Raw genomic sequence first — 72,089 nt, 5'->3', positions numbered from 1 at the left:
GATGGTGAATATTAAGTCGTTTCATCTTACTGTCCAAAGGGAATGTTTTCAGCAGGCTATACACTCCTATAGTCACTTGACACCTGGATCACACCGAGAGTGGTTTGTTGCGTAAAATGGTCCTCAACATTCACCTTCTGCTACCATTTCTGCCAAGCCGTCTATGCATACAGTTTGAATGCATACAGTTTGACCACACTGTTTGACGCATAGGTTCCATAAATCCAACCTATAACACAGAACGCACTGCAACTGTCTCTGCAACGCAACGCTGCAAGGCAAACACAGCGTTCCATTGGAAATGAATGTACTGTGGGGATTTGGGCCTAGTCTATGGATTTCACATGATATGGATCTGTTGGTAACAGATGACAGGGATTTGGGCCTAGTCTATGGATTTCACATGATATGCATCTGTTGGTAACAGATGACGGGGATTTGGGCCTAGTCTATGGATTTCACATGATATGCATCTGTTGGTAACAGATGACGGGGATTTGGGCCTCGTCTCGGAGAAGCAGTATATCCTTCACGTAGGACTCATTAAAGAAAGAAATCTTTGTCTAATCTGAGGTGAGTATATCGCTGTTCTGATTTCCAGAAGCTCTTTTCGGTCATAAGAGATGGTAACAGCAACAATTATGTACAAGATAACTTACAAACTGGTACTCTGTGTATAGAGCCAAGTTATCGTTGCTCAGTACTGGTACTCTGTGTATAGAGCCAAGTTATCGTTGCTCAGTACTGGTACTCTGTGTATAGAGCCAAGTTATCGTTGCTCAGTACTGGTACTCTATGTATAGAGCCAAGTTATCATTGACTCAGTACTGGTACTCTGTGTATAGAGCCATGTTATCATTGACTCAGTACTGGTACTCTGTGTATAGAGCCATGTTATCATTGACTCAGTACTAGTACTCTGTGTATAGAGCCATGTTATCATTGACTCAGTACTGGTACTCTGTGTATAGAGCCATGTTATCATTGACTCAGTACTGGTACTCTGTGTATAGAGCCAAGTTATCGTTACTCAGTACTGGTACTCTATGTATAGAGCCAAGTTATCATTGACTCAGTACTGGTACTCTGTGTATAGAGCCATGTTATCATTGACTCAGTACTGGTACTCTGTGTATAGAGCCATGTTATCATTGACTCAGTACTAGTACTCTGTGTATAGAGCCATGTTATCATTGACTCAGTACGGGTACTCTGTGTATAGAGCCATGTTATCATTGACTCAGTACTAGTACTCTGTGTATAGAGCCATGTTATCATTGACTCAGTACTGGTACTCTGTGTATAGAGCCATGTTATCATTGACTCAGTACTGGTACTCTGTGTATAGAGCCATGTTATCATTGACTCAGTACTGGTACTCTGTGTATAGAGCCATGTTATCATTGACTCAGTACTGGTACTCTGTGTATAGAGCCATGTTATCATTGACTCAGTACTGGTACTCTGTGTATAGAGCCATGTTATCATTGACTCAGTACTGGTACTCTGTGTATAGAGCCATGTTATCATTGACTCAGTACTGGTACTCTGTGTATAGAGCCATATTATCATTGACTCAGTACTGGTACTCTGTGTATAGAGCCATGTTATCATTGACTCAGTACTGGTACTCTGTGTATAGAGCCATGTTATCATTGACTCAGTACTGGTACTCTGTGTATAGAGCCATGTTATCATTGACTCAGTACTGGTACTCTGTGTATAGAGCCATGTTATCATTGACTCAGTACTGGTACTCTGTGTATAGAGCCATGTTATCATTGACTCAGTACTGGTACTCTGTGTATAGAGCCATGTTATCATTGACTCAGTACTGGTACTCTGTGTATAGAGCCATGTTATCATTGACTCAGTACTGGTACTCTGTGTATAGAGCCATGTTATCATTGACTCAGTACTGGTACTCTGTGTATAGAGCCATGTTATCATTGACTCAGTACTGGTACTCTGTGTATAGAGCCATGTTATCATTGACTCAGTACTGATACTCTGTGTATAGAGCCATGTTATCATTGACTCAGTACTGGTACTCTGTGTATAGAGCCATGTTATCATTGACTCAGTACTGATACTCTGTGTATAGAGGAGCCATGTTATCATTGACTCAGTACTGGTACTCTGTGTATAGAGCCAAGTTATCGTTACTCATTGTGTATTTATTATTACGTGTTATCACTTTTCTATTATTTCCATTTTCTTTCTCTCTGCATTGTTGGAAAAGGGCCTGTAAGTAAACATTTCACTGTTAGTCTACACCTGTTGTTTACACAGTATGTGACAAATAAAATGTGATTTTGATCTCCGGTGGACCGGTTCGTACTTAAAAAAAATTCTCCATTCAGGCTGCAAAGGAGTCGATTTTCTCCTTAAGTCGATATAATGGTGAGAATGCGGTGGGACCGTTCTAGCCAATGAGAGGGCAGATACGCGTGTGAACAATAAGCGCAACTCCTTTATTGTGCATTTTCTCAAAGTTGCCGGGATGTCACGTGTTCTACTTATATCATCAGTAAGTTACACTCGTAAAAACCTAAGCGTTACAAAACTTATATTCGATCAAATCATCAAATAAGCATTTACATTTTTTTTTGCACGCGAGCAGACACCCATAGATTATCAGTCGTTGCGCTAACGCTAGTTAGCATTGGCTCGCAAAACTACCACTAACTTTCTTCATACCGGACACAAAGACATAAAAACAGTATCCACGAGTTCATCTGGGAAGAGTCAGGGGCTTGCATTCCAAAGACACACCTTATCCCCTCAGCCCTCAAATTAAGTGGACACTTCTGATGATGTATCATGACGTCTGATGAGTATATACTTGCAGGGGGAGGTGAGGAAGGAATGTTTTTTTAAACGGACCGGCCTTGCCCGGAACTTCGTCACTCCCTCGTTGTGTTTTCAGCCACCGGTTGCTTGACATGCGGTACAGTCAATTATGAGTGCATGTCTACTTATATTAACTATATGATTATTAATTTACGTCTACTGTATGATAGCTAGCAAATTAATAATCTTTAGCCTGCCTAGCTGGAACTTCTGAAGAAGGGAAATATTTTATTTCTACAATTTCCAAAAGACAACCAAACAAAAACATTATTACTTTTACGAGATGTGTTTGTGCCATAATGTGCATTAGTAGCACAATTTCTAACCACTTTACATTCGTTTTTACTTACACCTGTATATTGACTTATCCATATTCACGTTGAGGCTTTAAATTTCGGCCTGACTTTTCTTAGCGGATGTACGATCATCGCGAATTGAATTATGGGGCATTTCAGGCCCCAAAGTGAACATAATTCTACACTCGCAAACTCGATCAAAAACGAGGGCTGAGGTGCTTATGTTGCGAACCTCCCTTGTTTTCTAATCGTTTGGGACGATGTCCAAGATGTTGACGGGATTCCCCTAAAGGTAAGTGTCTTTTTTGAAACGCAGCAAAAGCCTCAAAATCCCCAAGTATCACTTTAACCAAATTCTACACTCTCTCATTGACGCCACCTGTCGGAGAAGACAGATTTTGGGCCCAGTTATCCATCTCGCTTCGCCTCTTCCTCTCTGACCAGACATATTCATTAGTTGACTTCATAGAGCATTTAGAAAAACGTTTTGCAACAGAAAAGAAAGCAGGTGTTTCTTATTGGACATACGTAACCTATACTGTTTATAGTACCGCCCACAATTTCAGCTCAACACCCGTTGAATATGGCTGGTGTCAGTAAGCGTTAAAAAAACCCTAATTAAATGATTGCCAGTGTTGTGGAAAATATGTCAAATAAATACTACTCAGATACCGGAGCTTGTGAATTCAATTAGACTTTTATTACAGAGAACAACAAAAGCCGAGCATCTCCATGGAAGAACTGCCTCCTCATTCTTAGCGCTTGGCTTTTATACAGTTTTTCCTTTACATAATGATGTCATCACCCCCATTTGCTTTGTTACATAGTTTCCATGATCTTATTGGCTCAGATATTGGCGCATAGATTCTATTGGTGGCATGACATGCCCCTTAGCTAATGTTCCTGTCCAAAGGTCTTTAAAAGTTCAGACCTACATTATCAATGTATGCTTAACTTATATGCGTGTCCAGTAGCCTTCACAAGATCAGATATGGCCCAGACCAGTCACGTCTTGTTAGTTTACCTTGCCTCATCTACACAGATTCTGCTAACGTTCTGTTCTTTACATGTCCAATAGTCAATTCGATGTTGATCTAGCTTTGTACACACACATGGGTTTAGCCTTCATTCTGCTTACCCATGTCTAATATTTAAGCTTATATTGATTATTCTTTCTACTTCAAAGAGAACAGTATAGGTTACTGAAAATCATCAGACGACTGGAAAATCTCCAACACCAGCAGGCACTGTTCCTAGGCCGTCATTGAAAATAAAAATGTGTTCTCTTGCCTGGTAAAATAAAAAAAAATAAAGTAGCTAGTGAAATTTAGCCAGTTAGCTTGAGGGCTTGACTGCCATTGTGATGGTCAGAACGCTCGGATCAAACCTTGATTTCTTTCTTCGCTCACGCTCCTCTCTGCTCTGTGGAATCTGACTTTGCGGCAGTGTTATCTAGTGGAAACCGTCCTCTCCTGTCTGAGAGAGCGAACACATGTTCATGGAAAACAAGGTATGTGTTAATAAAAGCAGTTTAGTCGTCCTCTAAAACTATATACACTGAACCAAAAAAATAAACAACATGCAAAAATGTCAATGATTTTACTGACTTACAGTTCATAAAAGGAAATCAGTCCATTTAAATAAATGCATTATTATTATATAATATATGGATTTCACATGACTGGGCAGGGGCGCAGCCATGGGTGGACCTGGGAGGGCATAGGCCCACCCATTTGGGAGCCGGTCCACCCACTGGGGAGTCAGGCCCAGGCAATCAAAATGTGTTTTTTCAAAGTCAGACTATGCTACAATGCAACCTGTCTTTTTTATTTATAAATCCACTGGTTAACATTGTGTGTATAGAGTGAAATGTATATTTAAAGACATTGTAACCATTGTTTGCACAGCCCTGATGGGGTAGTTCACTAAACTACAGAGGATGTTGTCCTGCTATAGTAGTTCACTAAACTACAGAGGATGTTGCCCTGCTATGGTAGTTCACTAAACTACAGAGGATGGTGTCCAGCCCTGCTATAGTAGTTCACTAAACTACAGAGGATGTTGTCCTGCTATGGTAGTTCACTCAACTACAGAGGATGTTGTCCTGCTATAGTAGTTCACTAAACTACAGAGGATGTTGCCCTGCTATGGTAGTTCACTAAACTACAGAGGATGTTGTCCTGCTATGGTAGTTCACTAAACTACAGAGGATGTTGTCCTGCTATGGTAGTTCACTAAACTACAGAGGATGTTGTCCTGCTATGGTAGTTCACTAAACTACAGAGGATGTTGCCCTGCTATAGTAGTTCACTAAACTACAGAGGATGTTGCCCTGCTATGGTAGTTCACTAAACTACAGAGGATGTTGTCCTGCTATGGTAGTTCACTAAACTACAGAGGATGGTGTCCAGCCCTGCTATAGTAGTTCACTAAACTACGTAGGATGTTGTCCTGCTATAGTAGTTCACTAAAGTACAGAGGATGTTGCCCTGCTATAGTAGTTCACTAAACTACACAGCATGTTGCCCTGCTATAGTAGTTCACTAAACTACAGAGGATGTTGCCCAGCCCTGCTATAGTAGTTCACTAAACTACACAGCATGTTGCCCAGCCCTGCTATAGTAGTTCACTAAACTACAGAGCATGTTGCCCTGCTATGGTAGTTCACTAAACTACAGAGGATGTTGTCCTGCTATAGTAGTTCACTAAACTACAGAGGATGGTGTCCAGCCCTGCTATAGTAGTTCACTAAACTACAGAGGATGCTGCCCAGCCCTGCTATGGTAGTTCACTAAACTACAGAGGATGTTGTCCTGCTATAGTAGTTCACTAAACTACAGAGGATGGTGTCCAGCCCTGCTATAGTAGTTCACTAAACTACACAGCATGTTGCCCAGCCCTGCTATAGTAGTTCACTAAACTACAGAGGATGTTGCCCTCCTATGGTAGTTCACTAAAGTACAGAGCATGTTGCCCAGCCCTGCTATAGTAGTTCACTAAACTACAGAGGATGTTGCCCTGCTATAGTAGTTCACTAAACTACAGAGGATGTTGCCCTGCTATAGTAGTTCACTAAACTACAGAGGATGTTGCCCTGCTATAGTAGTTCACTAAACTACAGAGGATGTTGCCCTGCTATAGTAGTTCACTAAACTACAGAGGATGTTGCCCTGCTATAGTAGTTCACTAAACTACAGAGGATGTTGTCCTGCTATAGTAGTTCACTAAACTACAGAGGATGTTGTCCTGCTATAGTAGTTCACTAAACTACAGAGGATGTTGTCCTGCTATAGTAGTTCACTAAACTACAGAGGATGTTGTCCTGCTATAGTAGTTCACTAAACTACAGAGGATGCTGTCCAGCCCTGCTATGGTAGTTCACTAAACTACAGAGGATGTTGTCCTGCTATGGTAGTTCACTAAACTACAGAGGATGTTGTCCTGCTATAGTAGTTCACTCAACTACAGAGCATGTTGTCCTGCTATGGTAGTTCACTAAACTACAGAGTGTTTCCAATTCACACCCCGGCCCTATAGTCACAGCACTGATGAAAAGGGAAGCTATCTATAATACTACTATTTTGTCATAGCCTACAAATAGGACCCAGAGTTTTACCTGACCAGGTCATGATATCGGGAAAAACTCAGGCCCTAGAAAAGATACATACTAATTTTGCCATACCATTTTTGAACTTGTGGTGCCACGTTAAGAAACAACGTTATTCCGTGTGAATTTCAGTACTTCTGTGTAACGTTTTCCTCATTGGTTCTATTTTAAAAGTCATGTCCTCAAATTGTTCCTGACAACGTTAAGAAAACTTTTCATAAAAACCACAAATCTTTAACGTTCGAGGAGAGTTCTAAGAATGTTATTTAAAAACATACATTCCATTCTCAGCATCAACAGAAAACACTTCTATCTTGTTAAGTCTGGGCTACCATTGTAGGTTTTGCCACAGTATGCTATGCCTAATGAATTCCATCTAGCACATTTGGTTCCCTGGACGTTGTGGGGAGTTTTTGGTTGCCCATTGTTTCTGGGAACAAAGTCGTAAGTTTCCAGGCTGGTAAAACATAACGTTTTGTTTTTAAATACGTTATGAGAAAGGAAGTGACACTTTTCTGGGAACATATATTTTTAGGTTGCAGGGAGGTTCTGAGAACATTTGACTATGTTTTCCCTTAAAGGTTACCTGGGAGGTTTTAACATTCTGAGATTGGAAATGATTCGGTTATTTTGAAGGTAATTAATTAACATTCTGAGAACATGTTTCAAAAACACTTTTTAATAACACTGCTAGCTTAGTTTGGGTTAAGTATTTTAAACTTCAAGCACAGATAGGACACATTGACATTTATTCGCTTAGGCATTACTCATGCAAACACCTCTTTTTTTAAAGTGGCACGGCATCAATCTTCTGTTCTCTATCCATGGAATTAGTCCACTGTGCCACCAGGATGGAGCTAGCATGCCAAGTTTTATGTTTTTTTTTAAAACTCATACAAAGCTGTTCATTTTAGTGTATTCAAACAGACCCCATTTCAAAGGAAACAAGCCCTATTAATTAAGATCAGGTGTGGCCAATTAGTGGGCGTGGTGAAAAACACCTGAACACACTTAACAAGATAGAGGATAGAGTTTTGTTGACGCTAAGAATGGAATCTATGTTTTAAAAAAAAAAAACATTCTTAGGCGTTTTCTTGTAGTTTTTATAGAAGGTCTTCTTAACGTTCTCGTAACAATTTAAGAACATGACTTCAAATAGAACCACGAGGAAACCTTAAGCAGAATGTTTTTTTTTAAATATTAATTTTTATTTTTTACATTCTCTGATTTCTTAACGTTCTCTGAACTATTTGAGAGCATTCCCAATGTCAAACCAGTTGGAGAATGTTCCTACAACATTGAAATGAAATGTAACCGTCTTGGATCCTTTAAACAGCGTTCTGTTAAAGTAACGAAATACCAGGATTATTATTATTTTTTTTGGGGGGGGGCAAGTTCCTTGCCAAAGTGCTGAGAATGTTCCAAAGCCAAGCAACTATCTTGCACCATTCCCAGAAAGTTGTGGGAAGATTGTATGCAAAATAACCAAAGGACAACCCCACTCTCAACAACTCAACTCTAGGAAACATATGGTTCTCAGAACTTTATGTGTTAGCTGGGAGTCACACTTGGACAAGTTCAGGTACATAAGAATGAGAAGCCTAGTCTTTTTAGGATTGAGTGAAATAGGGAGACAATATATATATATATATATATATATATATATATATATATATATATATATTAACTTAATTATATTAAGGGTTTAGTCTTTGAATAGAGGATTGTGTACATTCCCTTGGCCTCCTGTTGGTTAACTCTTGATGCCTTGTCTTGTTTAAAGAGACTGAATACAGCCGTATTATTGATAGATTTACTTTGTCTTCAACGTTTTAATTGACTAGCCAAACTAAACTACCTTTAAGAGCCTCTGTAGATTTTTTTTGTTAGAAATAAGAAGACGAAACAAGGATATTTTATTTTCAAATTAAGAGTAGGCTGTGCATTTGTGAAATAATCTACTTTGAAGGAATAATGATTTTATTTGATGTAAATACTTTTTGTTGTTTTTCTTCTGGGTTTTTTGTGGCAAAATTAAGAAAAGACACTGCATCAAGACCTATTTTGAACATGGACTTATTCTACCATCAAATATGAAGTAAGTGGAAGTGCACTTAACAAAAAATAAGGAATTATTCCACTGGCATTCTCCGCTTTAGTAGCCCTCCAGGCGCACCCTCTCCAACTTTTGATTCAGAACAACTGGCTTGAAGGAGGGTCCGAAGCGACCGTGCAGTGTCTCGTAATGCGTAAATACCTACGTCGGCCCTGCCGAGCCTCTCCCACATCTGGGCAACCACCCAGGGGGAACAACCCCCTACCCCCCCGGATAGCAGATTCGCATCCGAGGTGCGGCAACTGGGAACATACATCGCCCGAAGTCAGAGAAAATGCACACTGCTCCACAGTTTCGCCACTGTTGCATGATCCAGAGCAACATTGCGCATGGACGACCTTGGTTGAAGCAGACAGCGAGCCTCCCGCCAGGTGCCATTGGTTGAAGCAGACAGCGAGCCTCCCGCCAGGTGCCATTGGTTGAAGCAGACAGCGAGCCTCCCGCCAGGTGCCATTGGTTGAAGCAGACAGCGAGCCTCCCGCCAGGTGCCATTGGTTGAAGCAGACAGCGAGCCTCCAGCCAGGTGCCATTGGTTGAAGCAGACAGCGAGCCTCCCGCCAGGTGCCATTGGTTGAAGCAGACAGCGAGCCTCCCGCCAGGTGCCATTGGTTGAAGCAGACAGCGAGCCTCCCGCCAGGTGCCATTGGTTGGTCCATCTGAAGGGGCGGGTTGCCATCTTGAGGACTGAGAAATAATTTAAATGTTTCCCTTTCCAACACTCTCGACCATTATGTCTGAATATGGAGAAGGGACACTTTGTCATTGCACCCACAAGTGTAAGATGCAAATCTTTTGACATACATAAACACTGTGAAACTTTGGATTGACAAAACTGTGTATATATGCACCAAGGTTAGCCTAAAACCCGGTAGCCCAATTGATATACTTCTGTCACAACGAAAGGCTCGGTTTAGGCGGTAAAATGCGTCCCGGTAACCGCTTCGCACCCAGCGCTGGACTCCACGCATTAAAAATAAACCCGGGGGAAAAACGCTCTCACGAAGGTTATCATACCCATCAGTCTTCGGTACCAGTACCGGTACCACAGGACCTCGTAACCCAGCTGGAAAAGGGACAGCTCTGAGAGACAATTCATAATTCAATCAAATTCACAGGAATGAAACCAATCGCCTACAGGAATCCCATAACCAATATCAACAAGCACCTCATAGGGGCTAGTGAACTTCAAGCAGGAATCTGCAATGAAGGCCAGAAATGAGCCATCCATGGGGAAGGAGTGCCCCCTTGTGGAAAGAGAGCGACTCGCACAACATTTTACTCCCACTCTGCCACATTATGTTTTTGTGCTGGTCAAGGGCAGCTGTTCTGTCTATCTCTCCCTCCCCAGGCCCTACCTGTTAACTCAGTGTCTAGGCTGTTCTGTCTATCTCTCCCCTCCCCATGTTTTTGTGCTGGTCAAGGGCAGTCAGGTCTGGACTGAACCAAGGGCTATATCTATTCCTAGTTCTATATGTTCCTGGTGATATATGACTAACAGAAACGTGTGTCCCTGAACAAAGGGGGGAGGGGGGGGTCAAAATCAAAAGTAACAGTCAGTATCTGGTGTTGCCACCAGCTGCATTAAGTACTGCAGTGCATCTCCTCCTCATGGACTGCACCAGATTTGCCATTTCTTGCTGTGAGATGTTACCCCACTCTTCCACCAAGGCACCTGCAAGTTCCAAGACATTTCAGGGGGGAATGGCCCTAGCCCTCACCCTCTGATCCAACAGGTCCCAGACGTGCTCAATGGGATTGAGATCCAGGCTCTTCGCTGGCCATGGCAGAACACTGACATTTCTGTCTTGCAGGAAATCACACACAGAACGAGCAGTATGGCTGGTGGCATTGTCATGCTGGAGAGTCATGTCAGGATGAGCCTACAGCAAGGGTACCACATGTGGGAGAAGGATGTCTTCCCTGTAACGCACAGCGTTGAGATTGCCTGCAATGACAACAAGCTCAGTCCGATGATGCTGTGACACACCGCCCCAGACCATGACGGACCCTACACCTCCAAATCGATCCCGCTCCAGAGTACAGGCCTCGGTGTAACGCTCATTCCTTCGACGATAAACGTGAATCCGACCATCACCCCTGGTGAGACAAAACCGCGTCTGGTCAATGACGAGCACTTCTTTCCAGTCCTGTCTGGTCCGGCGACAGTGGATTTGTGCCCATAGGCGACGTTGTTGCCGGTGATGTCTGGTGAGGACCTGCCTTACAACAGGCCTACAAGCCCTTAGTCCAGCCTCTCTCAGCCTATTGTGGACAGTCTGAGCACTGATGGAGTGATTGTGCGTTCCTGGTCTAACTTGGGCAGTTGTTGCCATCCTGTACCTGTCCCGCAGGTGTGATGTTCAGATGTACGAATCCTGTGCAGGTGTTGTTACACGTGGTCTGCCACTGCGAGGACGATCAGCTGTCTATCATGTCTCCCTGTAGCACTGTCTTAGATGTCTAACAGTACAGACATTGCAATTTATTGCCCTGGCCACATCTGCAGTCCTCATGCCTCCTTACAGCATGCCTAAGGCATGTTCACGCAGATGTGCAGGGATCCTGGGCATCTTTCTTTTGGTGTTTTTCAGAGTCAGTAGAAAGGCCTCTTTAGTGTCCTAAGTTTTCATAACTGGGACCTTAATTGCATACCTTCTGTAAGCTGTTAGTGTCTTAACGACCGTTCCACAGGTGCATGTTCATTAATTGTTTATGGTTCATTGAACAAAGCATGGGAAACAGTGTTTAAACCCTTGACAATGAAGATCTGTGAAGTTATTTGGATTTTTAAGAATTATCTTTGAAAGACAGAGTCCTGAAAAAGGGCTGTTTCTTTTTTTTTGTTGCTGAGTTTATATTTACTGATCTCTCAATTCATCACCATCTAGCACACAGAACCAATCCTTCTCCATCTTGCACAACCTTTGCCTAAGTGTGATGCAGAACTACACCACTCTGACACTACCTTTTCTGTTCTAGTGTTTCTGTGGAACACCAAGCTACGAAATCAAAAATGAGAAATAAGATTATTGAGCGGTTTTAATTTAACAAGGCAAGTCAGTTAAGTTTTTACAATGACGGCCCGCCCAAATCCGGACGACGCTGGGTCAATTGTGCTTTGCCAGATTGGAACTCCCAATCACATCCGGATGTGATACATCCTGGAATCGAACCAGGGACTGTAGTGAAGCCTCTTGCACTGCGCTGCAGTGCCTTAGACCACTGCGCCACTCAGGAGCCCCGAGTATTGGCTATAGCCTGGGCCGTAGACTGATCCAGCACATATTTTAACACAGACTTACCAGATATTCAGGCTAACTGCCAAGCCAGACACAGAAGATATTTTGTCTCCCAACGTGAATGTGAAAATTGAGGCTTGCTTTCACTTGTCATAGAGAGGACCTTGTTGTCAAGATTGGAGTCTTTTTCCTCAAGGTTTTTCACTCATTGTGGATTTGTACCAAAACAATTTATTCCATATGTCATTACTTTGGGTTTACAAATTAAAGCTGCAATTTGTAACTATTTGGGCGACCTGACCAAATTCACATAGAAATGTGTTATGACTTAAATGGAAGAAGTTTCGTCTTCAGATAAATGTACCTATCTAGGAATTGTAGTTACCAAGCAATACTTATCTCTATTTAAAAATAATGTCTCTGATGCATAAACTCAAGGCAAACATACCATTTTGGAGAACTCTCCCAATTTCCCGACTCGGAAGAATTAATGCCATTAAAATAGTCTTCCTCCCCCACAACTGCTTTACCTATTCCAGAACATCCCGGTATTCATACCTAAGTCATTTTATAAAACGACTGGACTCAATTATCAAGTGCTTTATGTGTTCGGACCCCAGGAAGAGTAGCTGCTGCCTTGGCAGGAACTAATGGGGATCCATAATAAACCCCAGGAAGAGTAGCTGCTGCCTTGGCAGGAACTAATGGGGATCCATAATAAACCCCAGGAAGAGTAGCTGCTGCCTTGGCAGGAACTAATGGGGATCCATAATAAACCCCAGGAAGAGTAGCTGCTGTGTTGGCAGGAACTAATGGGGATCCATAATAAACCCCCGGAAGAGTAGCCGCTGCCTTGGCAGGAACTAAATGGGGATCCATAATAAACCCCAAGAAGAGTAGCTGCTGCCTTGGCAGGAACTAAATGGGGATCCATAATAAACCCCAAGAAGAGTAGCTGCTGCCTTGGCAGGAACTAAATGGGGATCCATAATAAACCCCAAGAAGAGTAGCTGCTTCCATGGCAGGAACTAAATGGGGATCCATAATAAACCCAAAGAAGAGTAGCTGCTGCCTTGGCAGGAACTAAATGGGGATCCATAATAAACCCCAAGAAGAGTAGCTGCTTCCATGGCAGGAACTAAATGGGGATCCATAATAAACCCAAAGAAGAGTAGCTGCTGCCTTGGCAGGAACTAAATGGGGATCCATAATAAACCCCAAGAAGAGTAGCTGCTGCCATGGCAGGAACTAAATGGGGATCCATAATAAACCCCAGGAAGAGTAGCTGCTGTGTTGGCAGGAACTAATGGGGATCCATAATAAACCCCCGGAAGAGTAGCCGCTGCCTTGGCAGGAACTAAATGGGGATCCATAATAAACCCCAAGAAGAGTAGCTGCTGCCTTGGCAGGAACTAAATGGGGATCCATAATAAACCCCAAGAAGAGTAGCTGCTGCCTTGGCAGGAACTAAATGGGGATCCATAATAAACCCCAAGAAGAGTAGCTGCTTCCATGGCAGGAACTAAATGGGGATCCATAATAAACCCAAAGAAGAGTAGCTGCTGCCTTGGCAGGAACTAAATGGGGATCCATAATAAACCCCAAGAAGAGTAGCTGCTGCCTTGGCAGGAACTAAATGGGGATCCATAATAAACCCCAAGAAGAGTAGCTGCTGCCATGGCAGGAACTAAATGGGGATCCATAATAAACCCCAAGAAGAGTAGTTGCTGCCTTGGCAGGAACTAATGGGGATCCATAATAAACCCCAAGAAGAGTAGCTGCTGCCTTGGCAGGAACTAAATGGGGATCCATAATAAACCCCAAGAAGAGTAGCTGCTGCCTTGGCAGGAACTAATGGGGATCCATAATAAACCCCAAGAAGAGTAGCTGCTGCCTTGGCAGGAACTAAATGGGGATCCATAATAAACCCCAAGAAGAGTAGCTGCTGCCATGGCAGGAACTAAATGGGGATCCATAATAAACCCCAAGAAGAGTAGCTGCTGCCTTGGCAGGAACTAAATGGGGATCCATAATAAACCCCAAGAAGAGTAGCTGTTGCCTTGGCAGGAACTAAATGGGGATCCATAATAAACCCCAAGAAGAGTAGCTGCTGCCTTGGCAGGAACTAATGGGGATCCATAATAAACCCCAAGAAGAGTAGCTGCTGCCTTGGCAGTAACTGACGAGGATCCATAATGAATACTAATATCAATCCATTCATCTGGGATTCTAAAACACACAGGAGAGGTAAAAAAACAAACCTCTGTAAATCCAAGATGGAAGGAGGATTGTCTCTGCCAGATGTTATATTATACTATTGGACCGCTAACCTCTGCGCTGTTCGTTAGCGCTGATAGGCTACAGTTGGCTACGGTTAGCGCTGTTAGTTAGCGCTGATATTCTACAGTTAGCTATGGTTAGCGCTGTTCGTTAGCGCTGATAGGCTACGGTTAGCGCTGTTAGTTAGCGCTGATATTCTACAGTTAGCTACAGTTAGCGCTGTTAGTTAGCGCTGATATTCTACAGTTAGCTACGGTTAGCTCTGTTAGTTAGCGCTGATATTCTAAAGTTAGCTACGGTTAGCGCTGTTACGTTCAGGCTGGATGAAGCACTTCTGTCGTCTAGCTGGCTTCGTATGGAGCGTGAGGATTGCCACCCCTTCTTTATTGGCGCTGTGATTTTGTCCCCCTGTCAATTTAGAGATGTCACTTTTTATAGTAACACTCCTATTATACATAGCACAGTCCGTATCTGCAAAGCAAAATAAGGTCCAGTTTGACCTTAGACCCATGTCATTCATGCTTCCTATTGTCAGGAATCCCTCCTTTGCCCCCTTATAACCTTGATAACACCTTTTGAGCGATGGGGAGCGCTAGGGATCAACACCATAGTCTCGTTTGATTTGCTGAGGGAACCCTATAATCTTCCCAGAAGTCACTACTTCTTCAGATACCTACAGATTAGAAGACTATGTTAGAAAACACCTTCTGACATTTGGGAATACTAAACCTTTCATGTTTGACGGATGCAAACTGATATCTCGTCTATATGACACTTTTAATTCTGTTAGCACATCGCCTACAGATGCCATGAAGGCAAAATGGGAGGAAGAGCTAGGCACTTCCAAGTCTATAGCAGACTGGGGTAATAGCTGGGAGAAGGTCCACACACGCTCCATTAACTCCAGACATCGCCTCATACAATTCAAGATATTACACAGAATACTCTATTCCAAAACGAAGCTGCGTAGGATCCTGATGATTTATTTTCTACCTATAACTCTGGGTCATTTTGTATCTGTCTGTTCTTTTATGTTCATATAAGAATTGCAAATTAGTCTTTTCTACAAAAAAGTACCTGGCCACAGTAAAAAATATTTGAGCATTTTTTATTTTTTGTGTGATATAGATCTGTAGAGCTAGATCTGTCATTCTCATTGAAAGCCAGCCTAAGAAGTGGTAGAGCTAGATCTGTCATTCTCATTGAAAGCCATCCTAAGAAGTGGTAGAGCTAGATCTGTCATTCTCATTGAAAGCCATCCTAAGAAGCGGTAGAGCTAGATCTGTCATTCTCATTGAAAGCCAGCCTAAGAAGTGGTAGAGCTAGATCTGTCATTCTCATTGAAAGCCAGCCTAAGAAGTGGTTGAGCTAGATCTGTCATTCTCATTGAAAGCCAGCCTAAGAAGTGGTAGAGCTAGATCTGTCATTCTCATTGAAAGCCAGCCTAAGAAGCGGTAGAGCTAGATCTGTCATTCTCATTGAAAGCCAGCCTAAGAAGTGGTAGAGCTAGATCTGTCATTCTCATTGAAAGCCAGCCTAAGAAGTGGTAGAGCTAGATCTGTCATTCTCATTGAAAGCCAGCCTAAGAAGCGGTAGAGCTAGATCTGTCATTCTCATTGAAAGCCAGCCTAAGAAGTGGTAGAGCTAGATCTGTCATTCTCATTGAAAGCCAGCCTAAGAAGCGGTAGAGCTAGATCTGTCATTCTCATTGAAAGCCAGCCTAAGAAGTGGTAGAGCTAGATCTGTCATTCTCATTGAAAGCCAGCCTAAGAAGCGGTAGAGCTAGATCTGTCATTCTCATTGAAAGCCAGCCTAAGAAGCGGTAGAGCTAGATCTGTCATTCTCATTGAAAGCCAGCCTAAGAAGTGGTAGAGCTAGATCTGTCATTCTCATTGAAAGCCAGCCTAAGAAGTGGTAGAGCTAGATCTGTCATTCTCATTGAAAGCCAGCCTAAGAAGTGGTAGAGCTAGATCTGTCATTCTCATTGAAAGCCAGCCTAAGAAGTGGTAGAGCTAGATCTGTCATTCTCATTGAAAGCCAGCCTAAGAAGTGGTAGAGCTAGATCTGTCATTCTCATTGAAAGCCAGCCTAAGAAGTGGTAGAGCTAGATCTGTCATTCTCATTGAAAGCCAGCCTAAGAAGTGGTAGAGCTAGATCTGTCATTCTCATTGAAAGCCAGCCTAAGAAGTGGTAGAGCTAGATCTGTCATTCTCATTGAAAGCCAGCCTAAGAAGTGGTAGAGCTAGATCTGTCATTCTCATTGAAAGCCAGCCTAAGAAGTGGTAGAGCTAGATCTGTCATTCTCATTGAAAGCCAGCCTAAGAAGCGGTAGAGCTAGATCTGTCATTCTCATTGAAAGCCAGCCTAAGAAGTGGTAGAGCTAGATCTGTCATTCTCATTGAAAGCCAGCCTAAGAAGCGGTAGAGCTAGATCTGTCATTCTCATTGAAAGCCAGCCTAAGAAGTGGTAGAGCTAGATCTGTCATTCTCATTGAAAGCCAGCCTAAGAAGTGGTAGAGCTAGATCTGTCATTCTCATTGAAAGCCAGCCTAAGAAGTGGTAGAGCTAGATCTGTCATTCTCATTGAAAGCCAGCCTAAGATGAGGTTGCAGATCTGTTCTGTGTGTGCTATGTCTATGCTTCCCATTTTTTCAGTTTCATTTTTGTTTATTTTTTACTTTTGGGTTTTGTACACCAGCTGAAAATTACAATATTTTTCACAGCAGTTTAGATGGAACAATTATTCTCTACACTGTACTTGCTTATTTTGTCATAAACTGAAATTAGGCGACGTATGAGAATTTTAGCAATCAGGAAATGGTGGATCGATTTCTGCATAGTGCATTTTAATCACGAGTGTCACTATTTTTTTAACCACCACCCAGAAAGTTGAATGCCACTGTGAATGCCACTGTGAATGCCACTGTGATTGTCACTGTGAATGCCACTGTGATTGTCACTGTGATTGCCACTGTGAATGCCACTGTGATTGCCACTGTGATTGCCACTGTGAATGCCACTGTGATTGCCACTGTGATTGCCACTGTGAATGCCACTGTGAATGCCACTGTGATTGCCACTGTGAATGCCACTGTGAATGCCACTGTGAATGCCACTGTGAATGCCACTGTGAATGCCACTGTGATTGCCACTGTGAATGCCACTGTGAATGCCACTGTGAATGCCACTGTGAATACCACTGTGATTGCCACTGTGAATGCCACTGTGAATGCCACTGTGATTGCCACTGTGAATACCACTGTGATTGCCACTGTGAATGCCACTGTGAATGCCACTGTGATTGCATACTTTGTTTCTCATTTTATTCACAGGTCCTCTATTTGCTATACTAGAGGGACATGAAGTCTGATTCCTTCCTCAACATGTGGACCTGCCCTGAGGATGTTGGACACCACTGTTACACCTTCAGCCTTTGTTGATTTCCTGTCAGACTGGTTGTCTTTGAACTCAAGAGGAACACAATGTTCAACAGACTCTCTCCTCACCAGTGGGACTGACTACTCAAACTGGTTGTGAGGTCACAGGAAATAGAGTGATCTGTTACGATGGGACTGCAAGTCTTTATTGACATTTGTTGTATGGGGTTGTGTAACAGAATAACACAGCTATTTTGCTAGGCCATCTGATACCGTTGGTTTCTGTTGTCGCAGCTGTTCGTGTGTTTTGGACCATATAAACGGCCTGGGAAAGAGGCCACGCTTTCAGGAATTTACATACAGTTATTTAGGAAAACAGCTAACTTCCTGCATTTCTACAAATGTTTCCATAGGCAGAGAAACAGAATGAGTTTTATAGCTAATCTCATGCTAATTCTATTCTACACATTTTGCCATGGGGCAGAGAAACAGAATGGGTTTTATAGCTAATCTCATGCTAATTCTATTCTACACATTTTGCCATGAGGCAGAGAAACAGAATGAGTTTTATAGCTAATATCATGCTAATTCTATTCTACACATTTTGCCATGAGGCAGAGAAACAGAATGAGTTTTATAGCTAATCTCATGCTAATTCTATTCTACACATTTTGTCATGGGGCAGAGAAACAGAATGAGTTTTATAGCTAATCTCATGCTAATTCTATTCTACACATTTTGCCATGGGGCAGAGAAACAGAATGAGTTTTATAGCTAATCTCATGCTAATTCTAGTCTACACATTTTGCCATGAGGCAGAGAAACAGAATGAGTTTTATAGCTAATCTCATGCTAATTCTATTCTACACATTTTGCCATGAGGCAGAGAAACAGAATGAGTTTTATAGCTAATCTCATGCTAATTCTATTCTACACATTTTGCCATGAGGCAGAGAAACAGAATGAGTTTTATAGCTAATCTCATGCTAATTCTAGTCTACACATTTTGCCATGGGGCAGAGAAACAGAATGAGTTTTATAGCTAATCTCATGCTAATTCTAGTCTACACATTTTGCCATGGGGCAGAGAAACAGAATGAGTTTTATAGCTAATCTCATGCTAATTCTAGCCTACACATTTTGCCATGGGGCAGAGAAACAGAATGAGTTTTATAGCTAATCTCATGCTAATTCTAGTCTACACATTTTGCCATGAGGCAGAGAAACAGAATGAGTTTTATAGCTAATCTCATGCTAATTCTAGTCTACACATTTTGCCATGGGGCAGAGAAACAGAATGAGTTTTATAGCTAATCTCATGCTAATTCTAGTCTACACATTTTGCCATGGGGCAGAGAAACAGAATGAGTTTTATAGCTAATCTCATGCTAATTCTAGTCTACACATTTTGCCATGGGGCAGAGAAACAGAATGAGTTTTATAGCTAATCTCATGCTAATTCTAGTCTACACATTTTGCCATGGGGCAGAGAAACAGAATGAGTTTTATAGCTAATCTCATGCTAATTCTAGTCTACACATTTTGCCATGGGGCAGAGAAACAGAATGAGTTTTATAGCTAATCTCATGCTAATTCTAGTCTACACATTTTGCCATGGGGCAGAGAAACAGAACGAGTTTTATAGCTAATCTCATGCTAATTCTATTCTACACATTTTGCCATGGGGCAGAGAAACAGAATGAGTTTTATAGCTAATCTCATGCTAATTCTATTCTACACATTTTGCCATGGGGCAGAGAAACAGAATGGGTTTTATAGCTAATCTCATGCTAATTCTATTCTACACATTTTGCCATGAGGCAGAGAAACAGAATGAGTTTTATAGCTAATCTCATGCTAATTCTATTCTACACATTTTGCCATGGGGCAGAGAAACAGAATGGGTTTTATAGCTAATCTCATGCTAATTCTATTCTACACATTTTGCCATGAGGCAGAGAAACAGAATGAGTTTTATAGCTAATCTCATGCTAATTCTATTCTACACATTTTGCCATGAGGCAGAGAAACAGAATGAGTTTTATAGCTAATCTCATGCTAATTCTATTCTACACATTTTGTCATGGGGCAGAGAAACAGAATGAGTTTTATAGCTAATCTCATGCTAATTCTATTCTACACATTTTGCCATGGGGCAGAGAAACAGAATGAGTTTTATAGCTAATCTCATGCTAATTCTAGTCTACACATTTTGCCATGAGGCAGAGAAACAGAATGAGTTTTATAGCTAATCTCATGCTAATTCTATTCTACACATTTTGCCATGAGGCAGAGAAACAGAATGAGTTTTATAGCTAATCTCATGCTAATTCTATTCTACACATTTTGCCATGAGGCAGAGAAACAGAATGAGTTTTATAGCTAATCTCATGCTAATTCTAGTCTACACATTTTGCCATGGGGCAGAGAAACAGAATGAGTTTTATAGCTAATCTCATGCTAATTCTAGTCTACACATTTTGCCATGGGGCAGAGAAACAGAATGAGTTTTATAGCTAATCTCATGCTAATTCTAGCCTACACATTTTGCCATGGGGCAGAGAAACAGAATGAGTTTTATAGCTAATCTCATGCTAATTCTAGTCTACACATTTTGCCATGAGGCAGAGAAACAGAATGAGTTTTATAGCTAATCTCATGCTAATTCTAGTCTACACATTTTGCCATGGGGCAGAGAAACAGAATGAGTTTTATAGCTAATCTCATGCTAATTCTAGTCTACACATTTTGCCATGGGGCAGAGAAACAGAATGAGTTTTATAGCTAATCTCATGCTAATTCTAGTCTACACATTTTGCCATGGGGCAGAGAAACAGAATGAGTTTTATAGCTAATCTCATGCTAATTCTAGTCTACACATTTTGCCATGGGGCAGAGAAACAGAATGAGTTTTATAGCTAATCTCATGCTAATTCTAGTCTACACATTTTGCCATGGGGCAGAGAAACAGAATGAGTTTTATAGCTAATCTCATGCTAATTCTAGTCTACACATTTTGCCATGGGGCAGAGAAACAGAACGAGTTTTATAGCTAATCTCATGCTAATTCTATTCTACACATTTTGCCATGGGGCAGAGAAACAGAATGAGTTTTATAGCTAATCTCATGCTAATTCTAGTCTACACATTTTGCCATGGGGCAGAGAAACAGAATGAGTTTTATAGCTAATCTCATGCTAATTCTAGTCTACACATTTTGCCATGGGGCAGAGAAACAGAATGAGTTTTATAGCTAATCTCATGCTAATTCTATTCTACACATTTTGCCATGGGGCAGAGAAACGGAATGAGTTTTATAGCTAATCTCATGCTAATTCTAGTCTACACATTTTGCCATGGGGCAGAGAAACAGAATGAGTTTTATAGCTAATCTCATGCTAATTCTAGTCTACACATTTTGCCATGGGGCAGAGAAACAGAATGAGTTGTATAGCTAATCTCATGCTAATTCTAGTCTACACATTTTGCCATGGGGCAGAGAAACAGAATGAGTTTTATAGCTAATCTCATGCTAATTCTATTCTACACATTTTGCCATGTGCCAGAGAAACAGAATGAGTTTTATAGCTAATCTCATGCTAATTCTATTCTACACATTTTGCCATGGGAAAGAGAAACAGAATGAGTTTTATAGCTAATCTCATGCTAATTCTAGTCTAAACATTTTGCCATGGGGCAGAGAAACATAATGAGTTTTATAGCTAATCTCATGCTAATTCTATTCTACACATTTTGCCATGGGGCAGAGAAACAGAATGAGTTTTATAGCTAATCTCATGCTAATTCTAGTCTACACATTTTGCCATGGGGCAGAGAAACAGAATGAGTTTTATAGCTAATCTCATGCTAATTCTATTCTACACATTTTGCCATGGGGCAGAGAAACAGAATGGGTTTTATAGCTAATCTCATGCTAATTCTATTCTACACATTTTGCCATGAGGCAGAGAAACAGAATGAGTTTTATAGCTAATCTCATGCTAATTCTATTCTACACATTTTGCCATGGGGCAGAGAAACAGAATGGGTTTTATAGCTAATCTCATGCTAATTCTATTCTACACATTTTGCCATGAGGCAGAGAAACAGAATGAGTTTTATAGCTAATCTCATGCTAATTCTATTCTACACATTTTGCCATGAGGCAGAGAAACAGAATGAGTTTTATAGCTAATCTCATGCTAATTCTATTCTACACATTTTGTCATGGGGCAGAGAAACAGAATGAGTTTTATAGCTAATCTCATGCTAATTCTATTCTACACATTTTGCCATGGGGCAGAGAAACAGAATGAGTTTTATAGCTAATCTCATGCTAATTCTAGTCTACACATTTTGCCATGAGGCAGAGAAACAGAATGAGTTTTATAGCTAATCTCATGCTAATTCTATTCTACACATTTTGCCATGAGGCAGAGAAACAGAATGAGTTTTATAGCTAATCTCATGCTAATTCTATTCTACACATTTTGCCATGAGGCAGAGAAACAGAATGAGTTTTATAGCTAATCTCATGCTAATTCTAGTCTACACATTTTGCCATGGGGCAGAGAAACAGAATGAGTTTTATAGCTAATCTCATGCTAATTCTAGTCTACACATTTTGCCATGGGGCAGAGAAACAGAATGAGTTTTATAGCTAATCTCATGCTAATTCTAGCCTACACATTTTGCCATGGGGCAGAGAAACAGAATGAGTTTTATAGCTAATCTCATGCTAATTCTAGTCTACACATTTTGCCATGAGGCAGAGAAACAGAATGAGTTTTATAGCTAATCTCATGCTAATTCTAGTCTACACATTTTGCCATGGGGCAGAGAAACAGAATGAGTTTTATAGCTAATCTCATGCTAATTCTAGTCTACACATTTTGCCATGGGGCAGAGAAACAGAATGAGTTTTATAGCTAATCTCATGCTAATTCTATTCTACACATTTTGCCATGGGGCAGAGAAACGGAATGAGTTTTATAGCTAATCTCATGCTAATTCTAGTCTACACATTTTGCCATGGGGCAGAGAAACAGAATGAGTTTTATAGCTAATCTCATGCTAATTCTAGTCTACACATTTTGCCATGGGGCAGAGAAACAGAATGAGTTGTATAGCTAATCTCATGCTAATTCTAGTCTACACATTTTGCCATGGGGCAGAGAAACAGAATGAGTTTTATAGCTAATCTCATGCTAATTCTATTCTACACATTTTGCCATGTGCCAGAGAAACAGAATGAGTTTTATAGCTAATCTCATGCTAATTCTATTCTACACATTTTGCCATGGGAAAGAGAAACAGAATGAGTTTTATAGCTAATCTCATGCTAATTCTAGTCTACACATTTTGCCATGGGGCAGAGAAACATAATGAGTTTTATAGCTAATCTCATGCTAATTCTATTCTACACATTTTGCCATGGGGCAGAGAAACAGAATGAGTTTTATAGCTAATCTCATGCTAATTCTAGTCTACACATTTTGCCATGGGGAAGAGAAACAGAATGAGTTTTATAGCTAATCTCATGCTAATTCTAGTCTACACATTTTGCCATGGGGCAGAGAAACAGAATGAGTTTTATAGCTAATCTCATGCTAATTCTAGTCTACACATTTTGCCATGGGGCAGAGAAACAGAATGAGTTTTATAGCTAATCTCATGCTAATTCTATTCTACACATTTTGCCATGAGGCAGAGAAACAGAATGAGTTTTATAGCTAATCTCATGCTAATTCTAGTCTACACATTTTGCCATGGGGCAGAGAAACAGAATGAGTTTTATAGCTAATCTCATGCTAATTCTAGTCTACACATTTTGCCATGGGGCAGAGAAACAGAATGAGTTTTATAGCTAATCTCATGCTAATTCTAGTCTACACATTTTGCCATGGGGCAGAGAAACAGAACGAGTTTTATAGCTAATCTCATGCTAATTCTATTCTACACATTTTGCCATGGGGCAGAGAAACAGAATGAGTTTTATAGCTAATCTCATGCTAATTCTAGTCTACACATTTTGCCATGGGGCAGAGAAACAGAATGAGTTTTATAGCTAATCTCATGCTAATTCTAGTCTACACATTTTGCCATGGGGCAGAGAAACAGAATGAGTTTTATAGCTAATCTCATGCTAATTCTAGTCTACACATTTTGCCATGGGGCAGAGAAACAGAATGAGTTGTATAGCTAATCTCATGCTAATTCTAGTCTACACATTTTGCCATGGGGCAGAGAAACAGAATGAGTTTTATAGCTAATCTCATGCTAATTCTATTCTACACATTTTGCCATGTGCCAGAGAAACAGAATGAGTTTTATAGCTAATCTCATGCTAATTCTATTCTACACATTTTGCCATGGGGCAGAGAAACAGAATGAGTTTTATAGCTAATCTCATGCTAATTCTAGTCTACACATTTTGCCATGGGGCAGAGAAACATAATGAGTTTTATTGCTAATCTCATGCTAATTCTATTCTACACATTTTGCCATGGGGCAGAGAAACAGAATGAGTTTTATAGCTAATCTCATGCTAATTCTAGTCTACACATTTTGCCATGGGGCAGAGAAACAGAATGAGTTTTATAGCTAATCTCATGCTAATTCTAGTCTACACATTTTGCCATGGGGCAGAGAAACAGAATGAGTTTTATAGCTAATCTCATGCTAATTCTAGTCTACACATTTTGCCATGGGGCAGAGAAACAGAATGAGTTTTATAGCTAATCTCATGCTAATTCTATTCTACACATTTTGCCATGAGGCAGAGAAACAGAATGAGTTTTATAGCTAATCTCATGCTAATTCTAGTCTACACATTTTGCCATGGGGCAGAGAAACAGAATGAGTTTTATAGCTAATCTCATGCTAATTCTAGTCTACACATTTTGCCATGGGGCAGAGAAACAGAATGAGTTTTATAGCTAATCTCATGCTAATTCTAGTCTACACATTTTGCCATGGGGCAGAGAAACAGAACGAGTTTTATAGCTAATCTCATGCTAATTCTATTCTACACATTTTGCCATGGGGCAGAGAAACAGAATGAGTTTTATAGCTAATCTCATGCTAATTCTAGTCTACACATTTTGCCATGGGGCAGAGAAACAGAATGAGTTTTATAGCTAATCTCATGCTAATTCTAGTCTACACATTTTGCCATGGGGCAGAGAAACAGAATGAGTTTTATAGCTAATCTCATGCTAATTCTAGTCTACACATTTTGCCATGGGGCAGAGAAACAGAATGAGTTGTATAGCTAATCTCATGCTAATTCTAGTCTACACATTTTGCCATGGGGCAGAGAAACAGAATGAGTTTTATAGCTAATCTCATGCTAATTCTATTCTACACATTTTGCCATGTGCCAGAGAAACAGAATGAGTTTTATAGCTAATCTCATGCTAATTCTATTCTACACATTTTGCCATGGGGCAGAGAAACAGAATGAGTTTTATAGCTAATCTCATGCTAATTCTAGTCTACACATTTTGCCATGGGGCAGAGAAACATAATGAGTTTTATTGCTAATCTCATGCTAATTCTATTCTACACATTTTGCCATGGGGCAGAGAAACAGAATGAGTTTTATAGCTAATCTCATGCTAATTCTAGTCTACACATTTTGCCATGGGGCAGAGAAACAGAATGAGTTTTATAGCTAATCTCATGCTAATTCTAGTCTACACATTTTGCCATGGGGCAGAGAAACAGAATGAGTTTTATAGCTAATCTCATGCTAATTCTATTCTACACATTTTGCCATGAGGCAGAGAAACAGAATGAGTTTTATAGCTAATCTCATGCTAATTCTAGTCTACACATTTTGCCATGGGGCAGAGAAACAGAATGAGTTTTATAGCTAATCTCATGCTAATTCTAGTCTACACATTTTGCCATGGGGCAGAGAAACAGAATGAGTTTTATAGCTAATCTCATGCTAATTCTAGTCTACACATTTTGCCATGGGGCAGAGAAACAGAACGAGTTTTATAGCTAATCTCATGCTAATTCTATTCTACACATTTTGCCATGGGGCAGAGAAACAGAATGAGTTTTATAGCTAATCTCATGCTAATTCTAGTCTACACATTTTGCCATGGGGCAGAGAAACAGAATGAGTTTTATAGCTAATCTCATGCTAATTCTAGTCTACACATTTTGCCATGGGGCAGAGAAACAGAATGAGTTTTATAGCTAATCTCATGCTAATTCTATTCTACACATTTTGCCATGGGGCAGAGAAACGGAATGAGTTTTATAGCTAATCTCATGCTAATTCTAGTCTACACATTTTGCCATGGGGCAGAGAAACAGAATGAGTTTTATAGCTAATCTCATGCTAATTCTAGTCTACACATTTTGCCATGGGGCAGAGAAACAGAATGAGTTGTATAGCTAATCTCATGCTAATTCTAGTCTACACATTTTGCCATGGGGCAGAGAAACAGAATGAGTTTTATAGCTAATCTCATGCTAATTCTATTCTACACATTTTGCCATGTGCCAGAGAAACAGAATGAGTTTTATAGCTAATCTCATGCTAATTCTATTCTACACATTTTGCCATGGGGCAGAGAAACAGAATGAGTTTTATAGCTAATCTCATGCTAATTCTAGTCTACACATTTTGCCATGGGGCAGAGAAACATAATGAGTTTTATAGCTAATCTCATGCTAATTCTATTCTACACATTTTGCCATGGGGCAGAGAAACAGAATGAGTTTTATAGCTAATCTCATGCTAATTCTAGTCTACACATTTTGCCATGGGGCAGAGAAACAGAATGAGTTTTATAGCTAATCTCATGCTAATTCTAGTCTACACATTTTGCCATGGGGCAGAGAAACAGAATGAGTTTTATAGCTAATCTCATGCTAATTCTAGTCTACACATTTTGCCATGGGGCAGAGAAACAGAATGAGTTTTATAGCTAATCTCATGCTAATTCTATTCTACACATTTTGCCATGAGGCAGAGAAACAGAATGAGTTTTATAGCTAATCTCATGCTAATTCTAGTCTACACATTTTGCCATGGGGCAGAGAAACAGAATGAGTTTTATAGCTAATCTCATGCTAATTCTATTCTACACATTTTGCCATGGGGCAGAGAGAGAAAAAATGTGTTGTTGTAAAGCTAGTCTCATGCTTTTCTACACTTTTTTTTTTACTATGAGGCTGAAAGAAATGGTTGCCGTCTTAAAGCTCATTTACCACACATTTTACTATGGTTTGTGATGTGTTCATGTACTATTCGTTTTTTTTGGGGGGGGGGTTGGGGGTTCCCTGAAGATTGGGGCCCTAGGGCACGTGCCTGGTCTGTAATCTGGCCCTGCTGTTATGTCAGGGGTTCCCAAACTTTTTCTGCAAACTACCACAATTTGAAATTAGAAAATTAAGAGAAATAAGTATTTGGTCAATAACAAAAGTTAACCTTGTGAAGACTTACAGGCTGACTAAATACTTTTTTGCCCCACTGTAGCTGTTCTCCCTCTAGCCAAAACCCAATCTCAAGGCATATAACTGTTCTCCCTCTAGCCACAGTCAGAACACACGGAATTAACGTAGATCCTGGTATCCCGGGATGATTCTGGCCACTTCGGAAACAGCGAGATCATCGTCCGTCATCGTATCCATAGCGATGGAATGAGCTCCTTCTTTACAAGAGAAGGTAGACGACAGGTTGGAACGAGTGTCTGATTGCCAACACGAGAACCTGTTTACACACAAAGACCTGGTGTTAAATACTAATCGAAATCATTTCGTATACTGTATCTGTGCTTGATTGAGCTAGCCTGTTGCAATGAAAACCAATAGAGAAGTGTTAAAAGTTCAAACACCGCAGACGGTATAAGAGAGTGGCCAAACCGGCACGTTGATTTTATCCGTGACTTCCAATAATTACTGAAATGGGGAGTCGTACGTCGGATCGGCGGAGATGACGCATCCTTATTAACCTTCAACATGTCTATCCGTTTTCACAAACAACATGTTCAGATGATTTGGACTTTTGGACGGGCCCACTGAAACGTTAGCCAATTAGAAGAGGACATGCTCCCGGGACCAGTGACCACTGGGTTCTCATTTGGTGTCTGTTCTCAACTGATTTGTTTGGACGCCCTAAAGCAAACCCTGCAAGTATTTAAACCCAAGTCTTCTACAACCCCCTAAAGATCAAACTAGGCAGTCCATCATGTGAATTAGGGACACAGATTCTCATGTCCTCAGTGTTAGCCAGACCCTTTGCTCTCAGAAAGGTGTTGAGTAAAAGGTAGTGTTGACTGCTGTTGACTGAAAGGTAGTGTTGACTGAAAGGTGCTGTTGACTGAAAGGTGCTGTTGGGTGAAAGGTAGTGTTGACTGGAGGGGTACTGAAAGTTAGTGTTGACTGAAAGGTGCTGTTGGGTGAAAGGTAGTGTTGAGTGAAAGGTGTTGAGTAAAAGGTGTTGTTGGGTGAAAGGTAGTGTTGACTGAAAGGTAGTGTTGACTGAAAGGTAGTGTTGACTGAAAGGTGCTGTTGGGTGAAAGGTGCTGTTGGGTGAAAGGTAGTGTTGACTGAAAGGTGCTGTTGGGTAAAAGGTAGTGTTGACTGAAAGGTGCTGTTGGGTGAAAGGTGCTGTTGACTGAAAGGTAGTGTTGACTGAAAGGTGCTGTTGGGTGAAAGGTAGTGTTGGGTGAAAGGTAGTGTTGACTGAAAGGTAGTGTTGACTGAAAGGTGCTGTTGAGTAATAAGACAAGCTTATGGCCAAGGTGTGTCTGGAATGCCTACAGGCTGAGTAAACATTAACCTAGACCAAATACTTATTACGTAAAATATGACTGCCGAAGCACACACCGACAAGGACACAAACACATGTCTTAGGGCACAATATATGTCACGTGTACTCCCTCTCCGGCCTCTAGGTCATCGGGCTGCTGATTATTCCACACACCTGTCACCATCGTCTCACTTCACCTGCGCCTCATGACACTCATGAGTGAAATACCAAGAGTGTGCCAAGCTGTCATCAAGGCAAAGGGTGGCTACTTTGAAGAATCTCAAATATAAACAAAATATATTTAGATTTGTTTAACACTTTTTTTTGGTTACTACATGATTCCATATGTGTTATTTCATAGTTTTGATGTCTTCACTATTATTCTACAATGTAGAAAATAGTAAAAAATAAAGAAAAACCTTAGAATGAGTAGGGGTGTCCCAATCTTTGACTGATACTATAAAAGTAATTGATTTGGGTTTGAGATAAACCTACTGTAGTTTTAATCATGCTTATCCTTACAATCTGTACATTGCATTTACATAAAATGTATAAAATGACATAAGATGGGATGATAGACTCAGTTTGTACGATGACTATATGCTAATGACGGTTAATCAATTCGTATAATACTGAAAATATACAGTAGATGTCTAGATTAAGATTAGAATATTAGACACAATAAGGGCTCTATTCGATCCACATCGCAGAAGTTCAGCTTTACAACGCGGTTGAAATTTAAAGGCAGTTTTTCCCTCTTTAGCGGAGGCAGCATTCATGGTAAACGCTGCAGATGTCGGGCTCACTTACATTTCTATCTCAGAATCTGTAACGCTTCAGATTTACAGACTGAATAGAGCCCTAAATCTTCAGCTTTACAGACTGAATAGAGCCCTACGTCTTCAGATTTACAGACTGAATAGAGCCCTAAGTCTTCAGAGCCCTAAGTCTTCAGCTTTACAGACTGAATAGAGCCCTAAGTCTTCAGATTTACAGACTGAATAGAGCCCTAAGTCTTCAGAGCCCCAAGTCTTCAGCTTTACAGACTGAATAGAGCCCCAAGTCTTCAGCTTTACAGACTGAATAGAGACCTACGTCTTCAGCTTTACAGACTGAATAGAGCCCTAAATCTTCAGCTTTACAGACTGAATAGAGCCCTACATTTTCAGCTTTACAGACTGAATAGAGCCCTACATTTTCAGCTTTACAGACTGAATAGAGCCCTAAATCTTCAGCTTTACAGACTGAATAGAGCCCCAAGTCTTCAGCTTTACAGACTGAATAGAGCCCTAAATCTTCAGCTTTACAGACTGAATAGAGCCCCAAGTCTTCAGCTTTACAGACTGAATAGAGCCCTAAGTCTTCAGCTTTACAGACTGACTAGAGACCTAAGTCTTCAGCTTTACAGACTGAATAGAACCCTCAACTTTACAGACTGACTAGAGACCCTTAAATATGTGGGAAACACTAAACAGTGTGAGCACAGAAGATGCAGAAGACCAGGGATTCATCAGGACCACCAATGAGAACACATCACCTCTGGGGTACCATTACTCCTTGCAATTCATGCAACAGAACTTCATGAATGTTTTATATATTTTTATTATACCATTATTTAAGTCAGTTAAGAACAAATTCTTATTTACATAGACAGCCTACCGGGGAACATTGGGTTAATTAACTGTCTTGTTCAGGGGACAGAACAACAGATTTTTTTTTTTACCTTGTCAGCTCGGGGATTCGAACTTGCAACCTTTCGGTTACTGGCCCAATAACCACTAGGCTACCTGCCGCCAAATATCTGTCCTCTAAAATATTATATTATATCAGCTGAACATATGGCACTACACAAAACAAGTCTATGCAACATAAATGAGTAATCTACATACTTTATCTACAAAAACAATACAAGGTCATTATTTTCTTCAGGAATGTAGTGAAGTCAAATTAAAAGTTGGCAAACAATATAAATAGTAAAATACAGTACAGATACCATCCAAAAAACTACTAAAGTAGTTTTACTTTAAGTACTTTATACCACTGGGTGGCAGTACAGGTGGCGATACAGGTGAGGCTGTCAACTCCTTTGGGACACTGTGTGAATTTATACAGGTGTGTCAGAATCCGCTGAGTCTGTGCCATACAGCCACCATCTTCTCAGGGTGAGAAATGCTGTCCCTCCACTGCTCTGCTGCTTCCTGTGTTGGGCTGTCGAAGCCAAGGTGAACCTGTAGAAGCAGTTATGAAAGTTATGTAACTGGCCTAATCTTAGAACTCAATTTAAGACCTGCTGACCTGGGCATCAGTCTGCCTAGTTGGTATTTAAGACTTGCTGACCTGGGCATGAGTCTGCCTAGCTGGTATTTAAGACTTGCTGGCCTGGGCATCAGTCTGCCTAGCTGGTATTTAAGACCTGCTGGCCTGGGCATCAGTCAGCCTAGCTGGTATTTAAGACCTGTTGGCCTGGGCATCAGTCTGCCTAGCTGGTATTTAAGACCTGTTGGCCTGGGCATCAGTCTGCCTAGCTGGTATTTAAGACCTGTTGGCCTGGGCATCAGTCTGCCTAGCTGGTATTTAAGACCTGCTGGCCTGGGCATCAGTCTGCCTAGTTGATATTTAAGACTTGTTGACCTGGGCATCAGTCTGCCTAGTTGGTATTTAAGACTTGTTGACCTGGGCATCAGTCTGCCTAGCTGGTATTTAAGACCTGCTGGCCTGGGCATCAGTCTGCCTAGTTGGTATTTAAGACTTGTTGACCTGGGCATCAGTCTGCCTAGCTGGTATTTAAGACTTGCTGGCCTGGGCATCAGTCAGCCTAGTTGGTATTTAAGACTTGCTGACCTGGGCATCAGTTAGTTCTTGAGAGAGTAACACCTTCTATTGGCTCTCGCTGTTTATTAAGTACTGAAACAAAGCCTTTTATGTGTGTGTTTTCCCTGTTTCCTTTAGATCAGGTTTCTATTGACTCTCTATCCTTAATTAGTGTGCGGTTTTCTGTTTCCTTTAAATGTGGTTTATATTGGTGTGGGATTTTCTTTTTGCCTTCCCTTCCCTAGCCACATTTAGTGTGAATCCATTCTGGGAATGTTTTAGGGCACATTTCCTAGTTGCTTGTCCACTTTCAGTGGAGACCCACATGGCTGCCTTTCAGTACCTCTTTCTGTTTTGGTTGTCTGTTCGTTGTTTGTTAGTTCCCTTTGTTGTGAGCAACATTTTGAGTTTGTCTTGTGGGAACGTAACAGACGAAACTGCGTGTCAAATCCACAACGGCTCCCGCCCTTAAGCAGACATTTGCAATTGGCTGCCCGCAGTCGCATTGAGAGAAATTCCTTAGCCTTGTAATCTACACCTTGAGTAGGCTGATAGAAATGATGAAATATTCATTCATTCTTTTTTTGTTTCAATGATCTTTCAATCTGAATGTCATTAATTCTACGTAGCCTACACTTTCTCGTTCTAAACTTCTATCTCAAGTGAGGAGGGTGTGGCTTCATGACAATGTGAGGAGGGTGTGGCTTCATGACAATGTGAGGAGGGTGTGGCTTCATGACAATGTGAGGAGGGTGTGGCTTCATGACAATGTGAGGAGGGTGTGGCTTCATGACAATGTGAGGAGGGTGTGGCTTCATGACAATGTGAGGAGGGTGTGGCTTCATGACAATGATCACCGGAGCAACTGCTCACTGATTTTACACACCGACACAGTTCCACACCGACACCGATAAAAACATCCGCTATGCAGGTGGTAGGTGTCGGCTATTGCCGGGTTAATGCTTGGTCTGATTAAATCTAGGGGCTCTATTTAATCTGGAAAATCTGAAGCGTTACAGCTTCCCGGGGTAGAAATGTAAAGGTAATTTTACATTGCAGCGTCTACCATGAAAACAGTCTCCGCTGAACTTGGAACATCGCCTTTAAATTTCAATCTCGCTGTAAAGCTGAACTCCCGCTATTCGGATTGAACAGAGCCCTAGGCCTTTCGTCTCACCTGTCCTAGGTAGTGTTTCCGTCTGACAGAACTGCGGCTGTAGAGTTTGACTGACAGCAGGAAGCCCTGGTCCAGAGCGAAGGGGAAGTAGAAAGACTCAGTCCAGGTCAGCTGACCTCCGGAGGACTTTAGGGTGTGAGTCTTCTTCTTCATCACCACCGTGCCCTGCAGCTGCATCTCTATCTTCACAAAGAACGCTGGTTGATGGACGAGGGAAGCACAAGGGAAATAGAAAAGAACAAGGGAAATAGAAAAGCACAAGGGAAATAGAAAAGCACAAGGGAAATAGAAAAGAACAAGGGAAATAGAAAAGCACAAGGGAAATAGAAAAGCACAAGGGAAATAGAAAAGCACAAGGGAAATAGAAAAGCACAAGGGAAATAGAAAAGCACAAGGGAAATAGAAAAGCACAAGGGAAATAGAAAAGAACAAGGGAAATAGAAAAGCACAAGGGAAATAGAAAAGCACAAGGGAAATAGAAAAGAACAAGGGAAATAGAAAAGCACAAGGGAAATAGAAAAGCACAAGGGAAATGGTTACTTGGTAGACAGTGTGTATACAGCTGGCAGATTTTAAAATGGTTCCAGGTTGAAGCTCTCCGACTAACCCTACCTTAACTCATTTTAGAACTGGTTAAATATCCACATCCTGTTCATTAAAACACATTTTTCTCTGTTAGTTCGTCAAATTTCTGCCCTGCTAGAGCTGCCCCGGTCAACTGTAAGTGCTGTTATTGTGAAGTGGAAACCTCTAGGAGCAACAACGGCTCAGCCGTGAAGTGGTAGGCCACACAAGCTCAAAGAACGGGACCGCCGAGTGCTGAAACACTTAGGGTGTAGAAATCGTCTGTCCTCGGTTGCAACACTCCACTACCAAGGTCCAAACTGCCTCTGGAAGCAACGTCAGCACAAGAGCTGTCTTTCGGGAGCTTCATGAAATGGGTTTCCATGGCCGAGCAGCCGCACACAAGCCTAAGATCACCACGCGCAATGCCAAGCGTTAGCTGGAGTGGTGTAAAGCTTGCCCCCATTGGACTCTGGAGCAGTGGAAGCACGTTCTCTGGAGTGATGAATCACGCTTCACCATCTGGCAGTCTGATGGACAAATCTGGGTTTGGCGGATGCCAGGAGAACGCTACCTGCCCAAATGCATGGTGCCAACAGTAAAGGTCTGGGGCTGTTTTTCATGGTTCGGGCCCCTTAGTTCCAGAGAAGGGAACTCTTAACACTACAGTATAAAATGGCATTCTAGATGATTCTGTGCTTCCAACATTGTGGCAACAGTTTGGGGAAGGCCCTTTCCTATTTCAGCATGACAATGCCCCCGTGCACAAAGCAAGGCCATACAGAACTGGTTTGACGATATCGGTGTGGAAGAAGTTGACAGGCCTGCACAGAGCCCTGGCCTCAACCCCATATTTTTGGTCATGTAGTGGACTTCTCCCTATTGCTACATATAATACACGTTGGGATCAGAGGAAGTAGACCCCTACCCAGGCTGAGTGGAACAGGGAGGTTATAACAGATATATAACAGACTATGTAGACCCCTACCCTAGCTGAGTGGAGCTGGGAGGTTATAACAGATATAACAGACTATGTAGACCCCTACCCAGGCTGAGTGGAACAGGGAGGTTATAACAGATATATAACAGACTATGTAGACCCCTACCCTGGCTGAGTGGAACAGGGAGGTTATAACAGATATATAACAGACTATGTAAACCCCTACCCTAGCTGAGTGGAGCAGGGAGGTTATAACAGATATATAACAGACTATGTAGACCCCTACCCTGGCTGAGTGGAGCTGGGAGGTTATAACAGATATATAACAGACTATGTAGACCCCTACCCTGGCTGAGTGGAGCAGGGAGGTTCTGGGCAGCGAGGACCTGCAGTTGGATGCGTCCGTTAACAGGCTGGAAACAGGTGGCCAGGTGCAATTCAGCGTGACACACCTGAAGAAGGAGTGAGAACATCAGACGCTGGAGACAGTAGGTTCACATTTTTACAGTTTAAAAAAAAAATTCTACCAACTTCATGTTGCTGAACATACTGGTCCCTATCCCAAATGGCTGTACTTGGTTAGGAAGCTACAGTGCCTTCAGAAACTATTCACACCCACTGGCCTTCACACAGTACCCCATAAAGTGGAATTATTTCTACAAATTAATACAAATGAAAACCTGAAATGTCTTGAGTCAATAAGTATTCAACCCCTTTGTTATGACAAGCCTAAACAAGGTCAGGAGTAAAAAATGTGCTTAACAAGTCACATAATAAATTGCATGGACTCACTCTGTGTGCAATAATAATGAAGATGATTTTTGAATGACTACCTCATCTCTGTACTCCACACACACAATTATCTGTAAGGTCCCTCAGTCGAAGTAGTGAATTTCAAACACAGATTCAACCACAAAGACCAGGGAGGTTTTCCAATGCCTCACAAAGAAGGGCTCCGATTGGTAGATAAAAAAAGCAGACATTGAATATCCCTTTGAGCATGAAGTTATTAATTACGCTTTGGATGGTGTATCAATACACCCAGTCACTACAAAGATACAGGCGTCCTTCCTAACTCAGTTGCAGGAGAGGAAGGAAACTGCTTGGGGATTAAACCATAAGGCCAATGGTGATTCTAAAACAGTTACAGAGTTCAATGGCTGTGATAAAAGAATACTGAGGATGGATCAACAACATCTAGTTACTCCACAATACTAACCTTTCATTGACTAAATGATAACTGAAATGTACTTTATGTCCTGCATTATATTTGGGGAAATTCCAACACAACACATCACTGAGTACCACTCTCCATATTTATATTTAACCAGGCAAGTCAGTTAAGAACAAATTCTTACTTTACAATGACAGCCTACCCCGGCCAAACCCTCTGCTAACCCGGACGATGCTAGACCAATGGGACTCCCGATCACAGCCGGTTGGGATACAGCCCCGGATCGAACCAGGGTCTGTAGTGACGCCTCTAGCACTGAGGTGCAGTGCCTTAGACCGCTGAGCCACTCGGGAGCCCTTATGATCAATCAGAACTATTTAGCCCTTCCCTAACCCGGATGACGCTGGGCCAATTGTGCGCCGCCTCATGGATGTCCCAGACGCGGCCGGCTGTAACAGAGCCTGGACTCGAACCTAGATCTCTAGTGGCACAGCTAGCACTGCGATGCAGTGTCTTAGACCACAGCGCCACTCAAGAGGCCCCTCCATTTGGCAAATCTGACCATAATTCTATCCTCCTGATTCCTGCTTACAAGCACAACACTGAAACAGGAAGTACCAGTGACACGCTCGACACAGAAGTGGTCCAATGAAGCGGACGCTACAGGACTGTTTTGCTAGCACAGACTGGAATATATTCCGGGATTCATACGATAACTTTGAGGAGTACACCACATCATTCACCGGGTTCATTAATAAGTGCATGGACGACGTCGTCCCCACAGTGACGGTACGTAGAACCATGTGGTTCAACGTCCGAGCTAAAGGCTAGAGCTGCCTCTTTCAAGGAGCGGGACAGTATAAAGACTAGAACTCTTTCAAGGAGTGGGACAGTATAAAGGCTAGAACTCTTTCAAGGAGCAGGACAGTAAAGACTAGAACTCTTTCAAGGAGCAGGACAGTATAAAGGCTAGAACTCTTTCAAGGAGCAGGACAGTAAAGACTATAACTCTTTCAAGGAGCAGGACAGTATAAAGACTATAACTCTTTCAAGGAGCAGGACAGTATAAAGACTATAACTCTTTCAAGGAGTGGGACAGTATAAAGACTAGAACTCTTTCAAGGAGTGGGACAGTATAAAGACTAGAACTCTTTCAAGGAGTGGGACAGTATAAAGGATAGAACTCTTTCAAGGAGCAGGACAGTATAAAGACTAGAACTCTTTCAAGGAGTGGGACAGTAAAGACTAGAACTCTTTCAAGGAGTGGGACAGTATAAAGACTAGAACTCTTTCAAGGAGTGGGACAGTAAAGACTAGAACTCTTTCTAGGAGCAGGACAGTATAAAGACTAGAACTCTTTCAAGGAGTGGGACAGTAAAGAATATAACTCTTTCAAGGAGCAGGACAGTATAAAGACTAGAACTCTTTCAAAGGGCGGGACAGTAAAGACTAGAACTCTTTCAAGGAGTGGGACAGTAAAGACTAGAACTCTTTCAAGGAGTGGGACAGTATAAAGGCTAGAACTCTTTCAAGGAGTGGGACAGTATAAAGACTAGAACTCTTTCAAGGAGTGGGACAGTATAAAGACTAGAACTCTTTCAAGGAGTGGGACAGTATAAAGACTAGAATTCTTTCAAGGAGTGGGACAGTAAAGAATAGAACTCTTTCAAGGAGTGGGACAGTAAAGACTAGAAGTCTTTCAAGGAGCAGGACAGTATAAAGACTAGAACTCTTTCAAGGAGTGGGACAGTAAAGACTAGAACTCTTTCAAGGAGCGGGACAGTATAAAGACTAGAACTCTTTCAAGGAGTGGGACAGTAAAGACTAGAACTCTTTCAAGGAGCAGGACAGTATAAAGACTAGAACTCTTTCAAAGGGCGGGACAGAAAGAATAGAACTCTTTCAAGGAGTGGGACAGTAAAGACTAGAACTCTTTCAAGGAGTGGTACAGTATAAAGGCTAGAACTCTTTCAAGGAGTGGGACAGTATAAAGACTAGAACTCTTTCAAGGAGTGGGACAGTATAAAGACTAGAACTCTTTCAAGGAGTGGGACAGTATAAAGGCTAGAACTCTTTCAAGGAGTGGGACAGTATAAAGACTAGAACTCTTTCAAGGAGTGGGACAGTATAAAGACTAGAACTCTTTCAAGGAGTGGGACAGTATAAAGGCTAGAACTCTTTCAAGGAGTGGGACAGTATAAAGACTAGAACTCTTTCAAGGAGAGGGACAGTATAAAGACTAGAACTCTTTCAAGGAGTGGGACAGTAAAGACTAGAACTCTTTCAAGGAGTGGGACAGTAAAGACTAGAACTCTTTCAAGGAGCAGGACAGTATAAAGACTAGAACTCTTTCAAGGAGTGGGACAGTAAAGACTAGAACTCTTTCAAGGAGTGGGACAGTAAAGACTAGAACTATTTCAAGGAGTGGGACAGTATAAAGACTAGAACTCTTTCAAGGAGCAGGATAGTATTAAGACTAGAACTCCATGAAAGGAGTGGGACAGTATAAAGACTAGAACTCTTTCAAGGAGCGGGACAGTATAAAGACTAGAACTCTTTCAAGGAGAGGGACAGTATAAAGACTAGAACTCTTTCAAGGAGTGGGACAGTAAAGAATAGAACTCTTTCAAGGAGCAGGACAGTATAAAGTCTAGAACGCTTTCAAAAGGCGGGACAGTATAAAGACTAGAACTATTTCAAGGAGTGGGACAGTATAAAGACTAGAACTCTTTCAAGGAGTGGGACAGTATAAAGACTAGAACTCTTTCAAGGAGAGGGACAGTATAAAGACTAGAACTCTTTCAAGGAGCAGGACAGTAAAGACTAGAACTCTTTCAAGGAGCAGGACAGTATAAAGACTAGAACTATTTCAAGGAGTGGGACAGTATAAAGACTAGAACTCTTTCAAGGAGTGGGACAGTATAAAGACTAGAACTCTTTCAAGGAGTGGGACAGTATAAAGGCTAGAACTCTTTCAAGGAGTGGGACAGTATAAAGACTAGAACTCTTTCAAGGAGCAGGACAGTATAAAGGCTAGAACTCTTTCAAGGAGCGGGACAGTATAAAGACTAGAACTCTTTCAAGGAGCGGGACAGTATAAAGACTAGAACTCTTTCAAGGAGCAGGACAGTAAAGACTAGAACTCTTTCAAGGAGTAGGACAGTATAAAGACTATAACTCTTTCAAGGAGTGGGACAGTATAAAGGCTAGAACTCTTTCAAGGAGCAGGACAGTAAAGACTAGAACTCTTTCAAGGAGCAGGACAGTATAAAGGCTAGAACTCTTTCAAGGAGCAGGACAGTAAAGACTATAACTCTTTCAAGGAGCAGGACAGTATAAAGACTATAACTCTTTCAAGGAGTGGGACAGTATAAAGGCTAGAACTCTTTCAAGGAGCAGGACAGTAAAGACTAGAACTCTTTCAAGGAGCAGGACAGTATAAAGGCTAGAACTCTTTCAAGGAGCAGGACAGTAAAGACTAGAACTCTTTCAAGGAGCAGGACAGTAAAGACTAGAACTCTTTCAAGGACCAGGACAGTATAAAGGCTAGAACTCTTTCAAGGAGCAGGACAGTAAAGACTATAACTCTTTCAAGGAGCAGGACAGTATAAAGACTATAAGTCTTTCAAGGAGCAGGACAGTATAAAGACTATAACTCTTTCAAGGAGTGGGACAGTATAAAGACTAGAACTCTTTCAAGGAGTGGGACAGTATAAAGACTAGAACTATTTCAAGGAGTGGGACAGTATAAAGGCTAGAACTCTTTCAAGGAGCAGGACAGTATAAAGACTAGAACTCTTTCAAGGAGTGGGACAGTAAAGACTAGAACTCTTTCAAGGAGTGGGACAGTATAAAGACTAGAACTCTTTCAAGGAGTGGGACAGTAAAGACTAGAACTCTTTCTAGGAGCAGGACAGTATAAAGACTAGAACTCTTTCAAGGAGTGGGACAGTAAAGAATATAACTCTTTCAAGGAGCAGGACAGTATAAAGACTAGAACTCTTTCAAAGGGCGGGACAGTAAAGACTAGAACTCTTTCAAGGAGTGGGACAGTAAAGACTAGAACTCTTTCAAGGAGTGGGACAGTATGAAGGCTAGAACTCTTTCAAGGAGTGGGACAGTATAAAGACTAGAACTCTTTCAAGGAGTGGGACAGTATAAAGACTAGAACTCTTTCAATGAGTGGGACAGTATAAAGGCTAGAACTCTTTCAAGGAGTGGGACAGTATAAAGACTAGAACTCTTTCAAGGAGTGGGACAGTATAAAGACTAGAACTCTTTCAAGGAGTGGGACAGTAAAGACTAGAACTCTTTCAAGGAGTGGGACAGTAAAGACTAGAACTCTTTCAAGGAGCAGGACAGTATAAAGACTAGAACTCTTTCAAGGAGTGGGACAGTAAAGACTAGAACTCTTTCAAGGAGTGGGACAGTAAAGACTAGAACTATTTCAAGGAGTGGGACAGTATAAAGACTAGAACTCTTTCAAGGAGCAGGATAGTATTAAGACTAGAACTCCATGAAAGGAGTGGGACAGTATAAAGACTAGAACTCTTTCAAGGAGCGGGACAGTATAAAGACTAGAACTCTTTCAAGGAGAGGGACAGTATAAAGACTAGAACTCTTTCAAGGAGTGGGACAGTAAAGAATAGAACTCTTTCAAGGAGCAGGACAGTATAAAGTCTAGAACTCTTTCAAAAGGCGGGACAGTAAAGACTAGAACTCTTTCAAGGAGCAGGACAGTAAAGACTAGAACTCTTTCAAGGAGCAGGACAGTATAAAGACTAGAACTATTTCAAGGAGTGGGACAGTATAAAGACTAGAACTCTTTCAAGGAGTGGGACAGTATAAAGACTAGAACTCTTTCAAGGAGTGGGACAGTATAAAGGCTAGAACTCTTTCAAGGAGTGGGACAGTATAAAGACTAGACCTCTTTCAAGGAGTGGGACAGTATAAAGACTAGAACTCTTTCAAGGAGTGGGACAGTATAAAGACTAGAACTCTTTCAAGGAGTGGGACAGTATAAAGACTATAACTCTTTCAAGGAGTGGGACAGTATAAAGACTAGAACTCTTTCAAGGAGTGGGACAGTATAAAGGCTAGAACTCTTTCAAGGAGCAGGACAGTATAAAGACTAGAACTCTTTCAAGGAGTGGGACAGTAAAGACTAGAACTCTTTCAAGGAGTGGGACAGTATAAAGACTAGAACTCTTTCAAGGAGTGGGACAGTAAAGACTAGAACTCTTTCTAGGAGCAGGACAGTATAAAGACTAGAACTCTTTCAAGGAGTGGGACAGTAAAGAATATAACTCTTTCAAGGAGCAGGACAGTATAAAGACTAGAACTCTTTCAAAGGGCGGGACAGTAAAGACTAGAACTCTTTCAAGGAGTGGGACAGTAAAGACTAGAACTCTTTCAAGGAGTGGGACAGTATAAAGGCTAGAACTCTTTCAAGGAGTGGGACAGTATAAAGACTAGAACTCTTTCAAGGAGTGGGACAGTATAAAGACTAGAACTCTTTCAAGGAGTGGGACAGTATAAAGGCTAGAACTCTTTCAAGGAGTGGGACAGTATAAAGACTAGAACTCTTTCAAGGAGAGGGACAGTATAAAGACTAGAACTCTTTCAAGGAGTGGGACATTAAAGACTAGAACTCTTTCAAGGAGCAGGACAGTAAAGACTAGAACTCTTTCAAGGAGCAGGACAGTATAAAGGCTAGAACTCTTTCAAGGAGCAGGACAGTAAAGACTATAACTCTTTCAAGGAGCAGGACAGTATAAAGACTATAAGTCTTTCAAGGAGCAGGACAGTATAAAGACTATAACTCTTTCAAGGAGCAGGACAGTATAAAGACTATAAGTCTTTCAAGGAGTGGGACAGTATAAAGACTAGAACTCTTTCAAGGAGTGGGACAGTATAAAGACTAGAACTCTTTCAAGGAGTGGGACAGTATAAAGGCTAGAACTCTTTCAAGGAGCAGGACAGTATAAAGACTAGAACTCTTTCAAGGAGTGGGACAGTAAAGACTAGAACTCTTTCAAGGAGTGGGACAGTATAAAGACTAGAACTCTTTCAAGGAGTGGGACAGTAAAGACTAGAACTCTTTCTAGGAGCAGGACAGTAAAGACTAGAACTCTTTCAAGGAGCAGGACAGTATAAAGGCTAGAACTCTTTCAAGGAGCAGGACAGTAAAGACTATAACTCTTTCAAGGAGCAGGACAGTATAAAGACTATAAGTCTTTCAAGGAGTGGGACAGTATAAAGACTAGAACTCTTTCAAGGAGTGGGACAGTATAAAGACTAGAACTCTTTCAAGGAGTGGGACAGTATAAAGGCTAGAACTCTTTCAAGGAGCAGGACAGTATAAAGACTAGAACTCTTTCAAGGAGTGGGACAGTAAAGACTAGAACTCTTTCAAGGAGTGGGACAGTATAAAGACTAGAACTCTTTCAAGGAGTGGGACAGTAAAGACTAGAACTCTTTCTAGGAGCAGGACAGTATAAAGACTAGAACTCTTTCAAGGAGTGGGACAGTAAAGAATATAACTCTTTCAAGGAGCAGGACAGTATAAAGACTAGAACTCTTTCAAAGGGCGGGACAGTAAAGACTAGAACTCTTTCAAGGAGTGGGACAGTAAAGACTAGAACTCTTTCAAGGAGTGGGACAGTATGAAGGCTAGAACTCTTTCAAGGAGTGGGACAGTATAAAGACTAGAACTCTTTCAAGGAGTGGGACAGTATAAAGACTAGAACTCTTTCAAGGAGTGGGACAGTATAAAGGCTAGAACTCTTTCAAGGAGTGGGACAGTATAAAGACTAGAACTCTTTCAAGGAGAGGGACAGTATAAAGACTAGAACTCTTTCAAGGAGTGGGACAGTAAAGACTAGAACTCTTTCAAGGAGCAGGACAGTATAAAGACTAGAACTCTTTCAAGGAGTGGGACAGTAAAGACTAGAACTCTTTCAAGGAGTGGGACAGTAAACACTAGAACTATTTCAAGGAGTGGGACAGTATAAAGACTAGAACTCTTTCAAGGAGCAGGATAGTATTAAGACTAGAACTCCTTGAAATGAGTGGGACAGTATAAAGACTAGCACTCTTTCAAGGAGCGGGACAGTATAAAGACTAGAACTCTTTCAAGGAGAGGGACAGTATAAAGACTAGAACTCTTTCAAGGAGTGGGACAGTAAAGAATAGAACTCTTTCAAGGAGCAGGACAGTATAAAGTCTAGAACTCTTTCAAAAGGCGGGACAGTAAAGACTAGAACTCTTTCAAGGAGCAGGACAGTAAAGACTAGAACTCTTTCAAGGAGCAGGACAGTATAAAGACTAGAACTATTTCAAGGAGTGGGACAGTATAAAGACTAGAACTCTTTCAAGGAGTGGGACAGTATAAAGACTAGAACTCTTTCAAGGAGTGGGACAGTATAAAGGCTAGAACTCTTTCAAGGAGTGGGACAGTATAAAGACTAGAACTCTTTCAAGGAGTGGGACAGTATAAAGACTAGAACTCTTTCAAGGAGTGGGACAGTATAAAGACTAGAACTCTTTCAAGGAGCAGGACAGTATAAAGGCTAGAACTCTTTCAAGGAGCGGGACAGTATAAAGACTAGAACTCTTTCAAGGAGCGGGACAGTATAAAGACTAGAACTTTTTCAAGGAGCAGGACAGTAAAGACTAGAACTCTTTCAAGGAGTGGGACAGTATAAAGACTATAACTCTTTCAAGGAGTGGGACAGTATAAAGGCTAGAACTCTTTCAAGGAGCAGGACAGTAAAGACTAGAACTCTTTCAAGGAGCAGGACAGTATAAAGGCTAGAACTCTTTCAAGGAGCAGGACAGTAAAGACTATAACTCTTTCAAGGAGCAGGACAGTATAAAGACTATAACTCTTTCAAGGAGCAGGACAGTATAAAGACTATAACTCTTTCAAGGAGTGGGACAGTATAAAGACTAGAACTCTTTCAAGGAGTGGGACAGTATAAAGACTAGAACTCTTTCAAGGAGTGGGACAGTATAAAGGCTAGAACTCTTTCAAGGAGCAGGACAGTATAAAGACTAGAACTCTTTCAAGGAGTGGGACAGTAAAGACTAGAACTCTTTCAAGGAGTGGGACAGTATAAAGACTAGAACTCTTTCAAGGAGTGGGACAGTAAAGACTAGAACTCTTTCTAGGAGCAGGACAGTATAAAGACTAGAACTCTTTCAAGGAGTGGGACAGTAAAGAATATAACTCTTTCAAGGAGCAGGACAGTATAAAGACTAGAACTCTTTCAAAGGGCGGGACAGTAAAGACTAGAACTCTTTCAAGGAGTGGGACAGTAAAGACTAGAACTCTTTCAAGGAGTGGGACAGTATAAAGGCTAGAACTCTTTCAAGGAGTGGGACAGTATAAAGACTATAACTCTTTCAAGGAGTGGGACAGTATAAAGACTAGAACTCTTTCAAGGAGTGGGACAGTATAAAGACTAGAATTCTTTCAAGGAGTGGGACAGTAAAGAATAGAACTCTTTCAAGGAGTGGGACAGTAAAGACTAGAAGTCTTTCAAGGAGCAGGACAGTATAAAGACTAGAACTCTTTCAAGGAGTGGGACAGTAAAGACTAGAACTCTTTCAAGGAGTGGGACAGTATAAAGACTAGAACTCTTTCAAGGAGTGGGACAGTAAAGACTAGAACTCTTTCAAGGAGCAGGACAGTATAAAGACTAGAACTCTTTCAAGGAGTGGGACAGTAAAGAATATAACTCTTTCAAAGAGCAGGACAGTATAAAGACTAGAACTCTTTCAAAGGGCGGGACAGAAAAGAATAGAACTCTTTCAAGGAGTGGGACAGTAAAGACTAGAACTCTTTCAAGGAGTGGGACAGTTTAAAGGCTAGAACTCTTACAAGGAGTGGGACAGTATAAAGACTAGAACTCTTTCAAGGAGTGGGACAGTATAAAGACTAGAACTCTTTCAAGGAGTGGGACAGTATAAAGGCTAGAACTCTTTCAAGGAGTGGGACAGTATAAAGACTAGAACTCTTTCAAGGAGTGGGACAGTATAAAGACTAGAACTCTTTCAAGGAGTGGGACAGTATAAAGACTAGAACTCTTTCAAGGAGCAGGACAGTATAAAGGATAGAACTCTTTCAAGGAGCGGGACAGTATAAAGACTAGAACTCTTTCAAGGAGTGGGACAGTAAAGACTATAACTCTTTCAAGGAGCAGGACAGTATAAAGACTATAACTCTTTCAAGGAGCAGGACAGTATAAAGACTATAACTCTTTCAAGGAGTGGGACAGTATAAAGACTAGAACTCTTTCAAGGAGTGGGACAGTATAAAGACTAGAACTCTTTCAAGGAGTGGGACAGTATAAAGGCTAGAACTCTTTCAAGGAGCAGGACAGTATAAAGACTAGAACTCTTTCAAGGAGTGGGACAGTAAAGACTAGAACTCTTTCAAGGAGTGGGACAGTATAAAGACTAGAACTCTTTCAAGGAGTGGGACAGTAAAGACTAGAACTCTTTCTAGGAGCAGGACAGTATAAAGACTAGAACTCTTTCAAGGAGTGGGACAGTAAAGAATATAACTCTTTCAAGGAGCAGGACAGTATAAAGACTAGAACTCTTTCAAAGGGCGGGACAGTAAAGACTAGAACTCTTTCAAGGAGTGGGACAGTAAAGACTAGAACTCTTTCAAGGAGTGGGACAGTATAAAGGCTAGAACTCTTTCAAGGAGTGGGACAGTATAAAGACTATAACTCTTTCAAGGAGTGGGACAGTATAAAGACTAGAACTCTTTCAAGGAGTGGGACAGTATAAAGACTAGAATTCTTTCAAGGAGTGGGACAGTAAAGAATAGAACTCTTTCAAGGAGTGGGACAGTAAAGACTAGAACTCTTTCAAGGAGCAGGACAGTATAAAGACTAGAACTCTTTCAAGGAGTGGGACAGTAAAGACTAGAACTCTTTCAAGGAGTGGGACAGTATAAAGACTAGAACTCTTTCAAGGAGTGGGACAGTAAAGACTAGAACTCTTTCAAGGAGCAGGACAGTATAAAGACTAGAACTCTTTCAAGGAGTGGGACAGTAAAGAATATAACTCTTTCAAAGAGCAGGACAGTATAAAGACTAGAACTCTTTCAAAGGGCGGGACAGAAAAGAATAGAACTCTTTCAAGGAGTGGGACAGTAAAGACTAGAACTCTTTCAAGGAGTGGGACAGTATAAAGGCTAGAACTCTTACAAGGAGTGGGACAGTATAAAGACTAGAACTCTTTCAAGGAGTGGGACAGTATAAAGACTAGAACTCTTTCAAGGAGTGGGACAGTATAAAGGCTAGAACTCTTTCAAGGAGTGGGACAGTATAAAGACTAGAACTCTTTCAAGGAGTGGGACAGTATAAAGACTAGAACTCTTTCAAGGAGTGGGACAGTATAAAGACTAGAACTCTTTCAAGGAGCAGGACAGTATAAAGGATAGAACTCTTTCAAGGAGCGGGACAGTATAAAGACTAGAACTCTTTCAAGGAGTGGGACAGTAAAGACTAGAACTCTTTCAAGGAGTGGGACAGTAAAGACTAGAACTCTTTCAAGGAGCAGGACAGTATAAAGACTAGAACTCTTTCAAGGAGTGGGACAGTAAAGACTAGAACTCTTTCAAGGAGTGGGACAGTAAAGACTATAACTCTTTCAAGGAGCAGGACAGTATAACGACTAGAACTCTTTCAAGGAGCAGGATAGTATTAAGACTAGAACTCCTTGAAAGGAGTGGGACAGTATAAAGACTAGAACTCTTTCAAGGAGCGGGACAGTATAAAGACTAGAACTCTTTCAAGGAGTGGGACAGTATAAAGACTAGAACTCTTTCAAGGAGTGGGACAGTAAAGAATAGAACTCTTTCAAGGAGCAGGACAGTATAAAGTCTAGAACTCTTTCAAAAGGCGGGACAGTAAAGACTAGAACTCTTTCAAGGAGCAGGACAGTAAAGACTAGAACTCTTTCAAGGAGCAGGACAGTATAAAGACTAGATCTCTTTCAAGGAGTGGGACAGTATAAAGACTAGAACTCTTTCAAGGAGTGGGACAGTATAAAGACTAGAACTCTTTCAAGGAGTGGGACAGTATAAAGGCTAGAACTCTTTCAAGGAGTGGGACAGTATAAAGACTAGAACTCTTTCAAGGAGTGGGACAGTATAAAGACTAGAACTCTTTCAAGGAGTGGGACAGTATAAAGACTAGAACTCTTTCAAGGAGCAGGACAGTATAAAGGCTAGAACTCTTTCAAGGAGCGGGACAGTATAAAGACTAGAACTCTTTCAAGGAGAGGGACAGTATAAAGACTAGAACTCTTTCAAGGAGTGGGACAGTAAAGAATAGAACTCTTTCAAGGCGCAGGACAGTATAAAGACTAGAACTCTTTCAAAGGGCGGGACAGTAAAGACTAGAACTCTTTCAAGGAGCAGGACAGTAAAGACTAGAACTCTTTCAAGGAGCAGGACAGTATAAAGACTAGAACTCTTTCAAGGAGTGGGACAGTATAAAGACTTGAACTCTTTCAAGGAGTGGGACAGTATAAAGACTAGAACTCTTTCAAGGAGTGGGACAGTATAAAGGCTAGAACTCTTTCAAGGAGTGGGACAGTATAAAGACTAGAACTCTTTCAAGGAGTGGGACAGTATAAAGACTAGAACTCTTTCAAGGAGTGGGACAGTATAAAGACTAGAACTCTTTCAAGGAGCGGGACAGTATAAAGACTAGAACTCTTTCAAGGAGTGGGACAGTAAAGACTAGAACTCTTTCAAGGAGTGGGACAGTAAAGACTAGAACTCTTTCAAGGAGCAGGACAGTATAAAGACTAGAACTCTTTCAAGGAGCAGGACAGTAAAGACTAGAACTCTTTCAAGGAGCAGGACAGTATAAAGACTATAACTCTTTCAAGGAGCAGGACTGTATAAAGGCTAGAACTCTTTCAAGGAGTGGGACAGTATAAAGACTAGAACTCTTTCAAGGAGTGGGACAGTATAATGACTAGAACTCTTTCAAGGAGCAGGACAGTATAAAGACTAGAACTCTTTCAAGGAGTGGGACAGTAAAGACTAGAACTCTTTCAAGGAGTGGGACAGTAAAGACTAGAACTCTTTCAAGGAGCAGGACAGTATAAAGACTAGAACTCTTTCAAGGAGCAGGACAGTATAAAGACTAGAACTCCTTGAAAGGAGTGGGACAGTATAAAGACTAGAACTCTTTCAAGGAGCGGGACAGTATAAAGACTAGAACTCTTTCAAGGAGAGGGACAGTATAAAGACTAGAACTCTTTCAAGGAGTGGGACAGTATAAAGACTAGAACTCTTTCAAGGAGCAGGACAGTATAAAGGCTAGAACTCTTTCAAGGAGTGGGACAGTATAAAGACTAGAACTCTTTCAAGGAGTGGGACAGTATAAAGACTAGAACTCTTTCAAGGAGCAGGACAGTATAAAGACTAGAACTCTTTCAAGGAGTGGGACAGTAAAGACTAGAACTCTTTCAAGGAGTGGGACAGTAAAGACTAGAACTCTTTAAAGGAGCAGGACAGTAAAGACTAGAACTCTTTCAAGGAGCAGGACAGTATAAAGACTAGAACTCCTTGAAAGGAGTGGGACAGTATAAAGACTAGAACTCCTTCAAGGAGCGGGACAGTATAAAGACTAGAACTCTTTCAAGGAGTGGGACAATATAAAGGCTAGAACTCTTTCAAGGCGCAGGACAGTAAAGACTAGAACTCTTTCAAGGAGCAGGACAGTATAAAGACTAGAACTCTTTCAAGGAGCAGGACAGTATAAAGGCTAGAACTCTTTCAAGGAGTGGGACAGTAATTTATGAAATCCTGCTACGACCATCAAACAGTCAAAAGGTCAATACAGGATGAAGATCGAATCCTACTACACATACTGCATTATGTCTATATACAGTGTTGTAACGATGTGCAAATAGTGAAAGTATAAAAAGGGAAAATAAATAAACATCAATATGGGTTGTATTTACAATGGTGTTTGTTCTTCACTGGTTGCCCTTTTCTTGTGGCAACAGGTCACAAATCTTGCTGCTGTGATGGAACACTGTGGTATTTCACCCAGTAGATATGGGAGTTTATCAAAATTGGATTTGTTTTCGAAATCTTTGTGGCTCTGTGTAATCTGAGGGAAATATGTCTCTCTAATATTGTCTCTATCTCTCTATGTGTCTCTCTGTGTCTCTTTCTGTGTATGTCTCTCTCTCTGTCTCTCTGTCTCTCTCTCTCTCTCTCTCTGTGTCTCTCTCTCTCTCTGTGTGCCTCTCTCTCTCTCTCTCTCTCTGTCTCTCTCTCTCTCTCTCTCTCTCTCTGTGTGTCTCTCTCTCTCTGTGTCTCTCTCTGTGCCTCTCTCTCTCTCTGTGCCTCTCTCTCTCTCTCTCTCTCTCTCTGTGCCTCTCTCTCTCTCTCTCTCTCTCTCTGTGCCTCTCTCTCTCTCTCCCTCTCTCTCTCTGTGCCTCTCTCTCTCTCTCTCTCTCTGTGCCTCTCTCTCTCTCTCTCTCTCTGTGCCTCTCTCTCTCTCTCTCTCTCTGTGCCTCTCTCTCTCTCTCTCTCTCTCTCTCTCTCTCTCTCTCTCTCTCTCTCTCTGTGCCTCTCTCACTTTCTCCCTTGAATTGTTTGAGGTTTGACCTAGTTTCCAGGCCTCACAATTCCACCATCCATCCCAACCCTTAGCCTGATGGCTTTTTCCAATAAACCTTTCACCTCCAGTCTCCAGTTTCCCTTAAACTTCTCAAAAAATGCCCTACTCCCAGATTATGCAACCCCAGAGAGGCTCCGTCAATATATCAATATTGGCATGTTCCTCAATATGCCAACAGCCTGCAACATATCAACAAATAAAACATTGTTTCATGACTTGGTTTTGTTCTTTACACACTGTTCTGATAAGGAGATAAGGAGTTATAATAGGAAGATATGCAGAGCATAGGCACAGAGAATAGACTACATATTTTAATTACTAAGTCATAGGCTTGTCCCATTCTACAGGCATTTCCTCTTGGCCAGAGACCAGAAGACGATGACAACACCACACTCACTACAGGCAGAATGTGATTTACCTACACGTTCGGAAAAGTGCCTTCGGAAAGTATTCAGACCCTTTGCTATGAGACTCGAAATTGAACTCAGGTGCATCCTGTTTCCCATTGATCATTCTTGAGATGTTTCTACAACTTGATTGGAGTCCATCTGTAGTAAATTCAACTGATTGGACATGATTTGGAAAGGCACACACACCTGTCTATATAAGGTCCCACAGTTCACAGTGCATGTCAGAGAAAAAACCAAACCATGAGGTTGAAGGATCTGTATGTAGAGCTCAGAGACAGGATTGTGTCAAGGCACAGATCTGGGGAAGGGTACCAACACATTTCTGCAGCATTGAAGGTCCCCAAGAACACAGTGGCCTCCATCATTCTTAAATGGAAGATGTTTGGAACCACCAAGACTCCTCCTAGATCTGTCCGCCCGGCCAAACTCAGCAATTGGGGGAGAAGGGCCTTGGTCAGGGAGGTGACCAAGTACCCGATGGTCACTCTGACAGAGCTCCAGAGTTCCTCTATGGAGATGGGAGAACTTTCCAGAAGGACAACCATCTCTGCAGCACTCCACCAATCAGGCCTTTATGGTTGAGGGGCCAGACAGATGCCACTCCTCAGTAAAAGGCACATGACAGCCCGCTTGGAGTTTGACAAAATGCACCTAAAGACTCTCAGACCATGAGAAACAAGATTCTCTGGTCTGACGAAACCAAGATTGAACTCTTTGGCCTGAATGTCAAGCGTCACGTCTGGAGGAAACCTGGCACCATCCCTACGGTGAAGCATGGTGGTGGAAGCATCATGCTGTAGGGGTGTTTTTCAGGACCAGGGTCCATAGGGCACCCTATTCCCTATATAATGGACTACTTTAGACCAGGGTCCATAGGGCACCCTATTCCCTATATAATGGACTACTTTAGACCAGGGTCCATAGGGCACCCTATTCCCTATATAATGGACTACTTTAGACCAGGGTCCATAGGGCACCCTATTCCCTATATAATGGACTACTTTAGACCAGGCCTCTGATCAAACGCAGGGGACAGGGTGCCATTTGGAACGCAGAATGTTTCTACAGAGAGTGAGTTGTTACGGAACATTGGCATGACATTACCATTGTAAGGAACACCGGCGTGGTACCGGTCAAAATGACCCATTACTGCTGCTTCTCTTTTCAGAGGACAGCTACTGGCATTTCAGCCAGGTGTATGATCACAGACCCATTTCAGCCAGGTGTATGATCACAGACCCATTTCAGCCAGGTGTATGATCACAGACCCATTTCAGCCAGGTGTATGATCACAGAGACATTTCAGCCAGGTGTATGATCACAGACCCATTTCAGCCGGGTGTATGATCACAGACCCATTTCAGCCAGGTGTATGATCACAGACACATTTCAGCCAGGTGTATGATCACAGACCCATTTCAGCCAGGTGTATGATCACAGACCCATTTCAGCCAGGTGTATGATCACAGACCCATTTCAGCCAGGTGTATGATCACAGACCCATTTCAGCCAGGTGTATGATCACAGACCCATTTCAGCCAGGTGTATGATCACAGACCCATTTCAGCCAGGTGTATGATCACAGAGACATTTCAGCCAGGTGTATGATCACAGACCCATTTCAGCCGGGTGTATGATCACAGACCCATTTCAGCCAGGTGTATGATCACAGACACATTTCAGCCAGGTGTATGATCACAGACCCATTTCAGCCAGGTGTATGATCACAGACCCATTTCAGCCAGGTGTATGATCACAGACCCATTTCAGCCAGGTGTATGATCACAGACCCATTTCAGCCAGGTGTATGATCACAGACCCATTTCAGCCAGGTGTATGATCACAGACACATTTCGGCCACAAGATGGACATGTTGAGGCATTGGGTGTTTATAGATGTTACAAACCTCTGGACAGGACACTAGTCTATCTCCTGTTTCTATACTGAGACAGCTTGATGTACAGGACACCCCCTGAACAGGACACTAGTCTATCTCCTGTTTCTATACTGAGACAGCTTAATGTTCAGGACACCCCCTGGACAGGACACTAGTCTATCTCCTGTTTCTATACTGAGACAGCTTGATGTACAGTCCACCCCTAGACAGGACACTAGTCTATCTCCTGTTTCTATACTGAGACAGCTTGATGTTCAGGACACCCCCTAGGCAGGACACTAGTCTATATCCTGTTTCTATACTGAGACAGCTTGATGTTCAGGACACCCCCTAGGCAGGACACTAGTCTATCTCCTGTTTCTATACTGAGACAGCTTGATGTTCAGGACACCCCCTAGGCAGGACACTAGTCTATCTCCTGTTTCTATACTGAGACAGCTTGATGTTCAGGACACCCCCTAGGCAGGACACTAGTCTATCTCCTGTTTCTATACTGAGACAGCTTGATGTTCAGGACACCCCCTAGACAGGACACTAGTCTATCTCCTGTTTCTATACTGAGACAGCTTGATGTACAGTCCACCCCTAGACAGGACACTAGTCCATCTCCTGTTTCTGTAGTGAGACAGCTTGATGTACAGGACACCCCCTGGACAGGATGCTAGTGTATCGCAGGGCCTTACCCCCAATTAATCTCTTTAATGCTGAGTGCCAAGCAGGAACGAATCGGGTCCCATTTTTAGAGTCTTTGGTGTAGCGGTTAGAGAGGCTATTAAGCAACCGGATAGTTGCCGGTTCGAATTTCGGGTCTGGCGGGAAAAATCTAGCGGGAAGTGAGCTGGAAACCTGAGGGTTGCTGGTATCATATCCTAGATGCCATTGCCTGCTGTTGTGCCCTTAAGCAAGGCACTTAACCAAGTAGCTGCCCCCCCCCCCCCCCCCACGCCTTTCCAAAACCTCTATGTGTCTTTTGGAAGGGTTGGGTTATAAGTGGAAGACAAATTTCGGTTGGACCTTTATTCACAATTGACCAATAAAATGAACTTAATCTAAACGACTCGGCCAGGGATCGAACTCCACAACCTTCCAATCTCAGGGAGGACACTGAGTTGGAATGTACATTCTACACATTCTATTTCTATGCTGTATATATATATATCCATACTTACTGTGGTCTTGGAGGGGGGGCTGAGCTCCATCCAGTGCTGTGTCTCCTCAGGGCCCAGCTGTCTGAGGGAGAGGACACACTCTGCCACCGTTCTCTTCCTGGGGTGGTGGGTCTGCAGCCGGAATACCAGAGCACTGCAACGCAGCTGCTGCAGCCGCAACGTAAACACAAAGGTCTCCATGAAGACTGTGTCCTAGGAGGGAGGGAGGGAGGGAGGGAGGGGGGAGAGAGAGAGGGAGGGAGGGAGGGAGGGAGGGAGGGAGGGAGGGAGGGAGGGAGGGAGGGAGGGAGGGAGGGAGGGAGGGAGGAGAGAGAGAGAGCGAGAGAGGGAGGGTTGGGAGGGAGGGAGGGAGGGAGCAGAGATAGAAGATAAGGGCTCAATTCAATCCCCGTCGTGGGAGTTCAGCTGAACAGCGTGGTTGAAATGTAAAAGCCGATGTTCCAGCTTAAGTGTAGACAGCATTCACGGTTAAAAAAACGTTGCGAATGTCAGCTCAACCTGAAATGACCTTTGCATTTATATTGTAGAGTCTGTAAGGCTTGAATACAGCCCTTAGACAGTATTCCACTCTGTCCCGATAGTCTGCTACAAGAGAACCACTTTGTTTCTTGACTTATTTTATCCACCTCCTTGTCGCTCCTGGCGGAGCAAAGAGCCTCAACAGAGCAAATGGATGAACCCCGTTCTCACTTAGATTCCCTATAACACTTTATTCACTGGTACTAACTCGTTCTAGGCCTAATAAACCAGTCTGACTCTTCAAGGGCTGCAACAGCTCAACAACAGAAACACTACGCCAGACAAGAGAATAAAGTGACAACTATAAAAAAGCCAGTGATGTGGTTAAGGAATATAAGAGCTTTGAGGAGATCTCTCTCTCTCTCTCTATCTTCCTTGGCGGTGGTCAGATCTGGGTATGTATCCACAAAGCATTTTAGTGAAGGAGTGCTGATCTAGGATCTGTCCATATCATCTCATTCATTCTGATCTAGGATCTGTCCATATCATCTCATTCATTCTGATCTAGGATCTGTCCATATCATCTCATTCATTCTGATCTAGGATCTGTCCATATCATTTCATTCATTCTGATCTAGGATCTGTCCATATCCTCTCATTCATTCTGATTTAGGATCTGTCCATATCATCTCATTCATTCTGATCTAGGATCTGTCCATATCATCTCATTCATTCTGATCTAGGATCTGTCCATATCATCTCATTCATTCTGATCTAGGATCTGTCCATATCCTCTCATTCATTCTGATCTAGGATCTGTCCATATCCTCTCATTCATTCTGATCTAGGATCTGTCCATATCATCTCATTCATTCTGATCTAGGATCTGTCCATAACATCTCATTGATTCTGATTTAGGATCTGTCCATATCATCTCATTCATTATGATCTAGGATCTGTCCATATCATCTCATTCATTCTGATCTAGGATCTGTCCATAACATCTCATTGATTCTGATTTAGGATCTGTCCATATCATCTCATTCATTATGATCTAGGATCTGTCCATATCATCTCATTCATTCTGATCTAGGATCTGTCCATATCATCTCATTCATTCTGATCTAGGATCTGTCCATATCATCTCATTCATTCTGATCTAGGATCCGTCCATATCCTCTCATTCATTCTGATCTAGGATCTGTTCATATCATCTCATTCATTCTGATCTAGGATCTGTCCATATCATCATTCATTCTGATCTAGGATCTGTCCATATCCTCTCATTCATTCTGATCTAGGATCTGTCCATATCCTCTCATTCATTCTGATCTAGGATCTGTCCATATCATCTCATTCATTCTGATCTAGGATCTGTCCATATCCTCTCATTCATTCTGATCTAGGATCTGTTCATATCATCTCATTCATTCTGATCTAGGATCTGTCCATATCATCATTCATTCTGATCTAGGATCTGTCCATATCCTCTCATTCATTCTGATCTAGGATCTGTCCATATCCTCTCATTCATTCTGATCTAGGATCTGTCCATATCATCTCATTCATTCTGATCTAGGATCTGTCCATAACATCTCATTCATTCTGATTTAGGATCTGTCGATATCATCTCATTCATTCTGATCTAGGATCTGTCCATAACATCTCATTGATTCTGATTTAGGATCTGTCCATATCATCTCATTCATTCTGATCTAGGATCTGTCCATAACATCTCATTCATTCTGATTTAGGATCTGTCGATATCATCTTTCATTCATTCTGATCTAGGATCTGTCCATATCATCTCATTCATTCTGATCTAGGATCTGTCCATATCATCTCATTCATTCTGATCTAGGATCTGTCCATATCATCTCATTCATTCTGATCTAGGATCTGTCCATATCATCTCATTCATTCTGATCTAGGATCTGTCCATATCATCTCATTCATTCTGATCTAGGATCTGTCGATATCATCTTTCATTCATTCTGATCTAGGATCTGTCCATATCATCTCATTCATTCTGATCTAGGATCTGTCCATATCATCTCATTCATTCTGATCTAGGATCTGTCCATATCATCTCATTCATTCTGATCTAGGATCTGTCGATATCATCTTTCATTCATTCTGATCTAGGATCTGTCCATATCATCTCATTCATTCTGATCTAGGATCTGTCCATATCATCTCATTCATTATGATCTAGGATCTGTCCATATCATCTCATTCATTCTGATCTAGGATCTGTCGATATCATCTTTCATTCATTCTGATCTAGGATCTGTCCATATCATCTCATTCATTCTGATCTAGGATCTGTCCATATCATCTCATTCATTATGATCTAGGATCTGTCCATATCATCTCATTCATTATGATCTAGGATCTGTCCATATCATCTTATTCATTCTGATCTAGGATCTGTCGATATCATCTTTCATTCATTCTGATCTAGGATCTGTCCATATCATCTCATTCATTCTGATCTAGGATCTGTCCATATCATCTCATTCATTCTGATCTAGGATCTGTCCATATCATCTCATTCATTATGATCTAGGATCTGTCCATATCATCTCATTCATTCTGATCTAGGATCTGTCCATATCATCTTATTCATTCTGATCTAGGATCTGTCGATATCATCTTTCATTCATTCTGATCTAGGATCTGTCCATATCATCTCATTCATTCTGATCTAGGATCTGTCCATATCATCTCATTCATTCTGATCTAGGATCTGTCCATATCATCTCATTCATTATGATCTAGGATCTGTCCATATCATCTCATTCATTCTGATCTAGGATCTGTCCATATCATCTTATTCATTCTGATCTAGGATCTGTCGATATCATCTTTCATTCATTCTGATCTAGGATCTGTCCATATCATCTCATTCATTCTGATCTAGGATCTGTCCATATCATCTCATTCATTATGAACTGAAAGGCTCAACTGATCCTAGATCAGCTCTTCTACTCATAGACACTTTGTGGATACAGGCCCTGAGCAGGTAATATAATGGCCATGGGAGAGAAAGGAATGAGATCAGCTCCCAGAGACCTTTCCTCTCTATTCAACACACGTTGCCTATCAAACCGAGCACCAATGTCTAGGAGAATACTGTTATCAGAACTTCTACTTGGATTGGATGTGAAGCTATTAGTTAACTGACCATCAGTGGCCCAGTGTTTTAGATAGGTGAGGTCATGCTACAGTAGCCTGGTTCCTGTGGTCCAGTGTTTTAGATAGGTGAGGTCATGCTACAGTAGCCTGGTTGCTGTGGTCCAGTGTTTTAGATAGGTGAGGTCATGCTACAGTAGCCTGGTTGCTGTGGTCCAGTGTTTTAGATAGGTGAGGTCATGCTACAGTAGCCTGGTTTCTGTGGTCCAGTGTTTTTAGATAGGTGAGGTCATGCTACAGTAGCCTGGTTCCAGTGGTCCAGTGTTTTAGATAGGTGAGGTCATGCTACAGTAGCCTGGTTCCTGTGGCTCAGTGTTTTAGATAGGTGAGGTCATGCTACAGTAGCCTGGTTCCTGTGGCCCAGTGTTTTAGATAGGTGAGGTCATGCTACATTAGCCTGGTTCCTGTGGTCCAGTGTTTTAGATAGGTGAGGTCATGCTACAGTAGCCTGGTTCCTGTGGTCCAGTGTTTTTAGATAGGTGAGGTCATGCCACAGTAGCCTGGTTCCAGTGGTCCAGTGTTTTAGATAGGTGAGGTCATGCTACAGTAGCCTGGTTCCTGTGGCCCAGTGTTTTAGATAGGTGAGGTCATGCTACAGTAGCCTGGTTCCTGTGTTTTAGATAGGCGAGGTCATGCTACAGTAGCCTGGTTCCAGTGTTTTAGATAGGTGAGGTCATGCTACAGTAGCCTGGTTCCTGTGTTTTAGATAGGCGAGGTCATGCTACAGTAGCCTGGTTCCAGTGTTTTAGATAGGTGAGGTCATGCTACAGTAGCCTGGTTCCTGTGTTTTAGATAGGTGAGGTCATCCTACAGTAGCCTGGTTCCAGATGTTTTTGTGCTGTCTTTTCAACTCCAAACAACTATAGACGTTTGCTATGGGCCAACAAACACAACGAGGTATGGGACCACCAGGCTGACGATAGTCTGGATGTGACTGGAGTAGTATAGTATTGTACAGTACAACCACATCTTAGTCTGGTACCAGATCTGTTTGCGTTGTCTTTCCTACATCACTGATCATAGGAGTTGGTATGACAGCGCCAACAGATCTGGTACCAGGCTAAGATGTGGTTGGGATGTGTTAAATAACTTACCGGAGAAACTTCCTTGACGGAGCTCTTGAACTGTACTGGTTTGGTCATAGTGATGATGCCTTTAAAGCTCATCTTCTGCTGCTCACTGCTGTTCTGAACGAGGGACACATCCTTACACTGAGAGAAGGAGAGAAAGAATCATTGAAGGTCTGGCTACAGAGTTGGAGGGCTGGCTACAGAGTTGGAGGTCTGGCTACAGAGCTAGAGATCTGGCTACAGAGCTAGAGGTCTGGCTACAGAGCTAGAGGGCTGGCTACAGAGTTGAAGGTCTGGCTACAGATCTAGAGGTCTGGCTACAGAGCTAGAGGTCTGGCTACAGATCTAGAGGTCTGGCTACAGAGTTGGAGGTCTGGCTACAGATCTAGAGGTCTGGCTACAGAGCTAGAGGTCTGGCTACAGAGCTAGAGGTCTGGCTACAGAGCTGGAGAGCTGGCTACAGAGTTGGGGGTATGGCTACAGAGTTGGGGGTATGGCTACATAGTTGGAGAGCTGGCTACAGAGTTGGAGGTCTGGCTACAGAGCTAGGTGTCTGGCTACAGAGCTGGAGGTCTGGCTACAGAGCTAGAGGTCTGGCTACAGAGCTAGAAGTCTGGCTACAGAGTTAGAGATCTGGCTACAGAGCTGGAGAGCTGGCTACAGAGTTGGGGGTATGGCTACAGAGTTGGGGGTATGGCTACATAGTTGGAGAGCTGGCTACAGAGTTGGAGGTCTGGCTACAGAGCTAGGTGTCTGGCTACAGAGCTAGAGGTCTGGCTACAGAGCTAGAGGTCTGGCTACAGAGCTAGAGGGCTGGCTACAGAGTTAGAGATCTGGCTACAGAGCTGGAGAGCTGGCTACAGAGTTGGGGGTATGGCTACAGAGCTAGAGGTCTGGCTACAGAGCTAGAGGTCTGGCTACAGATCTAGAGGTCTGGCTACAGATCTAGAGGTGTGGCTACAGAGTTGGAAGGCTCGGTATCGTAGTGTATTTATTATACAGGGACTTGTGTCGCCATTTACTTGTTAGTGTATCTACATTGTGATTGTTTTGTTATATGACCAGAAGTCTATGACCATTTTAAGTTTTGCTTGGATAGGAAATATTTGCTCATCATTATTCCTCTTGAGTGAGGAACCTCTCAGAGCAGTGACTTGTAAAGAGAGAGGAGATATTGAGATGGAGATTCTGGGCCCTGGTTTCTGTTGCAACAGTCTGAGACAGAGGCCCCATTCAGCCACCTAGAAGGCAGGTACAATGGGCCCTTTAGTCCCCAAATCCCTCATCCTCACCCCTCCTCCCGGCCTGAAACCGTACCTGTACCAACGTGATCCACACCTGCTCCAGGGCCTCCTGGTAACTCAGCCGGACACACACCATCCCCAGCTCCCTCTCATCGCCTGACAACGTGATGGACTCTACAAGACAAGCACAACAGAGACATACGTTAGCTCAACGGAAAACACAACGTCGTAGCCTACACTCCAAGAAAAATAGGGTTCCGAAAGGTTTCTTCGGCTATCCCCATAGGAGAACCCTTTTGGGTTCCGTGTAGAACCCTCTGTGGAAAAGGTTCTACATTGTATTTTGAATGATTTAATGAATGATTTAATTTATTTCTGTCTAGACAGGAGTAATTATAGTATTTACATTTCCATTTACTTACCTATTGGACTGTTCTGCCGTTTCTCTCCTGTTTAACACTCTTAGAAACAAATGGTGCTATCTAGAAACTGAAATGGTTCTTTGGCTTTCCCCATAGGAGAACCCTTTGAAGAACCCTTTTTGGTTCAGAGGGTTCTACATGGAACCCAAAAGGGGTTATTCTATGGAGACTGCCAAATAAAACTTTTGGGGGGAAAAAAAACTCTAAGAGTTTATTGGTTTTCATATCACCTTTCTTTCGTTGTCCAGAAACCAAAAGGCACAATCCTAGACATATTATCAACCCATCCTAGTTGTTGCATCTTTAGATTCCCCCACTTTCTAAGTTTCAAACATAGATTTTAATCTGTCACATATGGAACAGCTATCACGTGCTCTGTTCAGAATGGTGTTTTCCCAGGTGTGATGTTTTAGAATGGTGTTTTTTCCAGGTGGTCTGTTCAGAATGGTGTTTTTTCAGGTGTGCTGTTTAGAATGGTGTTTTCACGTGAATTGCATTTTGACATATGTTTGAAATTGACTGCTTCATTACATGAGTTGCATGTTCTGTTCATTACCATAATTGAAATGTGGTTTATGTCAAACCCTGGTGTGTGTGTGTGTGTGTGTGTGTGTGTGTGTGTGTGTGTGTGTGCGTGCGTGTGTGTGTGCCTGCGTGCGTGCGTGCGTATGTGTGTGTGTGCCTGCGTGTGTGTGTGCCTGCGTGTAATGGTGTAATGGTTACCAAGACTACGGCTGCTCCCCAGGGAGTCCCTGGTAGAGGACGAAGCACTGCTGCTCTGGACGTTGGACACACTGTCATACCGCTGCATCGGGATAAAACACACAACGTAAACCACTGGACGCAAATGTCGCAACAAAACACAGAGACAACATTGCACGATATCAAGAGAAAGTCAACAGGACGTGAACAGGATACTCAAACAGCCTCTGTTTTATTATCTTCCTGTATGCATAATTACACTACAGTAAACACAGCAACAGCTGTAAAAAAGGTAGTTTCCTCAATAAGGCGTTGTAAAAACAATACAACACACTAAAGACAGCCAAACAACTACTTGCGCTACTTTTGACCAGGGCCCATAGGTCAATATAATACCATTTGGAATACAACTCAGGAGTACTAATTCGTTCAGACGGAAGCACGCGCAGCACTGGAGTTTATCGCGTTATTTATGACGAGGTTCCGTACGAGAGCTTGTAATGTTTCTTTGTGGTTTTGGGGGCGAGACACGAGATACGGAGTATTCATAACGGCTTCACTATCGATATATATATATACCTGGTAACCAATGGGTTGTTGATGACACGCGAATACGACACAGAACTACGCGATATCCTTTACTAATGCAGCGAAGAGAACCCCACCCGGACAGCCCTAACCAAACCCTTTGTAAAACACTACATATAAATGTTTTGGATTGATTTCCACTTCATTTAACACAATCAACAGAGATTTGCTCCGTCTTTTACCAGACAGCGCGTTGAGTAACGGTCAATGAAAACACCGACGGTACAAGTGACGCACAATGATTTAAGAGGTTCAGAAATAGGTACGGCAGCTCATAGGTTAGGTGTTAGGCTTGGTTTACTGTGGCTTCACAGGTGCTGAGTTAAATCAATATGACAATAAACATAAAACCTCACCTGTATGTGGCTGTGAAGGCTGGGGTTAGACAGATTAAACATAGATTTACTCAGACTCTGTCTTCCAGTCTTCATATTCCCACCTGAAAGCCAAGCCAACCAAGAGGATTTATACCAATGTGAAAGCCAAGCCAACAGTTAACGGTACCTAAAAAACACAGGGAATATCTAAATCTAAAACATACACTGTGAACCTTTCTTAGTGTAATGATTTTCTATTTTATTTTTCTGATATTCTAGTTATACACCTGATTCAGAGGTCCTGGTCTCGCCTCACACTATATCCATAATGCTAAAATAATGGGAATGGTAGATAACCGCAAACTGTCGAAAATGTTGAAAAATCCAAAAACGGAAGCTCGGATACAAAAACATTGCAAAACAGTATCAGATTTTTATGTTAATATTCAAAAATCTGCAGATTTAAAAAAGAAAAATCTGTGCATGATATAGTGCCAACAAAATTAACTTTTTTTTAGATTCCATCGCATTTTCATTTTTACAGTACAGGGTTAGTGTGATTTTACAGTACAGGGTTAGTGTGATTTTACAGTACATGGTTAGTGTGATTTTACAGTACAGGGTTAGTGTGATTTTACAGTACAGGGTTAGTGTGATTTTACAGTACAGGGTTAGTGTGATTTTACAGTACAGGGTTAGTGTGATTTTACAGTACAGGGTCAGTGTGATTTTACAGTACAGGGTTAGTGTGATTTTACAGTACATGGTTAGTGTGATTTTACAGTACAGGGTTAGTGTGATTTTACAGTACAGGGTTAGTGTGATTTTACAGTACAGGGTTAGTGTGATTTTACAGTACAGGGTTAGTGTGATTTTACAGTACAGGGTTAGTGTGATTTTACAGTACATGGTTAGTGTGATTTTACAGTACAGGGTTAGTGTGATTTTACAGTACAGGGTTAGTGTGATTTTACAGTACAGTGTTAGTGTGATTTTACAGTACAGGGTTAGTGTGATTTTACAATACAGGGTTAGTGTGATTTTACAGTACATGGTTAGTGTGATTTTACAGTACAGGGTTAGTGTGATTTTACAGTACAGGGTTAATGTGATTTTACAGTACAGGGTTAGTGTTAGGGTGACATCACAGTACACACCTGATCCACGGGGAGTCTTTTTCAGGGTGCTGTGTTGTGTTGTCCCGGGACACATGTTGGGGGAGGAGTCAGGGTTATAGATGATATGACTGTCCCCTGACAGCTCAGCCTTCCTCTCTGCATAGGCGCTACTGGCTGACACCGGGGTACACAAAGGTTAGAGGTCACAGGTCTGAAGTTACAGGACACATCACCTAAACCTGGGGTACACACAGAGTTTATCAACATAATCAATGCAAAGTTGGTACATTATTGTGATAGTTTGACCCTGGTCAAAACCATTCATCTTGGGGTGGTGTTCCAAAATGCAATCATATCACACACAATTTTACCATTTATAAAATGGTCATATACACTGAGTGTACAAAACATTAAGAACACCTTCCTTATATTGAGTTGCACAGTTTTGTCAAGTCGGTTGGATGTCCAATGGTGGACCATTCTTGATACACACGGGAAACTGTTGTGCGTGGAAGAAAAAAAACCCAGCAGCGTTGCAGTTCTTGACACAACCAGCGCGCCTGGCACCGACTACCATACCTCATTCAAAGGCACGTACATACTTTGTCATGCCCTTTCACCCTCTGAATGACACACACACACACAATCCATGTCTCAATGCTTAAAAATCCTTCTTTAACCAGTCTCCTCCGATTCATCTACGCTGATTGAAGTGGATTTAACAAGTGACATCAATAAGGGAACATAGCTTTCACCTGGATTCACCTGGTCAGTCTATGTCATGTAAAGAGCAAGTGTTCTTAGCGTTTCCTATACTCAGTGTATATCTTTTTTTTAATACAGACTAGCTGAAAAAAATAAGTGTAACTTGACAAATTATCCAAAGGATTATTATAATTTGCTAGTGAAAAAAAAAGTGAAGGAGCCAAGTGTAGACTACGGCTAAAAAATGTAGCCAGAGAAGGAAGAGGAAGCAAGACACCCCACTCCAGCTGTTTTTTTCCCCCCTGGTTCAATGAAAGTCAATTCAACTAAGTAGACCAGACCCCAGCTACTATTACATTGGTGTCTATGGGAGACCCGCCCCTTTAAAAAATATTGAATGATAAAAGGCCTGAGTGAACTATATTCATTCATCTCCCATCTTTGCTGTAGCCAAAGAAGATCTGTTATGTTGCTCAACTCAGTCGCGACTCGCCGACTTTGCAGGTGCACCTGATTAATTAATAAACAACGCCATGCCAGTGGGTGGTACCATTCAAATAAACCCCAGCCCTGAAACGAAATGTACTGTGAGCTAAAAAAAATAATGTACAAGTTATTTCATAGGTAAAGACTCACGTTTGGCAAGAATTTGCACGAAGCTGACAGTTCCCGGTGTCACTTCAAGACCAAATACGTCATACTTTGACTAAGCTTGAAAAAAAATGTGATTTCTACTGGTGTGGCCATTTAAAAGTTAAACGACAAATATTTAGGCTGTATTGAAACGTTATATTTAAGTTCTAGGTCGAGGAATAGCCGCTCGGATCAGAGAAGAGGCAGGACGGATGTTAAGCTACCCCTGGATAACTGAGCCTGCTGGATCCACAGGTCTATGTGTCTACACTGTATAGGACGACTTGGGAGAATGATGGTCCGCAACAGACAACGCAACAGTATCAGAAGTAAAAAAAAATACAGACAGACGGTCCTGTTACTGTGCCTTTCCTAGACCTTATAATCTGTCGAGAGTAGACACAGAACTGATCCAAAATGGAACGAAACATTCGAATAATGCCATTATTTAAATGGTGTTTTCACTGCAGTTTACAGTTAATAGTTTTTTTGGAAAAGTCTAGAGTAGAATTGCACTCACTTGAAAAAACAAAACAATAATGCAAATATGAATTGGAATGTGGTGTTGTTGTCTTAAGTAGGATAGTTTTACTGTCCCCTAACGCCATAAAAAAATGTCATTAACTGTACCCTTTTGTAGTAATACTAAACAACACCTAACGACCAAGAGATGTTTCAGCCTTTTGGTATTGTAGCGAACGCTGAGGCAAGGAATATAACTCGGGTCACCGGATGTGAAAGACAAAACAACAACAACAACAACACCCTATACATCACCCCAGTTGGGTAACGTGGCTCCTATAGCGAGTTCTGCCACACTGCCCCCTCTGTACTTGAAGGCACGTCGCGGTGCTTCGACTACTCAGCCCGCTAGAACCGTGCGTTCCAAAGGCCGCACGACCGCCATTCTCACTTCTGACACCAGTGTAGCAAACGGCAGGACATGGAAGTGAAACCGACTCAATGGCATGTAAGGCAAACACTCCTATGTAAGGCAAACACCCCTATGTAAGGAAAACACCCTATGTAAGGCAAACACTCCTATGTAAGGCAAACACTCCTATGTAAGGCAAACACTCCTATGTAAGGCAAACACCCCTATGTAAGGAAAACACTCCTATGTAAGGCAAACACTCCTATGTAAGGCAAACACTCCTATGTAAGGAAAACACCCTATGTAAGGCAAACACCCTTTGCATATATAGTAAATGAAATGTGTAAGGCTTAAACAAGATCAATAGGGGAGCTTTTTGTTGTTGAGCTGTCTCTCTCGCGTTTCGACCGTTCTTAATTGCGTAATGCCTCACCTGGCCTTCTCCCGCTGCCTATCAGCTAGTCCTCTATGTTCTATGTGGAGTTAAAATAGAAAACGTGTGCATATTTGAACGATTGTATGTGTGGTATGATTGCCAGTTAACCTATTGCAGATCGATCTGGACAAACGATCCACCGACCACTATTGTCACTATGGATACAGGGCAGGATAGAACATCTTGGCCATGTTCTGTTATAATCTCCACCCGGCACAGCCAGAAGAGGACTTGGCCACCCCACATAGCCTGGTTCCTCTCTAGGTTTCTTCCTAGGTTTTGGCCTTTCTAGGGAGTTTTTCCAAGCCACCGTGCTTCTACACCTGCATTGCTTGCTGTTTGGGGTTTTAGGCTGGGTTTCTGTACAGCACTTTGAGACATCAGCTGATGTACCAAGGGCTATATAAATAAATTTGATTTGATTTGATTTGATAGAGATGGCTATAGAGTTAAGCGTGGTGTATAAGAGAAGTACCAAAACAACTTGATAGGGAAGGAGCATATAAGAAGACTAGGAAAATATGGCTATGTGGAAGACAATATATAGTAAAACCTGAACACTTAGAACCTCTAGTAATAAAATATAGTTTTATATGGAAAAAAAGCTGTCTGGTCGGTTTAAAAAAAAAAACACACAATAAAAGACATTGATTGATTGGTTCGTACTGTGTAGCCACGGTGTCTGGTTGCCGAGGTAACGTGAGCCTGGCGGTTGGATGTAGGAAGGTTTGAACGTGGGGATGACAAAGGGAACGTCTTTCCCACCCGGGGGGAGTTTAGAGAGGAGATAGTCCTCCGATACCCCTACACTCTTCCTGGGGTCACATGAGATGGCTCTGGCAGGGGACATCTTCACCGTTATCACTACAGAGTAGGACATACATAGATCAGTTAAAATACACTGAACAAAAATATCAAAATGCAACAATTTCAATGATTTTACTGAGTTACAGTTGATTTAAGGAAATCAGTCAATTGAAATAAATTCATTAGGCCCTAATCTATGGATTTTACATGACTGGGCAGAGCCAGCGATGGCCCAGCCAATCAGAATGACTTTTTCTTCCCCACAAAAGGGCTTCATTACAGACAGAAATACTCCTCAATTTCATCAGCTGTCTCGGTGGCTGGTCTAGGACGATCCCGCATGTGAAGAAGGCGGATGTGGAAGTCCTGGGTTGCCGTGGTTACTCGTGGTCTTCAGTTGTGAGGCCAGCAGGACATACTACCAAATTCTCTAAAAACGAAGTTGCAGGCGACTTATGGAACATTTCTGGGGTCTTTTATTTCAGCTCATGAAACATCGGGACCAACACTTTACATGTTGTGTTTATATTTTTGTTCTGTATAGTTTAGTATAGTTTATAGTTTATAGTTTAGTATAGTTTAAGTTCACTTATTGAAAGAGATAATTCCACTCCCAGGGGGCATTTTCAATGTGAACTCTACAGAGTACAGGACATTCATCACATACCAATCACGTATCACATGTAATTTGGGCAATATCCTATATTTGACTATTTGAAATGGAAAAAGGAACAACTTACATGAAAGTAAAACAAAATGGTATTTTGTTCTGAAATCTATTTTATTTAACAAACAATTGTCAGAAGGATATAAGGCTATAAAACACGGAATAATCCAGTATAGTTGACAATATTTTTAAAAAAATATATATTTATAAAGTTAACAATTTACCTTGCTGTTTGATTGCCTTGTCTTTGCCTTGGAAGCATTTGCAGCAGTTATTGATGCATTCCATTGCCATGCTGTAATAGAGTCGAAATCAGGGTCGACATTTAAGCAGAGTGCAACGTTAAGCACAGGACAGGACGCAAACTACCTCTGAAAGAGTCTCATAACGACACTCATTCATTTCTAACTGACTGTTTTTTTGGGTTTTTTTGGACCACGAAATACTTCATGAAATAGTAGTCATCTATATCGTATGATGAGAATAGATCAATATCCAGAAAATGTAGTAACAATAAGATACCTGTAACAATAAACACCTATTATAATCTCTCAATAATCGGATCAACCAGAAAAAATACAACTTCTAAATTACCTGCAAAGCGGTTATCTCGCCGGGAATACGCAGAACTTGTATCTTTCTCTATAGAACAGGTGGAATAGTGGGAATTCTCCCAGTCTGTTTTGATCTGGGAAGCCTCCTCTGGAACCACAGAATAGTGTTGGGTCTTAGTGCCTGTCTATTATGGTGCTGGCTGACCCAGTGTTGGCACGCACTCTCTCTCGCTCTCACACACACACACTCTGTCTCAAGGGGAATGCCCTTCAACAAGACATTCTCGGAAGAACACCACAAGCTTCCTTCTCTGAACAAAGAGAACAAACAAGCAGTAGACTCAATTGCTTCCTTAATAAAGAACATACAATGGTCTCTACATACACTTGAAGTCGGGAAGTTTACATACACCTTAGCCAAATACATTAAACTCAGTTTTTCATAATTCCTGACATTTAATCCTAGTAAACATTCCCTGTCTTAGGTCAGTTAGGATCACCGGTTTATTTTAAGAATGTGAAATGTCAGAATAATAGTAGAGAGAATTATTTATTTCAGCTTTTATTTCTTTCATCACATTCCCAGGGGGTCAGAAGTTTACATACAATCAATTAGTATTTGGTAGCATTACCTTCACATGTTTATCTTGGGTCAAACGTTTCAGGTAGCCTTTCACAAGCTTCCCACAATAAATTGGATGAATTTTGGCCCATTCCTCCTGGCAGAGCTGGTGTAACTGAGTCAGGTTTGTAGGCCTCCTTGCTCGCACACACTTTTTCAGTTCTGCCCATATATTTTTTAGGTGGTGGCCACTCCAATACCTTGACTTTGTTGTCCTTAAGCCATTTTGCCACAACTTTGGAAGTATGCTTGGGGTCATTGTCCATTTGGAAGACCCATTTACGACCAAGCTTTAACTTCATGACGGATGTCTTGAGATGTTGCTTCAATATATCCACATCATTTTCCTCCTCGTGATGCCATCTATTTTGTGAAGTGCACCAGTCCCTCCCGCAGCAAAGCTCCCCCACAACATGATGCTGCCACCCCTTAAAGGAACCCAGATTGAAGGAGTAAATGTGATTCTTACCTCTCTGAAGACTCGTATTAATCCTGAGATTCCTTCATCTCTATTTTTTTCTCCCACTTTTAAGGGTTGGCTCTCATCTCTCATCTCTTCTTTCCCCCTTGGCTCTCATCTCTCCTTTCCCCCTTGGCTCTCATCTCTCCATCTCTCCTTTTCCCCTTGGCTCTCATCTCTCCTTTCCCCCTTGGCTCTCATCTCTCCATCTCTTCTTTCCCCCTTGGCTCTCATCTCTCCATCTCTTCTTTCCCCCTTGGCTCTCATCTCTCCATCTCTTCTTTCCCCCTTGGCTCTCATCTCTCCATCTCTTCTTTCCCCCTTGGCTCTCATCTCCCCATCTCTTCTTTCCCCCTTGGCGCTCATCTCCCCATCTCTTCTTTCCCCCTTGGCTCTCATCTCTCCATCTCTTCTTTCCTCTTTGGTTCTCATCTCTCCATCTCTTCTTTCCCCCTTGGCTCTCCTCTCTCATCTCTCCTTTTCCCCTTGGCTCTCCTCTCTCATCTCTCCTTTTCTACTTGGCTCTCATCTCTCCATCTCTCCTTGGCTCTCATCTCTCATCTCTCCTTTTTCCCCTTGGCTCTCATCTCTACATCTCTCCTTTTCTCCTTGGCTCTCATCTCTCCTTTTCTCCTTGGCTCTCATCTCTCCTTTTTCCCCTTGGCTCTCATCTCTCCTTTTCTCCTTGGCTCTCATCTCTCCTTTTCTTATTGGCTCTCATCTCTCCATCTCTCCTTGGCTCTCATCTCTACATCTCTCCTTTTCTCCTTGGCTCTCATCTCTCCTTTTCTCCTTGGCTCTCATCTCTTCTTTCCCCCTTGGCTCTCCTCTCTCATCTCTCCTTTTCCCCTTGGCTCTCATCTCTCCTTTTCTCCTTGGCTCTCATCTCTCCATCTCTCCTTTTCCTCTTGGCTCTCATCTCTCCATCTCTCCTTTTCCTCTTGGCTCTCATCTCTCCTCTTCTCCTTGGCTCTCATCTCTCATCTCTCCTTGGCTCTCATCTCTCCATCTCTCCTTTTCTACTTGGCTCTCATCTCTCCATCTCTCCTTGGCTCTCATCTCTCCATCTCTCATTTTCTCCTTGGCTCTCATCTCTCCATCTCTCCTTGGCTCTCATCTCTCCAGCTCTCCTTTTCTACTTGGCTCTCATCTCTCCTTTTCTCCTTGGCTCTCATCTCTCCTCTTCTCCTTGGCTCTCATCTCTCCATCTCTCATTTTCCATTGGCTCTCATCTCTCCATCTCTACTTGGCTCTCATCTCTCCTTTTCCCCTTGGCTCTCATCTCTCCTTTTTCCCCTTGGCTCTCATCTCTCCATCTCTCCTTTTCCATTGGCTCTCATCTCTCCTTTTCTCCTTGGCTCTCATCTCTCCATCTCTCCTTGGCTCTCATCTCTCCATCTCTCATTGGCTCTCATCTCTCCATCTCTCATTGGCTCTCATCTCTCCATCTCTCATTGGCTCTCATCTCTCCATCTCTCATTGGCTCTCATCTCTCCATCTCTCATTGGCTCTCATCTCTCCATCTCTCATTGGCTCTCATCTCTCCATCTCTCCTTGGCTCTCATCTCTCCATCTCTCCTTTTCTACTTGGCTCTCATCTCTCCTTTTCTCCTTGGCTCTCATCTCTCCTCTTCTCCTTGGCTCTCATCTCTCCATCTCTCCTTTTCTCCTTGGCTCTCATCTCTCCATCTCTCCTTGGCTCTCATCTCTCCATCTCTTCTCCTTGGCTCTCATCTCTCCTCCTCCTTGGCTCTCATCTCTCCTTTTCCCCTTGGCTCTCATCTCTCCATCTCTCCTTTTCCTCTTGGCTCTCATCTCTTCTTTTCCCCTTGGCTCTCATCTCTCCTTTACTCATTGGCTCTCATCTCTCCTTCTCCTTGGCTCTCATCTCTCCTTTTCCCCTTGGCTCTCATCTCTCCTTTTCTCCTTGGCTCTCATCTCTCCTTCTCCTTGGCTCTCATCTCTCCTTCTCCTTGGCTCTCATCTCTCCTTTTCCCCTTGGCTCTCATCTCTCCTTCTCATTGGCTCTCATCTGTCCTTCTCCTTGGCTCTCATCTCTCCTTTTCCCCTTGGCTCTCATCTCTCCTTTACTCCTTGGCTCTCATCTCTCCATCTCTCCTTTTCCCCTTGGCTCTCATCTCTCCTTCTCCTTGGCTCTCATCTCTCCTTTTCTCCTTGGCTCTCATCTCTCCATCTCTCCTTTTCCCCTTGAATCTCATGTCTCCTTTGGCCTTGGATCTCATGTCTCTTTGGATCTCATGTCTCCTTGGATCTCATGTCTCCTTTGTCCTTGGATCTCATGTCTCCTTTGATCTTGGATCTCATGTCTCTCTGTTTCTCATGTCTCCTTTGGTCTTGGATCTCATGTCTCCTTCATACGATTGAAATGTTCCACTTGAGTTGTGTTTACAACTTTAAATGTTCCACAAAACCGACCCTGTTTTCAGAATGGGCCTCAGTGGGGAAGTCCCCTCCCCCCTACAATCCCTCTCCTCCTTCCATTGCAGCTTCCCAGCATTTCTTCATTTGTTTAGTTTTGTAGTTCAGGTCATCAGTGTAGAGTAATCCTAGGATTCTTAGCTTCCCCGCCTCTTGCCATTGTTTGTTAACAGTGTTTTGGACCAATCGCTCAGTGAATATTACACAAGGTGTCTGTGACTCAACATACATTTCTGTAGGCATCTTTAGATCCCCTGAAGAAAAGTATATTCTTCCCTGGTTGACATTTACCACTGAGCCTATTGATCAGTGACCTTTTGGCCTGGTCAGAGTCCAGCCCCCCCCCCCATGGTTGGGACGGTGTTCTTCGGCTTGCAAGCCTCCCCTTTCTCCTCCGAACATAACGATGGTCATTATGGCCAAACAGCTCTATTTTTGTTTCATCAGACCAGAGGACATTTCTCCAAAAAGTACGATCTTTGTCCCCATGTGCAGTTGCAAACTGTAGTCTGGCTTTAGTATGGCGGTTTTGGAGCAGTGGCTTCTTCCTTGCTAAGCGGCCTTTCAGGTTATGTCGATATAGGACTCGTTTTACTGTGGATATAGATACTTGTACCTGTTTCCTCCAGCACCTTCACAAGGTCCTTCCGACTTCAACTGTATGTACAGTGCATTTATTACTTCTCACAAGTGATCTCATTTGACTCTAATGAAGTTCTTATGTCACACCCTGATCTGTTTCACCTGTCCTCGTGATTGTCTCCACCCCCTCCAGGTGTCGCTTATTTTCCCCAGTGTATTTATCCCTGTGTTTCCTGTCTCTCTGTGCCAGTGTATTTATCCCTGTGTTTCCTGTCTCTCTGTTCCAGTGTATTTATCCCTGTGTTTCCTGTCTCTCTGTACCAGTGTATTTATCCCTGTGTTTCCTGTCTCTCTGTGCCAGTTCGTCTTGTATGTTTCCAAGTCAACCAGCGTTTTTTCCCGTTCTCCTGATTTTTGCATACGCCTTTTTCTAGTCCTCCTGGTTTTGACCCTTGCCTGTTTCTGTACCTGCCTGCCTTGACCACGAGCCTGTCTGCCTTGACCACGAGCCTGTCTGTCACTCTGTGCCTCCTGGACTCTGATCTGGTTTTGACCATTTTGTCAGGCAGAGAGAGTGATGAGACGGGCAGAGAGAGTGATGAGACGGGCAGAGAGAGTGATGAGACGGGCAGAGAGAGTGATGAGACAGGCAGAGAGAGTGATGAGACAGGCAGAGAGAGTGATGAGACAGGCAGAGAGAGTGATGAGACAGGCAGAGAGAGGGATGAGACAGGCAGAGAGAATGATGAGACAGGCAGAGAGAGTGATGAGACAGGCAGAGAGAGTGATGAGACAGGCAGAGAGAGTGATGAGACAGGCAGAGAGAGTGATGAGACAGGCAGAGAGAGTGATGAGACAGGCAGAGAGAGTGATGAGACAGGCAGAGAGAGGGATGAGACAGGCAGAGAGAATGATGAGACAGGCAGAGAGAGTGATGAGACAGGCAGAGAGAGGGATGAGACAGGAAGAGAGAGTGATGAGACAGGAAGAGAGAGTGATGAGACAGGAAGAGAGAGGGATGAGACAGGAAGAGAGAGGGATGAGACAGGCAGAGAGAGGGATGAGACAGGCAGAGAGAGTGATGAGACAGGCAGAGAGAGGGATGAGACAGGCAGAGAGAGGGATGAGACAGGAAGAGAGAGGGATGAGACAGGAAGAGAGAGTGATGAGACAGGAAGAGAGAGTGATGAGACAGGAAGAGAGAGGGATGAGACAGGCAGAGAGAGTGATGAGACGGGCAGAGAGAGTGATGAGACGGGCAGAGAGAGTGATGAGACGGGCAGAGAGAGTGATGAGACAGGCAGAGAGAGTGATGAGACAGGCAGAGAGAGTGATGAGACAGGCAGAGAGAGGGATGAGACAGGCAGAGAGAATGATGAGACAGGCAGAGAGAGTGATGAGACAGGCAGAGAGAGTGATGAGACAGGCAGAGAGAGTGATGAGACAGGCAGAGAGAGTGATGAGACAGGCAGAGAGAGGGATGAGACAGGCAGAGAGAATGATGAGACAGGCAGAGAGAGTGATGAGACAGGAAGAGAGAGTGATGAGACGGGCAGAGAGAGTGATGAGACAGGCAGAGAGAGGGATGAGACAGGCAGAGAGAGTGATGAGACAGGCAGAGAGAGTAATGAGACAGGCAGAGAGAGGGATGAGACAGGCAGAGAGAGGGATGAGACAGGAAGAGAGAGGGATGAGACAGGAAGAGAGAGGGATGAGACAGGAAGAGAGAGTGATGAGACAGGAAGAGAGAGTGATGAGACAGGAAGAGAGAGGGATGAGACAGGAAGAGAGAGGGATGAGACAGGCAGAGAGAGGGATGAGACAGGCAGAGAGAGTGATGAGACA

The 72,089-nt window shown here is 42.3% G+C and overlaps 1 protein-coding gene across 1 annotated transcript; it reads right to left on the bottom strand.

The window, feature by feature from the left end:
- Window positions 1–30,127: 30,127 nt before the first annotated feature.
- Window positions 30,128–65,882, bottom strand: LOC139374398 (tandem C2 domains nuclear protein). Its single transcript, XM_071115447.1, has 11 exons — window positions 65,812–65,882; window positions 64,780–64,977; window positions 61,505–61,639; window positions 60,387–60,469; window positions 59,464–59,545; window positions 58,392–58,492; window positions 57,099–57,215; window positions 52,351–52,542; window positions 34,380–34,485; window positions 32,530–32,726; window positions 30,128–30,769 (listed from the first exon to the last, which is right to left on the bottom strand). The coding sequence occupies exons 1-11, from the start codon at window positions 65,879–65,881 to the stop codon at window positions 30,659–30,661; spliced, it is 1,392 nt and encodes a 463-aa protein (XP_070971548.1). The 5' UTR covers window position 65,882; the 3' UTR covers window positions 30,128–30,658.
- Window positions 65,883–72,089: the final 6,207 nt, after the last annotated feature.

This window comes from Oncorhynchus clarkii, chromosome 19, assembly GCF_045791955.1.
Source record: "Oncorhynchus clarkii lewisi isolate Uvic-CL-2024 chromosome 19, UVic_Ocla_1.0, whole genome shotgun sequence".
In the NCBI taxonomy this organism is placed as follows: Eukaryota; Metazoa; Chordata; class Actinopteri; order Salmoniformes; family Salmonidae; genus Oncorhynchus; species Oncorhynchus clarkii.
Note: the sequence above shows the minus strand (reverse complement) of the source record. Positions and strands in the feature narration are given on the sequence as shown.

What these genes read in the sequence shown, in the direction of transcription:
- LOC139374398 (XM_071115447.1), bottom strand. Translation starts at nt 65,881, where the DNA reads ATGGCAATGGAATGCATCAATAACTGCTGCAAATGCTTCCAAGGCAAA. An exon ending in CAAGGCAATCAAACAGCAAG is followed by an intron (nt 64,978 to 65,811) that starts GTAAATTGTTAA and finishes CCTACTCTGTAG; the next exon opens with TGATAACGGTGAAGATGTCC. An exon ending in CCCTGCTCCACTCAGCCAGG is followed by an intron (nt 32,727 to 34,379) that starts GTAGGGGTCTAC and finishes TCCATCAACCAG; the next exon opens with CGTTCTTTGTGAAGATAGAG.